Source organism: Eutrema salsugineum, unplaced genomic scaffold (genome assembly GCF_000478725.1).
Source record: "Eutrema salsugineum unplaced genomic scaffold, Eutsalg1_0 scaffold_15, whole genome shotgun sequence".
Lineage (NCBI taxonomy): Eukaryota > Viridiplantae > Streptophyta > Magnoliopsida > Brassicales > Brassicaceae > Eutrema > Eutrema salsugineum.
In genome coordinates, this window is record NW_006256867.1 from 4,278,064 (window position 1) to 4,342,532 (window position 64,469).

Genomic DNA, 64,469 nt, shown 5'->3' on the forward strand with positions numbered 1-64,469 from the left:
CATCATCATACACAGGGCCTGCGTCATCAGGGATTTCTTCCAAAAGAAGACCAGGCGATTGTGAGATGGACATGAAGATTGTCGGTGCCCCGTCTCACCACAAGAAAATCATTTAAATGCTCCCGGTTTCTGTGGCCGAGTTGTTTCGACAACAACTATGGCATTATCGAGTTTGTTAGTCCTGTGAACCACGGATGAAGGAGGTGCCATAATAGACTGAGGACTAACAGAGCGAGTAGAGCTCCAAGAGTAAGTCGCCCATGTCTGAGCTTCGACCGTGAGAGCTTGTTGATGCGCGTCAAAAACAGATAAGGGACGAAATAGGTTAAGCGTGTGTTGGATTTGCTGACGGAGACCACCTATGAAACGAGCAATGAGTTGCTATTCAGAGTCATGTGTGTCCACACGAATGATTATCATAAAGAACTCTGTAGCGTATTCGTCCACTGTTCTATTTCCCTGTCACAGATTCTGAAACTTTGAAACAGTAGCTGTTCGTAATTGTAAGAAAGAAAATTTCCGCGCATCTTGCGTTTTAGTTTGTCCCAAGTCACGATTTTGGTTTGCCCAAACGAGATTGTGTGACTTTGGTTTGAGACCACCAAGCCGCTGCTCTATCACGGAAACGTATAGCAACAAGAGGAACACACTTGTCAAGGGGAATTCGTTTGAACTCTAGGATTTTCTTAACTGTGATGAACGAATCCAAAAGTTCTTCTGCAATCGTGGAACCACGGGATTCCAGAATTTCCAGTTTGAAGCTTGTTATCCAACGATAATTCACAACATCTTCTTCATCGTCAGAATCATCATGACGACCTACACGGTGGTTATTGTGAGGCTGATGATTACGACCGAACGAGTTTACGTCTCCGTATGAATTTTTTCCATCGCTACCAATTAGGTTTATCCCTGGAGCTGCAGGACGCATATTCATGATTTGAATAGCAGCAGTGAGATTCTGAATCTGGGTTTGAATATCGGTAATAGCTTGACAGGTAAGGTCAGGCTCAGCTTGAGGTGCGACACGTCTCGGTAAACTCGGCATCGTAGGAGCATAGCGAAGCTCTGATACCAACCTGGTGCAGCATAAGGATAGAAAAATCAGATCGATCTAGAGATTTAAGGTAATTAATAGAGACTTGTGTTCTTGAATTGATGAATTCAATCGAATCAATGCAAGACTTCCTGGTTTGATGAACTTAATCGAATCAAAGCAAGGTAAAAGAGAAAGCTCTTTATTAATGTCGTTCAAAACTGAGAACAAAGAAGCCTAATGCGTGGCTTTAAATAGGAGTCTAATCTAATCACATGTCGATTAGGATTACGAAAACTTAAAGAAAACTTAATAAAAAAAGGAAATAATAACTATTCTAGCAAAAGGAAAGAAGTGATAACGCTTGTGTCTTTCCGCATCTTCTAGGATGCTGCTGCATCAATTTTCTCATACAAAGATTAAAGCTTCGTAGCCCAGTAATCTCTACTAATCCCAATACGAGTGATTGTATAGATGTATTATCTAACCTTCGTAAATGACATTATTACATTTAAATTACTCAAAAAGACCTTACATCCTCATCGTATGTTAGCCGGAGGGAGCGCCAATTCCGTCAGCAGAAGAATCCTTCTCGTAAACAGCTATGGGTATGGTTCACGGTTCCTTTGGTCGTGCATGCCAGTAAAGTGAAACACCTAAAGTGGCTAAGTAGGATAAGAAGAGGAAACCACATGGCCGTGCCCACAAACGAATGCAACACAATCGTGTCAACGCCGTTGTTGGATTTGGCAAGAAGAGAGGACCCAAGTTATCTGAGAAGTAGTTTTTGAAGAATTTATTGAACTTGTCTTAATTTAATTTTAATATGATAGGTTAATTAAATTTTGCAAAGTGTGGGGTTTTGACTCATGTTTTTTTTTTTTGGGTAAACAAGTTTTTACTAATGTTATATCGTAATGTCACATATTCACAGGTGATCTCTACACCTCCAATTATAAGATTTGATGATGAACTTGAGCAGAATAACCATATTGATACAAAATCACCTAATGCATGAAAGGATGACCAAGATATGTGTTCTAGCTATACAAGTTCAGAGTAATCAAGATGATAAGGCTATTGTTGAGAATGTAATACAATTTGATTATCAAAGAGTTATGTCTGAGACTATGGTAAAAACATATTACTGTGAAGCATCTTGAGATTAATGATATATAGTACACTTCCAATTAAGGAGATAGGATCATCACCAGCTCCATGTAAAGGTGCTAACCGTAACATTGTCTAGAAACTAGAGAGTATACTTCCATATAGTATAGAAAAAATGCCAATTTGATAATGAGGAGTTGGTGGCTCCCAAGGAGCCAGGATCCAACAATGGATAATCTCGGTTTGGTTCTGGTTGAGTTCCAGTTCTTTGCTCATAAGGGTCTATGATCCATTTGGATATGACGGTTTATATTGGTTCGGTATCCAGTTCGGTTTAGTTCTTTGGTTTTGGATAATTTTTCCATACCTAAATGAAACTATGAAGATCCTTTACTGGATGCTAGCGGTCCAGCTACTAAAGAAGAAGTCCCTTATACTTTGTCATCTGCGCTGAAGTATAACATGTTCCTCATAGTGGCTGACCTCTTATGTACATGGAGTTATTATAAACAGTAACGGCCGATGCATTAGTTCTGGAGACTCTGATGGGCTTGCGGGCCTAGGGTTGTCTTTTAACAAGTCCATTGGTTCTTCTTAAGTTTTAAATTTATAAAACCCTAGTGTCTCCAAGTGCACAGATGTACGTTGTAGGACTTAGGATGTCGATCCACAGGGAGGATGTCTAATCTGCAAGAAACAATAAACTGGGAAGTAAGCAAACTCATAAACCAATAAAAGTTTTTGGGTTTTGGTTAAGATCCTCAACTAAACCTAATCTAATATTCACAAGAAATGCAATGCAGGATGAATTGTTAAACGAACATATAAAGCATATCGACTCAAACTAAAGACTCTTAAACTCATAGGTGGCGATTTAGACTTCTCCGGATTACTCTAATCGATGTATGATGGTATTTCCAATTAGCTTCCGGGCGATTTATCTTCATCTGTTTCTGGGAATCTGCATTGAACTAGAATAGACATATGTATGATTAACCAACTATCGTCACCTTAATCAACTAATCTCTTAGATCTAGCAATTAACTCTCGCTCTCATACTAAACTTAAGATCATGCATTGGACATTGAATTCGTCTGCTCACATATTCTCTATAGGTAGCTCTCGACTCCTATAGCGACTATGTTCTTCTGAAGCTAGGTATGGATGATCTGATACAGCACTCTCCTGGCTCTGATCGATCCTAGGCTCAGAGAATAGGTCATGAGTCTACTCTCATGCTTTATGAACAACTTAGAAGAGATGAGATCCAGTATATGGCTAAGAACAATAGAAATCCTAATCGATATATATGCTTGTCGATATCTTCAAACAACTTGACTCTCTGGGACTAATCTACATGATGCAAGGAATGATAAAAGACATAGAAGAATGCAAAAGAATGAAACAGAAAAGTTAATAAGATAAAAAGGATGAAGAACAATGGATCTGGGGAAGAATCCTTATCTACATCGCCTAACCCTAGAAAAACAGAGTTTGGTGGCTCAAAATCTTATTACAGGAGCACACACCCGTTTAGGGCTGCTAAACAATGTATTTATAGGTCCTAAGGTCTTCTAAGTCTCATTTATGACTTCTCTGAAGAGAAATGGCGAAGTGGGCTTTGATGCTGGGCCTTGTGGCTCGTCCTAAGGTCCACCGGGGGTGAGAGTCTTCCAGGGCAGGTAAAACATGTGTTTCCCGCAGGTGAGATCTGGGACTGGTGAACTGGGTCAACTTATTCTCCATGTATCTTTTGATTGCACCATTGGATCTTTGTGATGTAAAATGCTATGAAAAGCTGGTTGTCGCTTATTAATTGTCTCCAAATTTGAGCTGGATCGGACGGTGAGAAAGTTTTCATTTGAGGCTGAACTTCTGACGGTCTGACTCTGAGCTAAAAATGTGGATTTCTTCTATTTTTCCATCATATTCCCTAAGTTTCCTGAAAAGAACCTTGAAAATACAAATACATGAAAATCATAATAAAAGTTCATAAAACAAAATAAAACTTTTGAAAAAGCATTTAAAATCAATGGTGAAAAGTGGTCAAAATCAGGTGTTATCAGACTCGCAATATTTGTTTACTGACTCTGCAATCACCACATGATATTTCTTCATGTGTTTGTCCTCGCTTATGTGGTACTGCGAATTACTTTGCTCTACGCTACTCATCCTGAAATTTTTTAATTTCAATTACGTTTAACTTCAAATTTCTCTCATGAGCTGTACCCAAAAAGATAACTGCATTCAGGTGACATATATATATATAACCAAATCAATTCTTATAAACTCTCTGCGTATACCAGAAATCAAGATGTTACAATCATCATACCCACAGAGCGCAATACACTCGTTCCACACTGGGATCATCATCCTAGATGTTGTGAGCCCTCATGACTCCACACACATTTTGGGATAGTTTTGATACTACTTATAACGCCCTGACCATTCCGCTCCACATCCACTCTCGATCCGTAGGCACCATCCTCATCCGACGGTCAGTGCATTAATCCTGGAGGCTCACAAAACTTAATTACTGATCTTGAAATCACCATATGATTTTTACCCATTTTTTATTCCCACTTGTACGGTACCACGAATTATTTAGCGATAGATCATCCATCTTGAAATTTTTTCAGCTCAAACACACTGAATTCTGGCATTCTTTCAGGATCAGTCTCCGAAAATATAAATTCACAACATAAATAACCAAATCAATCGCATATACCAGAATTTAGGATGTTACCATAGAAAATTTTTAATCTGTAAAATATGTCTTATGACACGGATTCGTCGGTTCCTATCGATTTCTTCACTCAGTTCACTGCCCCCAAGAGCCACCCCTGCCATATTCCAAGAAAAATATATATTTAAATATAATAAACGAACAAAAATTACATACTAGAGTAAATTAAACTTTATAATTTGAAACCATATGCAAGAACATGAATATGGGAGCCCAGTTTTCAACATGTAACTAAAGAGATCAATACCTGGTATCAAGACGAGACTCTCCTCACTAACTAGCTTCGTGCAGAAATCAAAGTCATTCTTGATATTATCCAACATTCATGTATGATCATGATGTGAAGGTTATGAATTAAAGTTCCAGGATAATGGGATACAATTAAGTAGTCAGATTTAAAATACAAAACTAAAATATCTAGAATACATATCCTAGATCCAAGTAAAAGAAAAGTACCCATAAATAAGAACGAGATTCGGGTTTCTTGGGGCAAGAGAAAAAAGGAACATGGAATCTTGACTGTTTAATTCATGAAACTTGACTGTTTTGCGTAGTGGTCAAAATAATCCGAACATGGAATCTTCTCAGTTTCTAGTTGATCGCTAGAGATGCAAAGAGTATTTCACATGATAATGTAAGATTTTTAAATAATTTGGCAAATATTATCTTCACCTAACCACGAATAAAATCTCACAGAATAAAAGTTTAACTTGTCGTATGTGTATGATTGTATAATTAATGTATTAGGAGACAAAATTTAAATCCTACCGGATTTTCTTATCGATTAAACGTATCAATATAATAGTAATTTTGCTCTGAACTTGTAACGTGCTCCAGATTATTGTATTATTAAGAACTATGTAATGTCAAGCTGGCAAATTATAGACAAAGCAAATGTGGAACTTACAGTTTCTATAATATATTTTATTTTTGAACATTTTTATAGTTTTATAGTTTATATTTGAGAAGTTGTTTTCTTACGTGTCCTCGCGGACACAATCAATCTCACGAAGAGAATGACAAAACGCTATTAATTTTCTCCTATTAGGATCGTACCACTCTTTCTGTTTGAAGGAATCGGGAGTTCGAAGGAATTTGAACCTAAATCCTTGGATTGCCCATGTGTCGATGAAGAGGTTTAGCTAAACAACTTCTTTAGCTTTTAATTAGCTTGACACTAGATTTAGGTGGAGACTGATTCTTTTGCGGAGCTGGTCGTTTATCTTTATATCCAATTTGAAGAAAGTTAGTAAAACTTGTCTTAATTATTTATAATAATGTTATCTCGTTATGCCAAACATCTTAGACCATGATTATTGGTGGTTTCTTCTGGGTTTCTTCTGATTTAATGAGCATTTTTTAGTTGAATTAATGAGTTTAAACACAGGGATCCATCCTTATTTAGAGATTTCAAGAATCGATCCTAACAAATGACATGGCAGAATTTGATTGGTTCTTGCATTTTGGAAAATTTTGGCTTGGAATTTTTTTTTTGTCTCAGACCATTTCTTCTCCTTTGTTGAAAATTTTCTGTGCTGAAATTTTTTTCCTCCGAAAAAAACTTCTTTCCCGGTTCCCACAAGTCTTTGGTGGAAGAAGAGTCTTTGGTGGAAGAAGAGATGAAGAAGATGCCACGACATCCTTCGTCTGGGAGTTTCAATATGGCGGAGATTGGAATAGATCTGGTGGTTTGGAAGGAACCGATGGAGTAGGGAGGAGGATTTGTCCTGGGATTGGATTGGCAAAGCTGCATCTTGAGTGTTATGTGGCGAATATGGTGAATCAGTTTGAGTGGAAGGAGGTTGAAGGAGATGAAGTTGACTTGACGGAGAAGATGAACTTCGATCTCCATTGTTTATTTTTTAGAAATCTATTTAGAGTTTACCGATAAACTATACAAATTATTGGAATTTTTAATAAGTTTCTTAATCCAAAATTATTAATTAAAAATTACTAAGAAACTCAATAACAGTTTCACCGATAAATGATGCTCTTATGCCTTACAATGGGATCTTACAATATATGGTTTAAGCCGAAAAGAGTTAAATGACAGAAACACCCTTCTGGGTAATGGAATGACCATTGAATTTGATAGCTTTCTTGGAGAGAGCATGACGACCATAGAAACTTTTTAATCTGTCAAATATTTCTTCTAGCACGGATTCGTCGGTTCCGATCGATATCCTCACCCAATTCTCTGCCCCTAGAGCCACTCCTGCCATATTCCCAAAAAAGTATATTTAAATATAAATAAACAAAAAAGGTGTTCATACTAGATTAAACTTTATAAATTGAAAACATATGCAAGAACAATAATATGGGAGCCCAAGTTTTTGACAGGTTACTAAGAGATCAATACCTGGTATCAGGACAAGACTCTCCTCACTAACTAGCTTTGTGCAGAAATCAAAGTCATTCTTGATATTATCAAACATTGATGTGTCAAGCTTTACCTGCAAAACAAATCGTTTAAACTGGTTAGTTATATATCAATTATTATAAGGCATGATTTCGATATCTAGATTGTGAATTTATGCCTAATGTATAAAATCAAGAATAAGGATCCTAATATATATATATATATATCTAAAATACATATATATCTTAGATCCAAGTAAAAGAAAGTACCCATAAATAAGAACAAGATTCGGGTTTCTTGGGGCAAAAGAGACAAGGAATGTCCTTGAGCCTCTCACAGGAAAGCTCTACGTTGCGTCTCATGGCTTTGAGCTTCTTGGCGAAGAACTCCTTAGGTGTTTTCTCCAATATATCAGGAAGTGCTTCCTATCAAAACTCATGAAGATATAAAGTCACATTATTGAGAAACGTTTGTATATATATATATATATATATATGAAGCCTTAACTCTTTGATTATAGCTTTAGATTACAAACCTGGAGAATATATGAAGGTTGTGCAACTAAATCAAGACAATCCTCTATTGCTTGAACTACCTGATGTCAATAAAAGTCGGCCCAAAATATTAGTTACTCTCTTCTTAATTAGTGTGAGCGAATCTTATAATTAAATATTAGGTTCAGAAGCTGACTAACCCCTGTAGATCTAAAAATGCCATTAGGATCGTTCATGGCGATCCAACCGACTCTCCAGCCCGGGACGACCCATCCTTTGGATATGGATCCTAGCATGATGATTGGAGCTATTGATGCAAACTTCCCCATGGGAATAAAAGGCTTGTCTCCATAGACAACACGATCATATACTTCATCAGATATTACCATTATACCAAGTTTTCTAGCCATCTCCGCCACCTAAAGTTTGGCCCATACAAAACAAAATATGTTAGCTCTATGTACATAAAAAAAAAAATTATAAAGGTTTGAATAGTATATGAAAAATATTTATACCTTGGTGAGATGATCGAAGGTATATACATTTCCACAAGGATTGTTAGGGTTAATAAGAACCATTGCCACAGTATTCTCATCCGCAGCAGCCTCGAGGCCTTCAAGATCGATCTCCCAATCCCTTGTGGGGAGGAGATCATATTTGCGAATCTCCAGGCCACTATAGACTGCTCGAGCATCGTAGTGAGGATAGCCCGGTCTAGGAAGCAGAATGTTTGCAGATGGATTTCCGGAAAGGGAATCGATTACGATCTCTATTGCTTGATTGCAACCACCAGTGATATACACATCCTCTGCTCTCAGCTTGGCTGGAAGCTCTCCGTTAAGATAATCAGCTACCGCTCTAAAAGAAATGAGTTATTATCTAATGAATGATAGGTCAACTTTATATTTTTTATTTTTTGGTTTTTGTAAAAAAGAAAAAAGTATTTTAAATTAGTCATACCTTCTAGCCTTTAAAATTCCGGGACTTGGTGCATATGAGTTGGCCATGCCAGAGCGTGCGGCTGCGGCCACGGCTTCCTCGGCTTCGGGGCAAGTCCTGAAGCTGGGAGAAGCGGAAGGCTCGCCTGGAGTTGGGAACAAAACAGTCTTTCCACTGTTCAAGCTGCAGTTTTTGAACATCCCAAAGGCAAGCTTTCTCAGTGTTACTGCCGCCGCATCACTCGTTGCACCGTTCCCTTTGAACCGCCAAACGTTGCTGTCGCTTGCGTTGCAGTTTTCATCGCCATTTCTCGCCATCGATATCTCTCTGTCTTGCGTTTAGATTCGTCTTTTAGCTGTGAAATCAAGTTTTGTGTTGTGGTTAAATCTCATTCTGATCGACCCCTTTATAAGGACCACAAGAAGGGCTATTATAATAAGAATTTTTAAACGCAATACACATGCATGCAGCAATATTTTAGTGTTCTTTAGACATTAAAATAATATTTAAGCCACATGCAATGATGCAGTACATATATATATATATTTATATATGTGTATAAACTCTAAAAACAATCATTCCAACACGTGAAAGTTTCTATCCTTATTAATATTCGTTATTTAGTTGTTGCGTGACCATTCCATTATCTTAAACAGAGGGTATCTCTTATTGATTCATTACACGTTAGCTTGATCACCAATAACATTTTAAAACATATCCTACTCTACACATTTCACATGCAACAATAGTTTAGTGACTTTTTTTTTGTTAAAGGGCCTCATATAATTAAGGACATTTTTCCTGTAAGACTTATCATATGAAACTGGTTAGAATTAGCGAATAAAAACACATAAAAAACGAAAAATTAAAGAAAAAAATGTATTGAAGAAAATGCCCGTTTTTTATTTGCCATGTATGGAAGATATATATAATTCAGTTCACCAAGCTTTCTAATGGTGATTCTGCATTTCCTATCCCATAATTTATTGAAATATGCATTTCCTATCCCATAATATATTAGACCACCAGGAGGAGAAAAACATCTTAAAACTGACCTAAAAATGTACTTTTTCTGATTATTTAGACCTTCCATAATATGTGAGTAGTTATGCCTTTGGGCTTTGGGTTATGGATTTAGTAAATTAGGATGGATTGATAATGATTAGGCCTATATGATTTTGAATCCTTCATATGAAATGTAATTAATGCTAACTGATCATTGAAATCTAGATCATAGACATTTCATGTTCTAAAAGTGTTTGATGAGATGGTTGAATGAATCTTAAGTTGGCTTTTCTTCCTTAAACAATGAAAGCTGATGTTAGGGTGATTAATGAACTTAATGGACTTGCTCGTTAATGCTCACTGAATATTTGATTACCAATAAAAGGTTTAGCAAATTATGTAATTAGTGAAGTAATTAGTATCACGATAGTTAGTCTTGTTTTTCATGTTTCATGTTCTAGGATAGTGTTTCTTCTTATTTGCTAAGCCCATGGCCCATTGTTTTCCATTAAGAGTCGATCTAGATTTATTTGTTTATCGTTTATAGCTTAGTTTATTGAGTTTTTTGCTAAGCGCTTTGCAAACTAGATCGTTTTGAGTAAGAGTAAATACAAATGTCCTTGTATTGCTGCATATATCTATAAGACTCGAATGCCCTCGTTTGTTTATGAAACGATGTTATCTATGATATTATTCGTGACTACACAAAACAGCCATTACAAACTTATGGAGTCATGGCAGGTGTACAAACATTCATTCTGTAAATCCAAACATTCACCGTGGCACAAGGAAGAAAACTAGAATCAGATGACATCTGAAACAATTCTGTGATTAATTGTATGACCATTGAGTTTGATAGCTTCCTTAGAGGTGGCATGACGACTATAGAAACTTCTTAATCTGTCAAATATTTCTTCTAGCACGGCTTCTTTGGTTCCGATTGATATCCTCACCCAGTTCTCTGCCCCAAGAGCTATATAAAAGATAGGCTAAAAAAAAAGATAGGCTAAAAAAATTGGAGCTAATTTTGTGACTAGGCGTATAATAGGAGACTAGCGCCTAAGCGGATTAGTCGGAGACTAGGCGGAGCTTAAACATTAGCAAAATTTTATTATTTTTTTATAAATATTCTATATATATATATCATATTTTAAAAAAAGTTTAATCGTTTTTGTCAAAATTTATGTTTTAGTAAAAAAGTAAGAAAAATTGATAAATAAAATTATAAAATAAAGTTCAACATAGAAACCAAACTAAAAATCATCAAATTCTTCAAAGTAAAGTAAGTTTTAAGACTTTAAAAATATAATGCAAAGAGAAATTTATCTAACTTATTTTTCAAACACATCCATATCCACCACCTGCTTATTTTCAGACTCAAATTCAAAATCATTGGCTATATCATTTTTCATCGTCGGAATCGATATCTCCGCTAGGCTCATCACTTTGAGTTTGGTAAGTAGGATGACCATTAGGCTCTTCATTTTTTTTTCTCCTTTCTGTAAACCGATGTCGGTTTATCATCCAAAACCATAAAAATGATTGAAAAAGATAAAAATAATTAGTTTGATTTGGCAGATTTTACCGATTTAGTCCAATTTTTCCGATTTTCTCTGACTTGGTCCGATTTATTACTAAACCAGATTTGCTTCACTGATTTTATGAAAATCGGGTCGGCTAACCCCGAAACCGACTTGGCCGATTTTTTGAACACTTGCTTTCGAAGATATTGTGTAGTGTTGATAATGAGAGACTACAAACCTGAAGAATAATTAATGGTTGTGGATCTAATTCAAGACAATCCTATATTGCGTTAACTACCTGATGCCAGCAAAAGGCCCAAAATATTAGTTACTCTCTCTTCTCAATTTATATGAGCGATTCTTATTTAAAATTCGGGTTTAGAAGTTGAGTCTAACCCCTGTGGACCTAAGAATGCCATTAGGATCGTTCTTGGCAATCCAGCCAATTCTCCAGCCTGGGACGACCCATCCTTTGGATATGGATCTAAGCATTATCACTGGAGCTACTGATCCAAACTTCCCCATGGGGATCAAAACCGTGTCTGAACACAGGTCAATGAAACATGTGTTCAGGGCCGAGGAGTTAGATATTTTTTGGAGACTAATTTTTCAAATGTTAAGTTAGTCCAGTTGGTTTGTGAAAAATTGGGTATAATATGTTCATGTGCGTGTCTAGGTTCGAGTTACCTGTGTGCGTGTCTAGGTTCGAGTCTACATGTGCGCGTGTTTGTCATTTATTGTTTTTTTTTTTTTAAATCGGCCCATATGTGATATGTCCCATATCAAAAACTTTCAAATTATTGAAGAGGAAACTACACTATAAATAAGACTGTCCATCTGAAAATAATAATTAATTACCTTAGTGGACTGTGAGTCTTTCACAATTTATTATTTGTGGGTTAAGCTGTAAAAGAGTAATGAATTACTCAAGTGAGTTTTTCTCATTATAGTATTTTATATAAAGGATTAAGGGGTCAATTTTTTTCCTCACTTGTAATCTGAGAAATCTCAGGCACAACTCTGAAAGAGATAGAAGGATTGTCCCCATATACAACACGAACGTGTACTTCGTCGGATATCACCATTATGCCAAGTTTCCTAGCAATCTTTGGAACCTAAAGGTTAATAAAAAAAATTATGTAACAGTTAAAATGGTAATTATCCCAATTAATTCAGGCTAATCTATTATATAATGACAGAGTTTTCTCTCCATCTAGGATGTCCACATCAGCATAGAATAACAAAACTAAAATTAATGACTTAATTAATTCACACATTTTAAAAAATTATTCTTTTCATTTAATAATAAAAGAAAAACACTAACACTAAATCTAATGACTTAATTAATTCACACATTGTTTATAATTATTACTTTTTATTTAGAAGAAGAAGAGTAAAAATTGGGGAAAACAGTAAAAAGACATAGTTAAAGAAAAAGACGAGGATGAAAATGAAAATCATAGACGATGAAAAAGAAAGAAAATCAAAATCAGAAAAAAGAAGAAGAAGAAAAATATGTAGATGGAGACAAAATAAAAAAAGAAGAATACATACACGAGCTAAGTAAAAATAAGAGACGAAACAAAATCAGAAAAAGATTAAAAAAATATCGAAAAAAATAAAAATAAAAAGAAGTTGAACCGTTCTAGGTATTTAGACTGTTGACAATAGAAAGAAAAAGAAAAAGAAGAAATAGAAATCGAAGAAAATGAAGACGAAGATGAAAAAAAGAAAAATAAAGAAGAAAAAGAAGAACACAAAACTGATAAAGAAGAATTTATAAAAATACGAGGACAAAAATGTTGAAGATGAGAAAGAAGACCAAAAAAATAACAAACTATGATAATATAAAAATAGAAAATAAGTCTAATAAAATCAAGAACAGTAAAAATATAAATATAATGAATTAACTATTTAAAAATGAAATTCCGCGCAACGCACGGATTATAAATCTAGTTTAGTTAATTTTTAACCATTTTTTATAGTTGATTTAGAGCTTAGATTATTGTATTCTAGGTCTTTTATGTTTGCTTCATGAAGGTGTAAAAACGGTTATGATTAGTGGATCAAACCCCTAAACAATTAGTGATTAGTGCCGATAACACGAGATTTCATCAGAGAAACAAGAAAAGTCTTTTAAAAAAAGAAAAACATACTAATAGAAGTTTGAAATAGCATGAGCTATTTCTTTGCTGCTGTTATATCTATGTAACTAGGATAAACTTCTATTACTGGCCTATTAAGTGGAAAGATAACCTAAACATTGATAATATATGTCACATATATCGAAAAAGTTATATGTTTATTATATGAACGAAAACCTTGTTGAGATGATCGTAGGTGTAGACATTCCCATAAGGATTGTTGGGGTTGATAAGAACCATTGCGATGGTATTCTCATCCTCGAGGCCATGGAAGCAAAATAATGATAAGGATTGTTGGGCCTCGAAGCCGTCGAGATCGATCTCGAAATCTCTTTCAGGGAGGAGATCGTATTTGCGGATCTGGATGCCATTATTGATTGCATGAGCATCATAGTGAGGATAACCTGGCCATGGAAGCAAAATGTTGGCCGCTAGATTTCCGGCAATGGATTCTATTACGATCTCTATCGCTTGGTTGCAACAACCGGTGATATACACATCCTCTTCTCTAAGCTGAGACGGAAGCTCTCCGTTTAAATGATCTGCCACTGCTCTGAGAGAAAAAAATGATAAGTCATTTCAAGATTATTATTATTATTTTCAAAAAGCAAAATAATTCTTTGAATTATACTTTCTGGCCTTGAAAATTCCGGGACTTGGTGCATAAATGTTGGCCATGCAGGAGCGTGCGGCTGCGGCCACGGCTTCCTCTGCTTCAGGGCAAGTCCTGAAGGTGGGAAAAGCGGAGGGCTCACCGGGGGATGGGAACAAAACCATCTTTCTGCTATTTAAGCTGTAGTTTTTGAACATCCCGTTGTGGCGGAGCTACTAGACGGTGAGGGGGTCAGTTGACCCCGGTGAAATTTATAATTTTTATTGTAAATATGTATTTTTTTTATATTTTGTAAATTATCTAAACTCAAGCGTATATATTAATCCCATAAATTTAATATTTATGTGATTATATTATTATTGACTCCCGTAAAAAAATATTCTAGCTCCGCCTCCCCGAAAGCAAGCTTTCTCAGTCTTACTACTGCCGCATCACTTGTTGCACCGTTTCCTTTGAACCGCCAAACATTGTGGTCGCTTGCGTTGCAGTTTTCATCGCCATTGCTCGTCATCGATCGATCTACCTGTTACCTGTATTGCCTTTAGGTTTTTCTTTTCGTTTTGAATCCAAATTCTTGTGTTGTATGTAAATCTCATTCTGATCGACCCGTTTATAAAGGGTGTACAAGAAACACTATTGTGATAAGAATTTTCAACACAATACAATTAAAATACTTATAAAACAAAACAATACACACGCAGAAATATTTCGAAACAAGAAAAAAAATACTCCAACACGTGAAGATATTTTACATGCTACTAACTTACTGGGAACGTGACTATTATTAAACACTGTGTTCCTGTGGGCCTGTGGCCGCCTCCTATTGACTCATTGGTACATCTTCTATAAAATTTGTTTATTTCGAAAACAACAATTTTTTAAAAGATATATCAGAGAAAGTTCAACTGGGAGGTCATAAGTGTATCAATATAGACGCCAAAAAAAAAGGTGTATCAATATAAAGAGATATTAATTTAATATATATACGTATGTATATATGTATGTGTGAATGTGTGATAACTGATAAAACCCTATAAATAAATAAAATCTGATTGGTAGAGCTATTAAAAAAGTATTATACTTCTTATCATCTAATCACCATTTATCAATAGAGCATTTAGGAAAGATTTAAAAGATGCAAATGTGCTCTAAATGTTCTTTCCTCTATGAATTATATGAAGCTTTTTGAAAACTTTATGCTTTAATATATTAAAAATAATTTAAAATAATTTCATATAATTATATTTCATTTATTAAAATAACATCAAAAATTACGTTTATATTTTTAACAACAATATTTACCATTTATTTTTATTATTGTAATACTAATATTATAATTATATAATGATTTAATAAATATGATAAAATGAAAAATTCTGAAAATATATATTATATATAACTAGTTGATTACCCGCATCATATGCAGCGTAAATATTAACCACAATTCTTTTTTTCGAATATGCAAATATAATATATATATATATAAATACAGTTATAAAAATATTAGCTGAAATTTATAATTGTAAATATATATGATGATTATACATGATCAAAATTATATTTATTTTATAATACAATTGCATAAATGCTAGATAATTATTGATTTTATAATTAATTTTAGTAATATATAAATAAAATTACACATTAAATATTCTAAATTAGATTAATATGTTCTATCTAACCGGTCTAACATCAGACTAAGATACTTTGTTTTGATATAAAAAATATGAATTATAATATGTATAAAAAATTAGATTTTATTATTATTAAATAGATAGTATGATTATTTTTAACAAAATTAAAATTAAAGAAATATGGGATAAGAAAATATTTTTTAGTAATATAAGTAATATTATGTATTAAATTTCGATAAATATGTTGATAAAAATAGAAAAAGAGAGAAAATATATTTACAAATTAAATGTTTGAGTATTAAATATATATTTGATATAAACTAATCTTTAACCAAATTAATGTTAATGGCATATGATGTAATTAATCTAGTAAGTTGAGTCTAATTTTAAAATTTTTTTGAAAAACTCTCTGAATTTGATACCTCAGCATGGCATAATTATAAATCATACATGACATAAATGTTCTTTTTAATGTATCCTTGTAAAATAATAATAGAAGATATACCCAAATAAATAAATATATGAATATTTTATTTTTAGTTATTCACAACTGTGCCAATCACTCAAAATATATACATTAATAAGAACATACAATTTTAAGTTTCAACATCACACTATTCATACTGCTTAACCATAAGGTTTTACTATATGAGATGCATCTTTTCGCTAACTACTTAAACTAGCAAAAGGTTTTGTAGTTTTAATTTGCTTTTTTTGGTAAATAGTGTGGTGGTCCCTAAGTACTATCCTAAATTGGCAAAACATGTCACGTGTTGATTTGGTAAAGTGAGGTGCTTTCTAAGTACTATACTGAATTGACATGTTCTAAACATGTGTGATTTTAAGAACAAGACTAAACCATAGCTGGATGTGGATAATTTTCTTATGAGTATACAATTGGAAGGGAAAAAAAGAGAATCAATATTTTTGCTGATAGTAGTAGGACATCGCAAACGGTTGCTTTTTTTTTTTTGGCTCAAAACAACTTCATTTATTATCCAATAAACTGTTTTACAAAGTAGCACGATCAAAATTCACAAACTGAGAGTTCCAATCTGGCATTAACGAGTAAAACTTAGGGGCATAAATCTGAAAAGATAGAGCCTCCTTTGCTACTCAATCCGCCACAGTGTTACAGACTCTTGGACTAAACACAATCCGCTGATCCACCAAGCTTGAGAGCATTCTTTTAATGTCTTGGATAACTGGGAAAAATGAGGGCCATTGCTCACCATTTTTGACTATATCCACTACCTCCTTAGAATCGGTTTCAAAGATAAAGTGCGAGAATCCAAACCTTTTTGTAGAGGAGATGGCCCATCTCAATGCTTCCAGTTCAGTTTCCAAGGGTGTACGTAATTTAGGTATAGCTCTTGCTCCCATCCATAAAAACATTCACGTAGAACCCAGCCCATGCCACCTCTTCCGTTCTGTGGCCAGGCACCATCAGTATTACATTTCACCCATAAAGGTGGAGGCGGGATCCATTTAGTCTGACACATAGCTGGGATATGCGTGGTGGATACAGCAATCTCATCCTCCGTTCTGTTCCTCCATTCCTCTGCATCAGCTTTAGCCTTTATCACAAGGTCACGAGCATCCCTGTCAATCCCCTTGAAGATATAATAATTTCTACTTTTCCACAACCTCCAAAGAATCCAAGGCACCAATTCCTCAAAACTTTTCTCAGCTGGGAAGGAACTACCAATGTTGAGTACTCTGTAAAGATTAGAGTATTGCGATTCATCCAGAACTCCATCAGGAGAGGCCGCGATTGGGAATAGAGCCCACGTCAACTGAGCGTATGGGCAAGTAAACAACAAATGGTTGACGGTCTCACTGCTTGCTTGACATCTGCTACATTGATCATCTTTTGCGAGATGTCTATAGGTCATATTAGCAGAGACTGAAAGGCAATTACTCACACACTTCCACAAATAATGCTGGACTTTGGGGCTTGTTTTTGACTCCCACACCAGTTTAAAAATAGGGTCAAGACTAGGTTGCAGCAATTCCACAGGTTTGTTCATCGCACTACAAGAAAACACAGTTTTTGTGACTACCTTTTGTCGCAAAAAAGAGGGACGATATTGTTACTAATTTGCGACTAATAAGCGACTAATCGTAATGGAGAGGTAAGATAGTCACAAATTACCAACAAAAAAAATTAGTCAGACAGGAGTCGCTTATTTGCGACTAATTAAAGACCGGAAATCGACTATATAATTATGGTCATAAAAGAGTGGGAAATTAAGACATATTAGCGACTCTCGTTTTAGTCGGAAAGTGAAGTCGCAAAAGTAGTCCCAAATTAGCGACGGATTTGCAACGAAATATATATAGAAATGTGAGATGTCTATAGGTCATATTAGCAGAGACTGAAAGGCAATTACTCACACACTTCCACAAATAATGCTGGACTTTGGGGCTCGTTTTTGACTCTTACACCAGTTTAAAAATAGGCTCAAGACTAGGTTGCAGCAATTCCACAGGTTTGTTCATCGATCAGTTTCACAATCTTGGTAAGAACCCAATAGCCAGATTTCACAGTGTACTCACCATTCTTTGTGAACTCCCAACACCAGCTATCTTGAATCTCATGTCCTCCCGGTCTCACTTCATTGACAAGAACGGCATACTCATTTGTAAACAAACCAGAGACCAACTCCTGATTCCATTCCTTGCCATCTACATTCATGAGTTGTGCAACTTTAGTGTTCGGTGCAAGAAGGAAAGTGAGATGGGAGGGAACCTGGTGACAAGCCGTAGGTGTTGGGTGTTGAGGTCGGTTTCCTATCAATCCATTTATCCTGCCAGACTAAAATCTCAGACCCATCACCTATAAGTCTGCGTGAACCATAATTCACAAGATCTTGAGCCGCATGAAGACTTCCACGCAAAAGATGGTCTAGATCCAAGGCCCGCAGATAGAGGATCAGACTCTTTAAAATATCTCCCTTTGAGCACCGGGGTAATGAGAGCATTGGGTCTCAACACCAGTCTCCACAATTGTTTGCCCAGGAGTGCAAGATTAAAGTCCTCTAAATCTTTAAATCCAACCCCCCCCCCTTCATTTTTTGGTTTGAAAAGTTCCTTCCAGGCCTTCCAGTGCATTCCCTTAGCCTCCTGCTTATTTTTCCACCAGAAATCCGCAAGCACCGAGATAATCTTTTTGCAATCCGTTTTTCGGAGCTTGAAGCAGTTCATGGTATAGGTGGGAAGAGACATAGCAACAGCTTTTAACAGAACTTCCTTTCTACCCGAAGAAAGAAAGTGATTTTGCTAGCCAAACACCTTCTGTTGGATACAATCCTTTAAAAAGCCCAGAGTCTCCACCTTCGAACCCCCGAAATCCTCAGGTAAGCCTAAATATTTCCCTTGTCCCCCCTCCTCAGAAATGCCCAATTTTCTTTTTATCTCGTTTTTTCTTTCTGGAGGGATATTTCGTCCAAAATAGACACTCGATTTCAAATAGTTAATGCGCTGACCGGAGGCCAAACTGTACTTCTCTAAAATTCCCACCAGTTGGTCGAGTTCATTATCTTCAGCTCTACAATAGAAAAAATTATTGTCGGCAAAAAACAAGTGAGAGACAGCCGGGGACCCTCTTGCTATCTTAAGCCCTGAAATTAGCCCTCGTCGTTCAGCTTGGTACATCATCCTCCCCAATATTTCCGTGCAAAGGACAAAAAGATAGGGGAAGAGGGTCACCCTGCCTAAGGCCCCTCGACGGCTTAAAAATACCATAAGGGGAACCATTAATGAGGATCTGGTAACTAACCGATGAAACGCAGCTCATAATGAGTCCTATCCACTCATCCGCAAAGCCCAAAACAGACATAGCTTTTTCCAGAAATGACCATTCCACACGATCGTAAGCCTTAGAAATTTCGATCTTTCGCTATAAACTCCTCCAAGCAAGAGTTGTTTGAATTCAGGGCGTGAAGAAGCTCATGAGCGATCAATATATTGTCAGAAATCAGACATCCTTCCACAAAGGCAGCTTCATACTCTGAAATACACACAGGAAGGACCTCTTTGAGACGCTTCGCCAACAGCTTTGACACGATTTTATACGAGACGTTGCAGAGGCTGATAGGCCTAAAATCAGTGAGCCTTTTTGCCTTCAGAATCTTAGGGATCAAGCATATATTTGTGGAGTTAATGCCATCTTCCAGGGCTCCTGAGTTAAAGAAACCTTGAACCATTTCAGTAATTTGATCCCCCACAGTACCCCAGAATTGTTGATAGAAGTAGCTGCTAAATCCATCTGGATCCGGGCACTTCTCTGGATTTATGTCAAAAACGGCCTCCTTCACTTCCTCTTTCGAAACTGGTCTAAGTAGCCGAACATTAATTTCCACCGAGATAACCGGAATCACTTCTTCTGGTTTTCCAAGATGGATACCCAAATCTTCAGAGGTGAATAGATTCTTAAAATAATTCTTAGCAATCTTACCCATCTCCTCCTCTGTACACCATTCCTTGTTCGCCTCATCTAACAAGCTTTTCATTCAGTTCTGAACTCTCCTGTTCTTTGTAATTGCATGAAAAAATTTGGTGTTTCGATCGCTCTTGTTAAGCCATTTTATCCTACTCTTAAGCCTCCAAAAGCTCTCCTCATTTCTGTATTCTCTATGCAGCTCTTTTCATTATCCAGATACACCTTATCAAAAGGGCTTGTTCTTGTGGCCAGGTCAATCAGGTGGTGAAGTTCTTGGATTCTAACCAAGGAGTTAGAGGTGTTCCTCTTTTTCCATAGTGCAATTGCCTTTCTACACTCAGTTAAGGTCTTCACCACCGATCCCTGACTTTCAGCACAAGACCTAGACCAGACAGACATAACCGATTCTTTAAAACCCTCTTTATTAAAGCATCGATGATCATACCTAAAGAGGGGCTTCTTTTCTCCATAGATCACCCACCAAAGAAATAAGAAGGGGAGTATGATCCGAGGTGACGCGTTGGAGATAAGAAGCTATGGAGTGGGGAAATAATTCCAACCATGCCGCATTCGCCACAGTCCTATCCAGCCTGCATTACACCAGCTCATCGTTCCTCACCCCAAACCAGGAATATTGGTGACCAGAATGCCTGACTTCCCACAAGCCACACAAAGTAAGCATCTGTTTGAACTCCAGACACGAAGCATTTGATCTAATACCTCCTCCCAATTTCTCTTCCGGATCAACAAGTTCATTAAAATCCCCTGTTAATACCCACGGTTCTTTCCGGCAAGAACCAATCCACATCAATCTCTCCTAAACCACACCTCTGAGCTTCTTCACCAGATCGCCATACACACCAGTGAAGTAAAACTCCATTCCTTCCCATCTAATCAAAGCATTGATTAATCTTGTATCCGAATAGAGAATCTTGACCGTCACAGAATTCTTCTAAAGCAGAGCCAATCCACCACTCAAACCTACAGGCTCCACCATGTATAAATCATAATAACCGAGGTGGCCAACACCATTTTCCAAGTATCTCCTTTTATTCTTCGTCTCACATAGGAATGTAACCTCAGGGAAATATCTACTCCTAATTTCCCTCAGGCGACGAACTATTGGGGTATTCCCAACCCCCAGACAGTTCCAGCTCAAGATCCTCATTGGGTGTTCGAGGGGTTAATATTAACCATCAACCCATCTTCCTTGGATTTTCCCGCATCACCAACCTTTGGCACGGTAAAGTGATTTGGGCTTTTACCTACCACACAAGCATAATGAAATTTTCCTTCCTCGAGCCAAACTTTTTTCCCTGGATCAAAGCCACCGAGTCTCTAAAAAACAGAGTGTCCACCGGGCGAGTCCTCTTCATTTCCTAATTTTGCCTTCTTCATTCTTCTTTCGTCACTCCCACTGTTATGACGTCTCTTTAGGGAAACAAAATCCATAAAGCTTGTATCCGAGCTCCCCGAACCCAGTCTTTCAAAAACCGACGGTGAACTGGAAGAGTCAATATTGACCCCCTCACCACTACTTCTTCTCATTTGCACGCGGTTGTTAGTGGTCATACCATCATAGATCTTTTAATTACTGGGTTTCTTGCTTCCCGAGTTTGATTTAAGGGAACCCAGCCTCTAAAAAACAGACTGGGAGTGGTGCGATCCAGAGTGATCAGTACTTGAACTCTTATGTTTCCCATGGTCTACACTTTCAGATGATTTCAACTTCCCCTGTGTAGAATGGACCGACTCGTTCACATTTGTTGAGCTCCCGCCTTCAACTCTCACCGTGGTGCCCTGAACTTCTTTCTTCCTCCATTGCATCCTAGGAGCCCTCTTCTCTTTATACCTTGCGACCCTTTGACTCTCCGAGGATTTTCTACTAGAAAGTCGGGATTTAACATTTTTTGCACTGGGAACAGGTTCAGAGATAGAGATGGTAGTGGAGATTCTTTTAGGCACCTCCATCTTATCCTTTCCCTGAGCTTCCCCCATCACCTCTTTTCCTTTTGCTTGCCTCGATTTACCTCTTCTCAGATCCTCGCCTCTTGAGTTAAAACGTCTCGAAGTGCCTTCCTCCGCAACATGGAAATGGCACTCCTCCTGATCATGCGTGAGCCTCTTGCAAAGAAAACATGCTTTTAGGAGTTTCTCATAAGTTAACTCGCAGACTACTGTTTCTCCCGTACTAAATCTGGAAGGCTTCCTAAATTGGAGAGGCGCATCTGCTTTAATCTATGCATGGGCTCGAACATACTCCAGCGAATCGGAGTTTTTAGCATGTAATTCCAACGCATCCACTCTCCCAAGAGGGGATATTAAACTTTCAACAGCCTGCTTCTTTAGAAGATGGATGAGAATACCTTTGATACGAATCCAAAAAAAGGGATCAGATTTAGGAACTCAGGCTCCAGATTTGGAACCCATTGATCCAATGAGTCAATCCACTTGTTGACGAACTAGGATTCTTTTGTTAACACAAACTGGAGATCCCGTTCACACTGAAAGATGAACTGCACCTTGTCCACCCCAACGCCTCTTCCCCGAATTCTATCCTCCAAGCCCCATATCGGAGGCAAAGCTTTGACGAGGCCTCCAACCTTATGAATCGTCGGGTTTAGGCAATGCACAATATTCTCATCGAGTTTTCTTCGATAAGATCTTCATTCTCCAGATTTGGGATATCCACCGGATCGCCATCCTCCAAAAGCCCTCGTTCTTCCAGTTCCTCCCTTAGGGATAACTCCTTTTTCTTCTTTTGGCGATACATTAAATTAGGGAGAAAATCAGCCAAAGGGCACCAAAACTAAAGCCAAGACAGCTTAATGCACAGTGAGAGAGCTCAGATCTACACTGAATGAACTTCCAAACCACTAAATTAAGATCGAGGAAAGCGGCATCAGACAGAGAGAAATCGCCCAAAAAACCCTAGCCACCCCATCTCTTGGCCCATAGATGTCAAAATAGTCGCAAAAGGTTGCTTATGTTCGAGATAGGTTCTAGCAAAAATTATTCGTTGGTATGATAATTTCCTTTCCAAATACAAATTTCTATTCAGAAACACAAACAAACCATCAGCTTCTTTTTTTTTTTTTGAAAATTTGTTAAAATAAATGTAAAAAAAAAACAGTTTTCTTTACATTTGTTTTTCAGCTGAAAAAGAATGAAAGAAATAAAATCATGAAGCTATTACAAAAGATGATTTTTGCCACAGTATCATCGCCGAGCTGCAAACCAAGTCTTTAGGCCACTATCAAACTCATGAAGTCCTGCCATACGCATTGAGCTCAGCCTGTTCCTCATTATTTTATCCAGAGTAATTACCACATGCTGTGCCGATATGGGAATATCTCTATGCCTGTGATTTTTTCGTTCCCTCCACACCCCGTAAAGAGTTGCTTGAAATATGTATCTTGTGAGAAACAGAGTTACTCTGTCCAGATTGTTAGAACTAAAGAGGATCACAACCTCATTCTATTGGTGGGAATAACAATCACCAAGAAGCCTTCGAGTTAGGGTGCCCCAAACCTCCCTCGAGTAACTGCAAGCGAAGAATAAGTGCTGTCTTGTTTCCAAGGCACTTGAGCAGAATGAACATGTCGCGGAAGCACCTTGTCCCAACTGCAACATTTTTTCCCCTGTAGATAAATGATCCAGCATGGCAAGCCATGCTATAAAAGCATATTTAGGAGTCGCATTTGTGAACCAGACCATAGAGCTCCACACTTATTTGGGTGCTGGGCTTCTGATGTTGTGTCATGTATGCTTGGAAGAGAACTTGATATTGTACAGGCCCGATTTCGTCCTCCACAAGTGTTGGTCAGCTCTGTGATTCCTGTGCTATGCCGCATCAGTAATGACATCCTCAATAATGTTCAGATCATCACGCCGATGCCGTTTCCTGCGATGAGAACGCCAAACTGAAGCTAATGTTGAGAAGACAGGAACACCAAGTGGTACAAAACCCTAGGTGCCCGTAATGTTAATTAGCCTACCCAGCTGACTCCAAGCGTCAAACCAAAATGAGATCTCTTCCCCATTATTTGCTCTTATGCGATGCAGGTTTCTTGCCACATCTCTCATGTTCAGCATCTTCCTCCATGTCCATGATCCATGTTGCGGTTGTCGAGGTACAAACCAGAAAGATCGCCCCCGTAACAGATTTTCCTTAGTCCACATTATCCAAAGAGATGATTTGTTCGACAAGAAACGCCAAATGAGGCGTAAACAGCTCATTCTGTTGGCCTCTCGCAGCGACCGAATACCCACTCCCCCTCCAATTTAGGCTTACAAACATCCTGCCATGCAACCTTTGCTTTCCGATGATTCAGCGATGGACCAGACCACAAGAAAGCACTACATAGAAACTCCACCTCTTGAATGCAGCTACTGGGCAAGCAGAAGGCTGACATCCAAAAATTTGAAAGTCCTGACACAACCGATTTCAGCAGCTATAACCGCCCTGCATAAGAGAGGTTCCTAGCAGTCCACGAACCAATCATCTTTCGAATTCCCTCCACAAGAGGCGCATAATCCTCTCTTGACATGCTTTTTGTCATCAATGGTAAGCCCAAGTATCGCATTGGTAATATGCCTACAGCAAATGCTAATCGTTCCACTATTGCAGCTCGATGCTCCTCAGATACACCTGCCAGGAAAATTGTAGATTTTGGAATGCTGATCTTGAGACCCAGTGAATAAACTTTTCCGTAACCCCAGCGCAGCTAGAATATTAAGTAAGAAATTCCATTGCACCGTATCAAAAGCTTTGGCAATGTCGATCATCATCGAACAACAAGGCTGATGGTGGCTCTTATGATAGTCCTGGACAAGTTCCGATGCAAGCAGAACATTCTCAATGAGAAGTCTGTCTTGCACAAAAGCTTTCTGATTCGGTGCAATGATATTTGGGAGGATACACTTCAAACGGTTTGCAAGGATTTTAGAAATCAGTTTGTACATGACATTGCAACATGATATTGGTTTGTAATCCCTTATTTCCTTTGCATCATTCTTCTTCGGGATCAGTGCTAGGATGGTTGAGTTTACCCCTTTTGGAAGGAACCCTAACCTGAAGAAAGACTGTATAGCAACCGTTACATCAGACCTTATTATCGGCCAGGTACCCTTAAAGAACTCAGTGGTGAATCCATCAGGCCCTGGCGCTTTGTTGTTCGGCATGGCGAAGAGCACCGATTTCACTTCCTCAGTCGTGATTTCGCGTGTTAGTAAGTCGCACTCTGCAGTGTTACAACTTACACCCAGTAGATCCCTCAAGGTATCAACATCAATGCCGCTAAATCTGATGGCTCATAGGCTAAGAATTCCCGGAAGTGCCTCTCTGCCTCATTCTTTATATCACTCTGATCCTTAAGCACAGTCCCATTAACATCAACTATCTCACGAATTGTATTATGTGCTTCCCTGATCCAAACTGCTCTGAAAAATATTTTGTTGCTTTTATCTCCCAAGTTCATCCAGTGGAGCTTGAATTTTTGTCGAAGATAGCTCTCCTCTAATTCATAAAGATGTTCCCATTTAGCCAGTGCTGCACTTTCAGCCTCCATGCCAGAACTCGATGGATTCTAGGCATTTGCGTCCTGCATGCTACATAAATCGCCAAACGCCTCCTTCGTTCGCTTCTCCAAGTCACTAGACCGTTGCTTTGGACATTTTGCACAGCTTTGGTTTTAGATCCTTGAGCTTCTTTGTCAATCTATGCAGCGCTGAGGTAGAGTGGAACAAGGCATCAGATCGATCCCATTCCTCCTTGATCGCAGGTAAGAACTCTGGTGCTTGAGCCAGCGAGTTGATAAACTTAAAGGGTTTTTTGATATCCTGTTTTGTGTCGTCCAAAACAATCCGACCTCTAAGGTGATCTGAGCATCCTCCAGCCTCAAAAACACAGTAAGATCGGGGTTGAGTGACAAGCCATTCCTCATTGATTAAAACTCTATCTAATATCTTGTGAACCAACCCATCACTTCTCTTATTGCTCCAAGTGAACCAAGGACCATGGAACCCCATGTCAACTAAAGAGCAATATCGAGTAACCTCTTGAAAGTCCAGAGAGCCCTGCGCATCTACAACCAAATTGGGGCTCGAGTGATCAGTACTCGCCAAAGTCTCGTTAAAATCACCACATATCATCCACCTCTTGTTCTTGCTAATACCCGAGTCGTGAACAAGCTTGATCTCATCCCACAAAGCGTTCCTCTCCGAAGCCAGATTTTCAGCATAGACAAAAGAACAGAGAATGTCCTCATTCTGATCATCTGTAGCCACTAAACACGTTATCATTTGTCCACTTTTTTGAATAACGGACAGCTGAATATCCTTTTCCCCCACCACCCAGATCCTACCTAATCTATTATATTCATAATTGGATACAATAGACCAGCTGGGGAATACCAAATTTGTTATCTTCGCACATTTGCCCTCCATTACTCGAGTTTCTAAAAGACACCCAAACTTCATAGCATTGCCACGAACCCACTCTTTTACCACATTATGTTTGCATTTTTGTTAGAACCTCGAACATTCCAAAAAAACCTTGTCATTATGGATTAAGTTTTTTGGTGTTCTTCCCCCTCTTCCCCGATTTACCAGTGTTAGGACGTGGTATCTGGGTGTTAGCTACGAACCGATGTGCAGTCTTGGCTGCCTACTGCAGGTTTTGTCTATTCCCTGCCGGTTCTGTTTCCAAGCTCATGTCGACATTTTTTTCATTCAGTTCTACCCTGTGCTCATGACCATCTGATCCCGATGGAGAATTTGCCAAACTACCCTCCACAACCTCGTCGGCTTCAGTACTTTGCTGAATCTGATCAGAGCCACATTCGTCCCTCTCATCCTCCTGATCATCAGCATTCATCAGGCCAGAGCTGACGAGAAGTTCTCTATCTGTTCCGTTACTGTGTTCTGCTTATGTGACACCTTTGATGGTGATACCCATTCTTTTTCAGGATTCGACGAAGCAGGCTTCTCCACCACTGATCCGACTTCCTGACATTCGTTTTCCTTGTGACTCATTGTAACAGTTGTGATATCGATTTCTTTCCCCTTCTGCTTCGAAACAGAGGATAGCAAGGTGCTAATGGCTTTCTCCACCATCGGCGTTTCTGCTGATGGCTTTCTAGCACTTTGTTGTTTTCGCTTTGGCGTTGTGTTTGTTGCAACCGCTACCTGCAAATCAGATTGTCGTGAAACTTCCTCATCTCTTCGTAGAATTCTAACAGGCCCATTCTCTGCTTTGCATTCCTTACCAATGTGACCCCAACCACCACAGATAGAGCAATGTGGCGGTAACCAGGGAAATTCATACGCAATCTTAACTGTTTTACCCTTTACCTCAAAGCAATGAGCTTTCGGTAGCGACTTGGTTAGGTCCACTTCAACTGCAATTTTTGCAACATCGAACTCCTTCACCCACACGGTATCTGGGTGCAGCTGCTTTCGTTCCCACCGGACTAGCTAAGAGGCTAAGTCCCTTCCAATTATATAACTTTCTCGGTACGTTTCTCAGGATCACCCACAGAAGAATCGACTGCATAGCCGGCTGCGCTTCCTCCGCGACCGGACTCCACTTCAACACTAGCTTCGGAGTGTCCTTAATATTCCACATCTTACGCCTGAGAACCCTTTCTCGCATACCCTTGTCAGCGATACGGAATTTAACCGTTGTATCATTGACCACATACACATCGATCTTCTTTGTTTTGTTTCCAAGGTTCCATATTCTGTTCACCGTCATATGGATTGATCCAACATGAGGAGCAGTTTTGAGAAACTTCCCCAAGATGCAATCATCCCGAGCCTCATCCAGTATATTATTCGGAACACGGAAAACCCTAGCACCATCTGCTTCCGGGTCGTACCGCTGCATAACTTCCTTCTTCTTCACCACCTCATTCCACTGTTTAACCGGCAGCTCCTTGTCTGTGCGATCGCACTGCCATTTGCTAAAGAACGATGTTCTTCCAGTTTGCCCTCATCGCTCTCTTTTGAATCCAATCCGCCAATATCCATTCCCGTATCAAGCAACTCCACCACTGCCTCATTCGTCGTCGACTCCTGAACCTTCTCCGGGGACGTGGGGACCTTCTGTCTCGACGCTGCCATCTCTGCTGGCCGAAGCGTGGCCGCAAAGTCAAGAAACCCTAATTTGCCTTCTGGATCTCCTATTCTCCTTAAGTATAGATGAATTAGCTTCAAATGAAATCAAATTTGTTTGTACAAACAGAACAAGGGGAAATGACTTAAAATGATTTTTTTTTTTTTGGATCCAAAAAAATTGAGAAAAATAATAGTGAACGTATGACATATTTATAGACAATACATGTACAGAGATATATTAAAATCCACTTGAATCAAAGTAAACATTTTTGCTCTGTAAAAAAAAAATTGCTTTTGTTCAACATCATCTACAACGGCACTGGAGGCTTTTCCAACCACTTGGCACGAAACCCAGTTCCCTTGCAATCGCTACAGCAAGCAGAACCCTAAAACCACCAAAAGAATCGAATGTTTCAAACTTGTGAGGCTATATAAACCTAGAAAACACTACAAGTAATTCTTGAGGACAGAGAAAACGATTAACCACTAAGTTGGATTACTAACCTTTCCGGAGCAGATAACGCAAGAAGTATTCCTTGAGGGAACCTGGCAGAGCATGTTATCACCAAGGATAAAAAATCCTGTACCCGCACACCATTTGCATTCAACGTGACCCTTTGAATCGCACGATGAACATCCAACAGGTCTTGGTTGCTGCAATAAATAGAAAGAAGACTGACAAAAATCATTGAACTGGAACATAGGTCTTGTCAAGCCCGGAAACAAGAGTAATCTGATCTCTAAAGAACTGCACACGAAATTCAAATGCTAGATAAGAGGCTTCAGAAATCGTATCTTGTGAAAAATTTATTGGAACAACAAGAGGACCAAACATGTAAGACCAATATCGGGAAAAAAAGCAGATATCTTATATTTTCAAAACTACACTAAGTTCAGAGGCATTAGTTTCATGGTTTCAGGTAAAAAGGCATAATCATATGTCACAAAGAACAAGAACAGAGACCAAGAAAATAAAGCTTCTGAATTTGAGACAAACCCAAAAGTTGCAAGGAAAGATTTTCCAGGTTTAGCAGGTCCAAGGTACAAGACATTTTGAATTTAATGAAACTATTCACTAGATTTATAATTTAGCTCTTAATGTGAAAACTTAACATATTTCATCACATATCCAAGTTCTTAATTACATACAAGATTGACATATAGCTTGTCAATTTTAACACAGATATAAGTACATAACACGAAATGCTATATGCATTAATCCGCATACATCAAACATGATGGACCATACGACGAAATTAAAAATTTGTGAAATATAACTGATAAACACAAGGGAGTCAATTCGTATGATTACTCTCAGATTCAAAAAAGATCATACAGACTCATACCAAATTAACAAGTTGAAGCAATACTAACAATATCGCGAGAGAACTAATTAGCATATTGAATCAGCACCGAAGCGAAGCAAACCCAGAATGTTTTCGAAGATATCGAACCTGGGAGATAAGCCAGGCTTGTTCCATACGCTTAGCGAAATTGGAAGAACTCTCAGGGGAATCCACCGCCGATGCCCTGACCGTAGCCGGAGAACGGCGAACCGTGCGGCCGACCGCTACAAAACCTAGCTTCGCTCTTCTCTGCGAATTCCATGGATTCACTATCGATTTCGCTACAATATGTGACTCGCAACACATGCAAATCGCCATTTTTTCCTCTCTTTTCTTCCTCGCCGAGAGGTTTTGAAATTCAGAAGTTAAATTTGTCTTTGCCTTTTGTTTTTGTTTGCGCATACCAAATTGGAAGATGATAGGAGGAGAAAACGTCAAATTGGTTTATTGGACCCTTAGACCATCTCTGTGGGAGCTCGATTTCACACAATCGGGACCGGCCGAAGAAGCCCAAAAATAAATATAATTTTTAAAAAATTATATTTAATCAACAAATTAATCGGACTAAACCGAGATATAACTCGGTCCAAAATACAGGAATCGGCCCAATAATCTACTTGCGGAACTAAGCACGTGCAACTCGACGAGCTCCGAACTCTGAAATATCCGGTCAAAATCGAAGATATTCTGCAAACAGCTTAGAGATATTGCAGAGATCACGGAACGACGCAACACGAAGTGGTCCGAGATACGTGGCGGTAATTCGAGACTCGAAGAGAAGTATAAAAAGACCTCGCATCAACCAAAGAAAGAGACTTCCGATCCCGGAAAAAACCCTAGAATATCAATCATCTTTTGTACTTTGTTCTTCGAGCAATCTTATATTCAAATCATCCGATTAATCGAATATAACAAACATGAAACCCATCATGAACCGCGGAAAACACATCTCCAGGTATGTACACCTAAACATTCCACATTTCAGTTGATCATTATCCCATCCTCTCACGGATTTTTCACACTGTGGGCAGTGTGAGTTAAGTCTGGGGGAGGATGTTCATCCCTTACTAACAAAATTTTTGTTTTGAGTTTGTGTTGCATAAAAAGTTTTCAAAAAGTCTTCAAAACAGGAACGCCAAAAACAAAACCATGTTCTTCTAGACTTTACATGCAAATTCCTTTTTGTGGTTAGTCTTAAACTAGGCGGTAGCTAGAGTACTTGCACTACGAACTCTCACCAGAGGATTTCTATTCACGGAGATCTTTTCTGACAGGATATACTAGCTCATTTTACTTGAACATAATCTTAACATCTAATTTTCTCATCATTGGTTTTAGCAGGCATCATGATATACATTTAGGACATCTTCACCTTATTGTTACCACTTTTTGTTGTCCTAGATGGCCAGCTCATCTTTAGCTGGTACCACACCCTCTATCCAAAACCTTTATGTTCAACCTCATGCATCTCTTTTTAGTTTATATCGACAGATATGTGCAAAAACACAGGAGAGGGAGGAACAACATAGTTTTCAGTCACTCGGAAGAAAGACTGAAGAAATTTGGGAAAAAGAGCATAAAAAAGCTTGAACTTAAAGGTAAGTTTTGTGCCTCCTAAGACTCTACATCCAAAGGCATTTTCCGCTTTAAAAAAAAAATGAAAAAATGAAAGAAAAGAAAAAACAAAAAGCCTAAAAGAGTCTAGGATGGCCTAAATTATTTGAAGCAAAAGCTACAGGTATTCATTTGTGAGTATTGGTTTTAAAACCTGGACAAAAATCTAAGTCTGGGGGAGTCATAAGAAGAACCTGAAGAAAAGGAGATCAAGAATCTTAAGGCAAGAAGAATGTGACTGAAAACTATGGATATCAACAGCTCCATCCTCTCTTGCTGTTTTGCATAATGTCTTGTCTCTCCAGAAAAAGGTAACCTTAAATACTAAGAACCTCACCCCTGAAAAAGCCATTTTTAAATGCCTAGCCTTGATTGCTTTACTAATGTCCTAATGAGAACCACTTGAACCTCTTAATGAATGTTAAGAGCTAGTTGACTAGAAGTTAGGTTTAAGTGTCTAGATTTTTGCATGACGGATCAACGGACTAGTTATGCCTGTATTTTGGTGAGAATTTTCTAGATTATACCTGACTTGAGCATAATGATCGATTTTAGTTTAGAAGCATGGTCACTGAAGTATTGTTTTGTTCCTGCGTTTTTCAAACCTCTTTCCTAACTTTGATTTTTGTTTGGGGAAAAACAAAGGTCTAAGTCTCGGGGAGTTGATAACACCTGATTTTTACCACTTTTGTGGATCAATTTTAATATCTTATGCAGGTGTTTTCACTCAATTTTAAAGGTTTTTAATTGATTTCCATGTTTTAGAATCTCAAAAGAGTTTTCAGGATATTTTGACAAAATGAATGCACTTGGGAGCAAAAAGTGTAACTTTGGCTAAATTCAGAATGTCGGAAGTTTGGTAACAAATAGAGGCCTTCCCACCGTCTAAATATCCTCAAATTTTGACAAAAGATAGAGGAGACAACCAGATTTCCAATGCAAGTGGAATCAAAGCAATCCAACGGTTAGATCTTCAGATATGGTCAATTCACTGAAAGCATATCAACACAATCAGAAGCTCACCGCGGCCAAAACATCATTTACCGGGGGTGCGAAAGTTTAGACCGCGGGGAGCTAAATTCCGAGCCTCAGAAACCCACTTTAAAGCCCAAGTCACTCCTGTCACTATTCCTGCAAGCCCTAGGCATTCCAGATGACCCAATACACTATATAAACCCCTCTTAAGATATTTAGAAGGGTGTGCCACATTTTTCACCAGGAATCCTAGAAGAGAAGCTCGCCGTGAAGAGGAGCCACCAAGAGGGGCACCATCTGCCCTCCTCCTTCAGTCTGTTCTTCGTTTCTAACCTTTGTCTATTTCAATTCTCTGCAATTCTAAATATTTTTGTGATGTTGAACTCAACTATGTCTAAGTAATTTTCCAGTTGGGTTTTTAAAGGGATTTTTCCAAAGGGAATTTCATGTCTTGATCATATGTTTCATTCGATTTAGGGTTATAAATCTTCTAGGAGTCCTTCGTTCATTCTTGTTCACTATGTTGTTTCTGTTGCTATCCGCTAAGAAATTGATCTCAGTAATCGGAGCCACAAGAGTGATGTATTGAATTACCAGATCTAGAAGTGTTCGAGCAAAATCACTATAGGAGACAAAAGCTACCTATAGAGAATCGCGAGCGTGGATGAATTCTGTTTTTAATGCATGATCTTATTCGCAGCATAAGAATGAGAGTTAATTGCTCTATTCGCAGCATGAGAGCGAGAGTTGAGTGATTAGATGATTATTGTGACGAGAGTTGGCTAATCTTACATGTGTCTATTTGAGTTCGGATCTTCACTAGACGATTACCTTTATCGATTTGTTTGTCTTTTGATCAGTTCATGAACCCCTGCGAAAACCCTTTGAACCCAGCGTTTGTTCCCTATTGTTTTACAACTTGTTTATTTCAATTGCTTTTAGATTTAGTGACACCAAAACCAAAAACCTCACATTTTGCTTGTTCTATTAGTCTTAAGTTTTGATTGATTTGTACTGAAAACTCAAAATCTCTATGGTTCAACTCCTAAGTACTACAGCGTACATCTATGTACTTGCAAATATTTAGGGTTATTAATTTAATCGTGAAATTATAAGTAACCCTTGATTATCTTAGCATCAGATATGTTTTTGATTGACATATTTTAAAGTATTCTAGGGGCAATGATATAACTGAGATTTTCTAGTCTAACAAACTTAATTTGCTGACAAGTTTTTTGTTGGACCCACAAATGACAAGAATCTGATCTATTGGCTCCCCCAGATTTTGATTATACAAAGCATCACCAAATGCTCGTGATGTGGCCTCAATCGGACCTATCCCTTCTCCTCCGCCCATTAACAATACCGCTTGAAGGTTCTCATCCATCCCTAGTTCCCTTCGTAGTTCAACCTATGATTTTTGGAAAACTAGACAATATTCAAAGTTTGAAACACCAATAAGCCAAGAAGAAAGGAGCTGAAAAAGAAAGATCAACCTTTGGACGTGGGTTTCACAAAGGAAGGTCAAACAGGAAGGTCGTAAATTAAACTTTAGTCTGTGAAGTTTTAAGTCCGGCTTTAAGTACCCTCTTCGCCAACTCTTTGGATGGGCAATAACATCTTGTCACAAGCTTATGAAACCTAATTCACAAATGAAGAATATAGAAGCATCAGATATCTTTTACACCGCCATGGAACTGAGCTGGGATTGATACCGATGATAAGAATCAACGCTGAGATATGACTAACCATGTGGAATGGCAAGTGCTCAAGTCTGTAACAACCATGGTGAATATAATTTTCTTCAGCGAGCCCTTTGATTTTAGGACGCGAAGTGGGACATGTTGCATTAACGGATGAACATGATAATAATGTCTGGCTGGTGTTTCATCAATACTTTTTCAATTTCTCTGTAAGTCAAAACAATGGAATCAGAATGAATATGAAAACAGATGAGACAATTCAAGAAGAGGAAAAGTCATGAGAAGCAAGAAAAATAACGTAAAGCTAAATCTCCTCTTTTGCAGTTCTCTTAAGTACTTTCACACTTGAGTAGATACTGCAGCTATGTGCAAATGAATTTAGACCAACTAACTAATAGGCCTTAAAATCTCACCTGGAAATAAACGTCGAAGTTGCAGCAAAATTAGATTGATGAATAACACGTGGAGCCATGCCGTAATATGTCATTTTCCACATGGTTCCATGTCTCACCAGAAAATGATAGCTCCTCGGCAACTGGTTGAACGGCCAAGGCGTGTGATCTGTCCATAAATTTGTAATAGAGACCTGAGACAAGCACTCTTAATGTACAGAACACAATCAACAAAGGTTCCATCGAGCAATGCAATATATTCATAAAATTTTTATCATCTTTGGTTGATTCGACAGCATTAGAAGAGAAAACCGGCACCATTAGTCCAAGAAACAATGCAGTTTAAACTACTAATGCTCAAGATCTTATAGGCTGATAACACCTGATTTTGACCACTTTTATGAATCATTTTCAGTATCTTATGCATGTCTTTTCACTCAGTTTTAAATTTTTTATAAGTTTTTTCCATGTTTTGGAGTTCTGAAAGGCTTTTCAGGAAACTTGAGACTTTGGAGTGCATTTTAGAGCAAAAGTATATTTTTGGATAAATTCAGGCCGTCAGAAGTTTGGTAACCAATAAAGACTTTCTCATCGTCTGATCATCCCCAAATTTGGAGACATTATAGAGGAGACAACCAGCTTTCCAACACATTTGGAATCAAAGCAATCCAACGGTTAGATCTCGAGATATCATCAATGCACTGAATGGTCGATCACAAGCCCAGTCAAGCACAAGTGCTCTCACCCGCGGCCAGCCTTCTTCCCACCGCGGCTCAGGAGGTTTCACCCCCGGTGGACCTATGTACGAATCTCAGGAGCCCAAGTAAGGCCCAAAACACTTCCTGCACCCATTTTACAAACCCTAGACGCCCAAGACTTGGAGAAACACTATAAATACTCACTTTTAAGTTTTTTGTAAGAGAGCCTCTTTCTTCTCTTTGAGAGAGAATTCATTTGTAGTTTTAGGTTTTATTTTTATGCATTTGTAGAAGCTCTCCATCGCCACTCTGTCTTCAATAAGAGAAGTTTTTCTGCAACTTCGTTTCTTTTACTTTTCTTCTTCTTAGTTCTAAACCGATGATGATGTCTACCTCGGCCATGTCTGAGTAGTCACCTAGTTGGGTGAAAGTGTAATCCAAAGGGACCCCATGTTCGAATGACATCTAGGTTTTTAGTAAAAGGATTTTGATTTTTAACATGATTATCCCATTCATCCAAATCTCAAAGCGGTAATTCCTGATTGATCACCCAGAATCCGATCCTAGGTTTAATCCGAGCCACGAGAGTGTTGTATCTGGGTTGCCTGAACTGGATCTTATGGACGTCACCGTCGTAGGAGACGAAAGCTACCTACGGAGGATACGTAAGCAGAGATGGATTTCGATCTACAAAGCATGATCTTGTTCTGGCATGAGAGCGAGAGTTAATTGCCATGAACAAGTGATTAGATGATTAGGGTGACGAGAGTTGGCTAATCTTACATGTGTCTATCCTAGTTTCAGAGTCATAGAAAATCGTTGCCTAAATTCCTTGTGTTTTAGACAGGAATCCTAAAGATGAACCTTGAACACAGCGCCATTTTTCATATAGTTTTCAACCGGTTTTTATTTCCAGCTTTTTAATTCTCTGCATAATTAGATTTAGTGACAAACCAAAACCCCTTTTTATTAGATTAGGCTTACGATTGTTTTAAGCATCAGTTAGAAGTCCTCAACACATAAATCTCTGTGGATTCGATCGTTTGATGTGAACTTGCAGCTTGTCTAGGGTAAAACTTGTGTTGCCCACTGCACTCACATCACAGGCCAAATAACTAAAATGTTTCAAGAAAAATTTACTTTCATATGATTCAAATACTCTAGACAGAATCTGTAGTTTCCTAAAGAATCTAGTCTAACAAACCAGAAGAAAAACAACATTGTCACTCATCAAGTAGAGACTCTAGTCGAAAATTTCAAACCAAAAATTGAAATATCCATCATCGAGTTCCATTCAATTTAGGACTTGAAACCCACGTCATACTCATCTCCAAATTACAAAATGAATGCAGCTTTAATGGCTCCTGCTGAAGCTCTTAGTATGGTGGTGCTTTGATGTGCAGGCTGGTCCGAGAACTATAGCTGAAGCAATGATACGAGGGTTAACGAGCATCTTAAACGATTACATTGCTGGTCAAGTAAGTACGTCCAAGTTTAAAAAACAAAAGGCAAACAGTTTTGCTTCATGGATTTTCAATTTCTCTATCTCGGTTTGCAGGAGGCCGGGAATGTACCATAAGTTGTGGACAATGGGTGTGGAAAATTCTCAAAATCACCGAGAGAGATATTAAAGATTGTAGCAGATTGGTTTGGATCAGGATGGAGAAAGAGCTGGAGATAATGTCGCGGAATGCGTTGAAGCTAGCAAGACCAGATGCTGTGTTCAAGATCGTGCATGATCTCCACGAGCTTGTCTGAGAGATAAACGGTCTTCTCCCTCAGCTATCTTTCATTGCTTGAGGTATTATCATATTTTTGGTTGATCACATCAATGAAGCTAGCTCCTCCCTTGTTTGGAAGTCTCAAGAGTGATTATTTCTCTTATTCTTGATTTGTTAGTTTAACATGTAGAGATATTAAGTTGATCTCCAAGATTGTGATTCAAATTATCAAACCACGGCACATGATGATTTCATAACTTAGCTATGATATGTATCAACATAAATTTTAGTTGAAGAATATATTATCGAATTTTATTTTCAAATTAACATTTCTATAATTATAAACACACCGTATTAGAGAAAATTTCATGGTCATCAAGACAGACATGAGTAAAGCATATGATCGAGTAGAATGGAGCTTCATTGAAGCCCTTATGATCAAGCTTGGATTCTCCGAGAGATGGGTAAGACTCGTGATGTTCTACATTTCCTCGGTCTTATACCAAGTCCTGATAAATGGAGAACCGAGGAGAAAAATATTTCCATCAAGAGGATTACGGCAAGGAGATCCTCTTTCCCCTTTTCTCTTTATTCTGTGTACTGAGACTCTTATCTCGCTACTCAATGGAGAAGAGGAAGAAATACATATTTCTGAGTTGAAAGTAGCCCAAGTATCACACCTGCTTTTTGCCGATGATAAGCTCTTCTTTTGTAGAGCTGAAATCCAGCAAAGAGCCGAGATTTTCAGGATTATTAATACTTACGAATCGGCCTCGGGACAACAACTAAACCTGGGCAAATCATCCATAATGTTCAGGAACAGATTGGACTCGAATTTAAAGCAAGGCATCAAGAATACCATCAGAATAACCTCGGAGGGCGGCATGGGTATGTATCTGGGTCTTCCAGAACAAATTTGCGGATCAAAGAAGAAAGTGTTTTATTATGTCCATGACCGCCTGAGTAACTGAGTCAATACTTGGTCTGCAATCTTTCCCAAAGTGGAAAATAAATTCAAATAAAATCGGTCGCCCAAGCAGTTCCTACCTATGTCATGTCATGCTTTCTATTACTCCAAGGAATGACTAATAAACTACGGAATGTTATTGCCAATTTTTGCTGGAGCTCAAAACAGAGTAGCAGCAGGATACACTGGATATCCTGGGATAAAATCTGCATTCCACAGGATATGGGAGTTCTTGGATTCAGAGATTTACAATATTTTAATTTAGCCCTTCTAGCTAAACAGCTATGGCGACTTATTCAGTACCCCTCATCTCTTTTGGCTCGGGTTTTAAGAGGCAGATATTACAGACAGTCCGATCCTTTAGAGCATTTGAACGTCTATTCACCATCTTATGGGTGGCGGAGTATTATGGCCGTAAAACCGTTCCTAAGATGGACTTGAGGAAGAGAACTGGGTCGGGTCTAGACACGAGAGTTTGGAGTGAACCATGGATTCTGAACTTAAGAGCTAGGCCGACAAGAGCCGCTCCGCAGATCGGGCACCAGGATCCAAGATTATTGGTATACTCTTTTATCCACCAAGATACGAAACAATGGGATATTCTCTTTTTAAGAGATTTTTCCCGACATGAGGATGTCTCTTTAATTCTTGGGTTGAGACGGATATGCATGAAATCATACCAAATCAGAACTTTACTCGGTTAAGTCGGGATATGATCTGATTAGAATGACAAAGTTAGAATGGAAAGCTGGAGCGTTGAGAGAACCGAGTATCAAGGTACTTCAAAGTCATGTCTGGAAACTCTGACGCCTGGAAACATGAAACATTTTATGTGGCAATCATTATCAGGGTGTGTTGTTACTTGCCATAACCTTACTTACCGACACGTGGGATAAGTTCTGCCCCCGTTGTGGGAATCCTGAGGAGTCTATAAACCATCTTTTGTTTTTATGTCTCCCGTCTTTACAAGTTTGGGCGTTATTGGACTTTCTGTCCCTTCTGGGCCTCTTCTCGAGTACCTCTATTTACCAGAATATGAGCTTTGTCTTTTGAAAAATGAAAGAGTTAGGAATGAAAAATCCTAAAAAGGATGTATATCCTTGGATTCTATGGTTTATTTGGAAACCAAGGAACAACAAAATTTTCCCGGAAGATATCTTGCTCCATGCAAAGGTGGAAGCTGAAAGTTGTAGAATTGCGAACTAACCAGAAAATGACGACAACACAGATGTTGGGACGATGGCTCCCCCCCTGCCTCCGATATCCTTACCCAAGGACCTGCGGATCCCGATATGCCGGATTGATGCTTCTTGGATCAGTCACAGATTGTTTAGCGACTACGGGTGGAGTTTGGAGGACAGCAAGGGAAATGAGATTTTTGGACTACAAAGATGTTGCAGAAGCCTCTCGGCTCTTCACACCGAGATAGATTGCCTGCTATGGGCTATGTCATGTTTGAGATAAAGACAGATGACTTTGGTTCATTTTCAGACTGATTGTTCAGACTTTGTGAGTATGTCTGAATCTCCAACAGATTGACCATTCTTTATGACAGAGTTGGAATTTTTCTGTATTCTTCGAAAGAGTTACTCGGAATTCATTTTATCACATATCCCCAAAAGTTTAAATGTTCAAGCGGATAGTCTTGCAAAAAAAGTTAGAAGAAGAGGATTTATTTTTTCCCAAATCAATCATACCAAATTAGTTGAGGATGGTTTTCAGTCTATCTCTCCAACTAGCCACATATAGTATAATAGTTGGGTAAATGAAAAAAAAATGCACCGTCTTAGTGTTGAACCAAAAAAAGTAAAAATAGACACGGTTTTGGTGTGTTAAAGTGTTTTGATGGAAAAGCAAAAAAGTTTAAACTCGAATTGAAATTTCCCAACTTGAACCCTCATCGAATTGTAAAATAATCCGAATGGAATAGAAAAATCTACCAAAAATTACTCAATTCTAAACCAAACTAAACCTAAACTACAAATAGTTTTGGGTTGATTTTTTAAAAGGATTTGAAATCGTTAGCCAAAGAAAAATGTTTTTCAACTGTAGATGTCAAATGATTTGAATGTAAAAAACTGTTTTTGCAGTCGAATAAAAATGATATTCCATTATATTTATGCGATGTGATGTAGAAGTAGGAGTGGGCAAAATCTCTTAACCGAATCGAAATTTCCAAACCCGAACCAAAATATCCGAATTCGATTCTTAACCGGATTATAAAATGTTTCAAATGCAATAGAAATGTTTATACCAAATTAATGGTGCGAAAGAAAAATGCTTTTTTTTAGTGGAATACAAAAGATAATTCCACAAGATACAAAAACTGAAAAACTAGGGAGCGGTTACATCGCTCTCTTCTCTCTCATGCGATCAGAAAGGCGATTGTTGTTCTTCATGGCAAATCACTTCTCTTGATTTTCTTCAAGGTCACTTTCCATCTCTCTCTCTCTCTCAGATGTCTTTCCTCCCTTGCGATGGGAATGATAGTTGATCGGTTTCTAATTTGTTTTATCCCACCCTTATTGGGGATGGTGATTCTAATTTTCGGTGGTGGTGTGGGAAATTTCATCGGAATCAACCATCCTCTGTCGTTTATCTCCACACTAGAACGATTAGTTTAGTGTGATGATCAATCTTACAATGGTTGGTGGTGTTTCCCGATGATTTCTCATATTTTTCCTATTACTTCTACGTTGGAGACAGTTTATAAGGATGGTTGTGTTCTAACCATAACCACTTTGCTATGGAAAGAATTGCCATGGAAACCACCATGGTTTAGAGTTGAAGACAATGGTTGGCAAAGTTGGGATTTTGGTTTGATTTTTCCTGGTGTGTTTACTTTGCTGGATATGATGTTGTTATGGAAACAATCACCATGGAAACCGCCATGGAAATGACGAGGTTTTGGAACGGAAGATGCAACCTCCTTGTGGTATAGCGACATTCGTACAGTCGTTGAAGATTGGCAATTCCAAAAAAAATTTCTATCGAATGAATCAATAAATTGGATTCTTATTCGAAGAATATTTTTAGTTTTTATTTTGGAATGTGTCAATGACATACAACAGGAGAAAGGATGGATCATAGCCAAAAAAACTGTATCAGATCAAATGCAATTACGAGGAAAGATAGTGTAAACACTCTTTCAAAAATTCAGAAGGAAAAATTGTCTAAACTCATCTTTGTTGTCTTATTGTTTTGTATGTTTATTTTCATGTATTGTTACTAGGTGAAGACCCGCGTATACACGCGGGTTTGTATATTATTTAGATTTTTTAAGTTGTGTTTAATATAATAAGATAAATTTCATATATATTTAGTGTTTAGGAGTTAATTTTTGATTAGTAGGAAATATATTTTAACAAATACAACCTAATTCGAGACAGAGGATTAGTTATTCGATAAGTGACAAAATGTTTTTACTATTTAGAGTAATGTGATTTGTTATAACTTTTTCTTCTCTTTTCTGAGTGTTTCTGTTTATTCAATCTTTTTGTAAACTTCCCATAATAGTTTTTTTACTTTCTTTTACTTGATTTTGTTTTAATGTAAAATATTTTTTCGTTTACTCTAATTATAATTATAAGAACTTAAATTCTTTAATTATTTGTTTCTTTAAAAAATCAAAACCTATACAAAAAAACTTCTTGTACATCCTAGAAGAGAGAGCAATATCCTTCGCTCTCTCATTCTTTTTGTTAGCCATCTCCTTGGTGTATTATCTGTAAGTTTTGACTCTCTCTTTGCCCTTTACTTCTTCTATTTTTTCTCTTTACACAAATTTTTAAAAATGCAGCAAAAAAAATTTATGAGAATGGAGATAACGAAGTACCTTATTAATAGCTAGTATATGCTGCAGTTTTCTCTTTTAATTTTTCTAGAAGCAAATTTTCCGTAGACCACACAATCTTCACCACATATGTATAAACACAAGCAACTCTTTGTATCCTTCTGATTCTGTGCATTGAACTACACAGAAACTACCGTTGGTGTGGTGATATCATCGCAAATTCTACTCTGTTATTCCTGGAAAAAAAGATGGAACAACCTTCAATTTAGTACGCATTGCCGTCTACTTTGGGGCAGTCTTTACAAACGATAAAAGAGTGAAACCTTACCAACTTAAGTGTCAAGTAACAGATAACATTATCATTGTCTCCTCTAAACAACAAATGAAACTCTCCATCCTTGATTTTTTTGTCTAAAGAGCCACCAATACTCTTGTGGGAATCAGAAACATGTTAACTTTAAGCATCTCCGCCTGGTTTTGAATCACAATCTTCACACTTTCAATAAGCGCAGCATCAGTCTTATTGATGCAGTTGAGTTCAGATTCAAAAACCATCAGCCCAAGTTTTCTCAAAATGACGTCTTATGATTCTATAGTTCCATTACAATATGCTATCTGGTAAGAAGACTTGCATGATTTTAAAATATTTTCTAGGCTTTGGTCGCACATTTCTATTTTCTTGACATTTTTTCACTTGTTGGGATGATTTCTGTAAAAGTAGAAAATTTAGGTACTGAAAATTAGCATATAATAAGCTCAAATCAATGACTTTAGACGAAGAAACATTTGAATTAAAAAAATATTAAAATTTTAAATCCTACAATTATAAAATTCTTCTGGAAAGACTATACAATACATGAAAATATAGTAAGATAACTGTAAATTTTAATTGTATTAAAATTGGTTCCCAAAATGGTTACTTACATAGTTACATCCGTGATTGTAGTTGTAACATTTTCAACTTTAAAAATACAAAAGGTTTATCAATCATTTCAACTGATTATGTTTAAACATAATCAGTTAATTAGCCGAAAATAATTTTAATAAAGCTTTAAATAATTTATTTTTGATTCTCTATTTTAGTTCGTAAATAATTTTTTAGTTAGTAAATAACTCATATCTCTATTTTGTTAAGAGATTACAATTATAAAGATAGTAAATAATTCACAGCAAATTAATCATCTCAGTTTTACCAAGTTATTTCATTAGATGAAGTTTACTATCTTTATAAAAACTATCACCGTGATAACTAAATTTAAAAACTATCACCGTGATAACCATCTTATTTCATCTTTCTAACTTCTAGGAATGAGATTAATGAGATAATAATGAGTGTTAATGACAAAAAATGGATATTTCTTTCTTTTTTGATTTTTGAGATTAAAAACAAAATTAATATTGGTGTTAAAATTTTTTTCATAATAAATTGAAAGCTGATGTGTCATAAGGAGAAGAGTTGATGTGTCATAAGGAGAAGAGTTGATGTGTCATAAGGAGAAGAGCTGATGTGTCAAACTTGTGAGATACAACTCACTCTTTATATAATAGACTAGGTGAAGACCTGCGTGTACACGCGGGTTTATATACTATTTAGATTTTTTAAGTTGTGTTTAATATAATAAGATAAATTTCGTATAGATTTAGTGTCTAGGAGTTAAGTTTTGATTGGTAAGAAATATACTTTAACAAATAAAACCTAATTCAAGACAGAGGATTGGTTATTCGATGAGTGACAAAATGTTTTTACTATTTAGAGTAATGTGATTTGTTATAACTTTTTCTTCTATTTTTTGAGTATTTCTGTTTATTCAATCTTTTTGTAAACTTCTCATAATAGTTTTTTTTACTCTCTTTTACTTAACATTTTTAAATGTAAAACACTTTTCGTTTACTCTAATTATAATTATAAGAACCTAAATTCTTTAATTATTTGTTTCTTAAAAAAATCAAACATATACATGAAAACTTCTTGTACATCCTAGAGGAGAGAGCAATATCCTTCGCTCTCTCATTCTTTTTGTTAGCCATCTCCTTGGTATATTATTTGTAAATTTTGACTCTCTCTTTGCCCTTTACTTCTTATATTTTTCTCTTTACACAAATTTTTAAAAATGCAGCAAAAAAATAATAATGAGAATGGAGATAACGAAGTACCTTATTAATAGCTAGTACTTTTCTCTCTTAATTTTCCTAGAAGCAATTTTTCCATTGACCACATAATCTTCACCATATATGTATAAACCCAAGAACCTCTTTGTATCCTTCTGATTTTATGCATTGAACTACACAGAAACTACCGTTGGTGTGGTGATATCACCGCCTTCTACTCTGTTATTCCTGGAAAAAAGATGGAACAACCTTCAATTTAATACGCATTGTCGTCTACTTTGGGGCAGTCTTTACAAACGATAAAAGAGTGAAATCTTACCAACTTAAGTGTCAAGTAACAGATAACATTAGCATTGTCTCCTCTAAACAACAAATGGAACTCTCCATCATTGATTTTTTTGCCTAAAGAGCCACCAATACTCTTGTGGGAATCAGAAACATGTCAACTTTGAGCATCTCCGCCTGGTTTTAAATCACAATCTTCACACTTTTAATAAGCGCAGCATCAGTCTTATTGATGCAGTTGAGTTCAGATTCAAAAATCATTAGCCCAAGTTTTCTCAAAATGACGTCTTATGATTCTATAGTTCCATTACCATATGCTATCTGGTAAGAAAACTTGCATGATTTTAAAATATTTTCAAGGCTTTGGTCACACATTTCCATTTTCTTGACATCTTTTCATTTGTTGGGATGATTTCTGTAAAAGTAGAAAATTTAGGTACTGAAAATTGGCATATAACAAACTCAAACCAATGACTTTAGACGAAGAAACATTTGAATTAAAAGAACATATTAAAATTCCAAACCCTACAATTATAAAATTCCTCTGGAAAGACTATACAATACATAAAAATATAGTAAGAGAACTGTAAATTTTAATTGTATTAAAATTTGTTCCCAAAATGGTTACTTACATAGTTACATCTGTGATTGTAGTTGTAACATTTTCAACTTTAAAATATATAAAAGGTTTATCAATCATACCAACTGGTTATGTTTAAAAATAATCATATAATTAGCCAAAAAGAATTTTAATAAAGCTTTAAATAGTTTATTTCTGATTCTCTATTTTAGTTCGTAAATAAATTTTTAGTTAGTAAATAACTCACATCTGTATTTTGTTAAGAGATTACAATTATAAAGATAGTAAATAATTAACAGCAAATTAATCATCTCAGTTTTATCAAGTTATTTCATTAGATGAAGTTTACTATCTTTGTAAAAACTATCACCGTAATAATGAAATTTAAAAACTATCACCATAATAACCATTTTATTCCATCTTTCCAACATCTAAAAATAAGATTAATGAGATGTATTGACCAAAAATGGACATTTCTTTCTTTTTTGATTTCTGGGATTATTAAAAAAAAATATTGGTGTAAATACTTTTTTTATAATAAATTCAAAGCTGATGTGTCATAAGGAGAAGAGCTGATGTGTCATAAGGAGAAGAGCTGATGTGTCAAGTTTGTGAGACACAACCCACTCTTTATATAATAGATTGTTATGTAATTGGTGCAGTGGATTTGCACTTAATATCGGTATTTGTACGGCACCCTTAGCTGAGTTATGGGGAGTATATTATGGGCTCTACATTGCGTGGGATAGAGGGATCACGAGATTGGAGCTGGAGGTGGATTCCGAGATCGTGGTGGGGTTTCTTAAGACAGGGATTGATGACTCTCATCCTCTGTCATTCCTAGTACGTTTGTGCTATGGCTTTTTATCGAAGGACTGGATAGTCCGAATTTCTCATGTGTATAGGAAGGCTAATCGTCTTGCAGATGGATTAGCAAACTATGCTTTCTCTTTGCCGTTAGGATTTCATTTGTTTAATTTGTGCCCGGACGAAGTCCGTTTGATTTTGTTAGAGGATGCGATAGGGTCTGCACGCCTAGACGTGTTCGGATGTAATTTTTTCTTTTATTAATAATATGGAGACTAATCCCCTGTTGTCCACCAAAAAAAATAATAAATTGTTATGTAATTTGATTTTCATATTAATAAAAATAGATGTTAAAAAATAAAAATAAATAATTCCACTATAAATAAATTCTCCTCCATTATTCTCTCTCTCATCCTTTGGTTCTTTCCAGAAACATTCGATTCAGAAGCGTAAGAAAGAAAATGGAGTTCACCGCAGAGCAGCTTAGCCACTACAACGGCACCGACGAATCGAAACCGATCTACGTCGCAATCAAGGGCCGAGTATTCGACGTCACCACCGGAAAATCCTTCTACGGAGCCGGAGGCGATTACGCGATGTTCGCCGGGAAAGACGCGAGCAGAGCCCTGGGTAAGATGAGCAAGAACGAAGAAGATGTCTCTCCTTCTCTCGAAGGCCTCTCTGAGAAAGAGATCAACACTCTTAATGACTGGGAGAAGAAATTCGAAGCTAAGTATCCAGTCGTTGGTCGCGTTGTCTCCTAGGGTCAAAATCCCTTTTGTGATTTCTGAGTTTGTAAGTAACTATGGTGTGAGAGATCTGTGTGTTTCGTGTTTACGATTTCTGGAAATTTACCAATCGTTTGATCTGCTCGTTTTGATGACGATTCGACACTAATAAGAACCAAAATGTCTAAATAAAATTGGTGTTTCAAATAATTTCTTTATGATCTTTCCATATCAAATTTGGGATTGCTTTCTCTCTCTCGATAGTTCTGATTTTCGCTTTGATTGTCCCGTCAAGCGTGAAGCTCGTCTCTGAAAGAAAGAACGAACCCTGAATCGATTTGCCCCAAATCTTGGTTCTATTCTTAATTCGGTTTACTCGGTTTAGCTATTATAGGTTTGAAATTTGCGGTTTAGGTGTAGTTAAACGATTTTAAACGAAATCATCATCACTGATGAGTTTTGAAATTTGTGTTGTGTGGTATGAAAATTGATTTGTGTTAATTTGAAATTTGTGTGGGATTAGTTTCCGATCGTACAAATGTGAGTAGTATACGAATGTTAACCCCTTTCCTAAAGATTAAAACCAAACCATAAGTTTTGGTTAATGTATCATGTTTCTTCATGCTCTCATTCTAAAGTAATTTTGTTATAATGATTTGGAGTTAAACTTTCATATATCCGATGAGAGAATATAGAGATTGCCAGAATGGTGTCTTCACTTAGGGCGGATTGGTTCAAACTTGCCAGCAACGAATCAATACATGGAGATTACACCTAAATTTCTATACTTTACAAAACTAAGAGTACGAAAATGTTATTTGGAATTGTGTTTGACACCGTTAAAAAAATAGGTATATGCGAAATTTTGATGTCTATAAATACAGAAAGAAAGAGGTAGTTCCATTACACAAATCATTGCAAATTCAGTTCGGGGATAAATCCTAAAGCACTCGACTCCGTTTTAAAATAAAGTTGCTTAAGAAAGAAACACTTGTATAAAGAATATGCTCTCTTTATTATGTTTAGAAACTTAGCTCAAAACTAAACATCAATGTTCTCTTATATGTTTATCACAAACTCGATAAACATATATATATAGGTTTTAGAATTTCCTTTTTCTAATCCTATTTTCCTAGAACTAGATAACTCCTAATTCTAGTTGGCCTATCTTATCCTAATCCTATTTAGATTAGGATGTCTTGGGCCTTAAGCTATTGAAGCTTATCCAACATTCACCCCCTTAAGCTTCAGATCATTTTCAGAGAGATCTTGAACTCTTATCAAATCTCTCATCTTCTTGAACTTCAGTCTTGCTAGGGCTTTAGTTAGAATATCTGCGCATTGCTCTTCACCTGGTACATGTTCGACTTCTATTTGATCTTCTTCGACACATTCCCGGATGAAATGGTAACGCTTGTGGATATGTTTACTTCTGCCATGGAACACAGGATTCTTTGTGAGTGAGATGGCCGATTTGTTGTCTATTCGTATAAGTAGTTTCTGGACCTTCAAACCGGTAATCTCACTCAGCAAGTCTTGTAACCAGATCGCTTGTTTGGCAGCTTCTGTGGCAGCCATAAACTCGGCTTCGCATGAGGACAGGGCAACTCGGTCTTGTTTTTGGGAACACCAGCTGATTGGTGTTTCACCAAAGTAGAAGACATGTCCTGTTGTGCTTCTTCCATCGTCGGGGTCTACATTATGGCTGCTGTCGCTGTAGCCAATAAGTTTCTTAGAACCACCTTTCTTGTACTTCAGACCATACGCCAATGTCCCTTGTAAGTATCTCAGTACTTGTTTCATCACTTGTCCATGTGATTCCTTAGGAGTTTGCATATACCTACTAAGTACTCCAACAACAAAGGAGAGATCGGGTCGCGTGTGCAGGAGGTATCTTAGGCAGCCAATTCTTCTTCGATACATAGTTGCATCTATCTCAGGTTCATCTTCTTGCCCTTTTGACATGTTTAAGCCAAACTCCATTGGAATGTGAGTCGGGTTACATGCGTCTAGGCCAGCTTCTTTGAGTATACGGCGTGAATAAGCCTCCTGCTTTATCTCGATCCCATCTTTGCTTTGCTTAACTTCTATTCCAAGGTAATATGTAAGTCTTCCTAAATCAGACATCTCGAATTTCGATGACATTCCCACCTTAAAAGCCTTGATGAGATCCATTGTATTTCCTGTTACAAAAAGATCATCAACATAAACAGCCACAATGAGGAGATTCCCATCTTCCTCCTTTCGATACACAGAGCTTTCCCTTGAACACTTCTTGAACTTCATGCCTTTTAAGATCTGATCAAGTTTAGTGTTCCATGCTCTTGGTGCTTGTCTCAAACCATATAAAGCTTTAGCGAGTTTGAAACCTTTGTGCTCTTCTCCCTTCTTTTCAAATCCTTCTGGTTGTGAGACAAACACTTCTTCATTTAGTTCACCGTGTAAGAAAGCCGTCTTGACGTCGAGATGATGAATTTCCCAACCATGGGAAGCGGCCAGACCTACGAGTAATCGGATCGTCTCAAGTCTTGCAACAGGTGCAAAAACTTCTTCAAAATCGATTCCCTCTTGTTGCACATACCCTTTTGCAACTAGTCTAGCTTTGTATTTATTAATAGATCCATCAGCATTCCTCTTGACTTTGAATACCCATTTTAGTCCGATAACCTTTACTCCTGCAGGTTTATCGACTAATCTCCAGGTTTTGTTCTTGTTGATGGAGTCTATTTCTTCTGTACACGCTTTTGTCCAGTGAGGTGAGCCCTTTGCTTCACCAAAATTTCTTGGCTCATCGTTTAATGCAAGTAGAAGTAGCTCGCACTCAACATCTGCTAAGAGGACGTAATCTTCGAACCGCTTAGGTTGTCTTATTTCACGTGTAGATCTTCTTAGCTGTGGTGCATCTGTATGTTCTTCTTGCTCTTGGACAAAGCGTTCATCTTCGTTATCTTCTCTTCCAGGCTCTGTTCCATGACTCTGTTCGTCGTTGCAGGTGTATGGACCTTTTCCTTCGTCCACTGCTTCTCCCCATGTCATATGAAACATCCCTGGTCTAGATTCTTCGATTTCACCAGCTCCCTTCCAGTTCCAACCTTCTTTTTTATTGAAAACAACATCTCTGCTTACAGTGATTTTCCTTGTTGCTGGATTGTAGAGCCTGTATGCCTTAGATCCTGGTTCAGTCCCAAGATGCACAAGGGCTTGTGATCGATCATCTAGCTTTCTTAGATTCACGTTTTCAACTTTCGCATAAGCGAGACAACCAAAAACTCTTATGTGATCGATCCTTGGCTTCTTTCCTCTCAAGCATTCGTAGGGTGTTTGTTCCTTTAGTGCTCTTGTAGGGATTCTGTTAATTAGATAGGTTGAATGACGTACTGCTTCTCCCCAAAATATGTTTGGAACCCTCATTGCTTTAAGAATACTCCTTGCCATCTCCATTAAGGTCCTATTTCTCCTTTCTACTACTCCATTCTGCTGTGGAGTGTAAGGAGCTGTCAGGTGCCTTTTAATTGCTGTTTTGTTGCAGAAATCCTGGAATTCTCTTGAAGTAAACTCCCCACCTCTGTCTGTTCTTAGTGTTAAGATCGATTTGTTGAGATCCTTTTCAACAAGTGTCTTAAACTCCTTAAACTTGTCGAATGCCTCACTTTTTTCTTTTAACAGTATGGTCCACATATATCTTGTGTAATCATCGATGATTACAAAGATATACCTGTTCTTGGCAAACGTTGATGGTGATATAGGGCCACATAAATCCGCATGAATGAGTTCTAATACCCTTGTAGCTCGGTACTGCGTTGCTTTTGGGAAAGAATGGCGAGCTTGCTTTCCTACTAGGCATGATTCGCATAACTCTTTTTCACTTTGGATCTTGGGTAGTCCTTGAACCATCTCTTGTGCTGACATGGTCTTGATAGTTCTGAAACTAATGTGACCAAGTCTAGCATGCCACTTCCATGTATCTCTGTCAATCTTAGAGTGTAGACATATTGGTTTTCCAATCTTGAGGCTGATTTTGTAAAGTCTGTTAGGGGATCTTATTACTTTAGCTAGGAGTCTTCCACTAGGATCTCGCAAAGTTAGATAGTCTTGCTTCATTCTCACATCACAGCCGAATTCAGTAGCCTGTCCTAAGCTTAGTATATTGCTCTTTAGCGATGGAATGAAGTAGATATCAGTTAGGAGCTGTTGTTCTCCTGTTTTTCCTTCAAACAGGATGGAACCTTTACCTCCTATGTCAACACACGAACCATCTCCAAACTTGACTTTTCCTTTCACGTTCTCGTTTAACTCAGAGAAGAAAGAACGTACTCCGGTCATATGGTTGCTTGCGCCGTTATCCAAATACCAGGTTCCTTCTTCTTCTTTGTTAGAGTCGTATTTCTTAGGAAGTACCTTTTCTTCGTTCAGAAAGATGATCTCTTGCATGTAAAGTGCTTCGTCTGCATCCTCTGTTTCGACCTTGTTCAGTTCTTGCATCCTTTTCTTTCTTTCTGGGCATACTGAAACAAAGTGACCTTTTTTATCACAGCGAAAACACACTACCTCTGATCTGTCCTTCTTTTCTTTGTTTCGGTCTTGGTTATTGCCTCTGCCACGGCCTCTTCCGCGCGAGCCTCTTCCTTGACCTCAGCCTCTTCCACGTCCTTGTGATCTTTCTTGATTGGTTTGGTTTTCTTGTGTCGATGTGTTAGTTAAAAACAAGCTTCCTTGGGTTGTTTCACCATGTTTTTCTTCTTGTATACGCTCTTCGTATGCTTTGAGCCGTCCAACAATCTCTTCGAAACTGGTTGTGTTGAGATCAAGGACTTGCTCCAACGATGCTACGATCTGAATATACTTGTTCCTTGGCAAGCTTTGAAGAAACTTCTTTACCATCTTTGTTTCTTCGATCTTTTGCCCTAAAGATGATGACTTCGATGCTAGCTCTGATATCTTGCTTGAGAAGGTATCAATTGTATCGGATTCACTCATCTTTAATCTCTCAAATTCGGCCATTAGGATTTGGAGACGTGCTTCTTTCACCCTGTCTACTCCTAGGTTTCGCGATTTAATTGCTTCCCATATAAGCTTTGGTGAGTTGTAGTCTCCAACTATTAGTACGAGGATTTCCGGGATCGACTGAAATAGCAGAGCTGTTGCGATGTCATTCTTTTCTGCCACTTCTGATCCGGGTTCAATTGTGTCCCAAACTTTGTGAACTCGTAAGGTTACTCGCATTCTCATGGACCAAACAGCGTAGTTCGTTGGTGTGAGCATGGGGCACTGGATCGTTGAGGACGACGGAGCTGCTTCCTTTCGTACGGCGATGGTTGAGACTGCTTTCGACTCCTCTCCTTTGGTGTCTTCGTCGTCTGCCATTGTCGTCGTCTATGCTGCTTCTTTGTCGTCAATTGTATTCGCTCTGATACCACAATAAAGTTGCTTAAGAAAGAAACACTTGTATAAAGAATATGCTCTCTTTATTATGTTTAGAAACTTAGCTCAAAACTAAACATCAATGTTCTCTTATATGTTTATCACAAACTCGATAAACATATATATATAGGTTTTAGAATTTCCTTTTTCTAATCCTATTTTCCTAGAACTAGATAACTCCTAATTCTAGTTGGCCTATCTTATCCTAATCCTATTTAGATTAGGATGTCTTGGGCCTTAAGCTATTGAAGCTTATCCAACATAAAAGAGATCAGAAGTGAATCAGGACTAAACCCAAGTTTTTTTTTTCTGTACAGACTCAATTTGAAAGCAGTTTATGTGAAAGAAGTGGATTGGCAAACCACATTGGCGGTTCTGAACGAGGAAATCAAAGACGTGGAAAACGAGATGGTCCTGGCTAGACAGTTACATCATTTTGTCTACTTCAGTAAAAGCGGAAGATTTGATTGTACATGGTGCACCTGATGTATCTTAACTTTTTTCACAACTTGTAATTTCTTTTAAAATTTGTATGATTCAGTGTCATGACTTGTAACGGTTTAATAAAGGTTTAAACAAAAATGTACAAGAAACTAGTTGACGAGCCTAAACACTGAATAAGTTCGATCAGTGGCAGAGCTAACCAACAAATTTATAAGGTTAATTTTAATTTATAATATATTATGAGCAAATTTTACAGGGATCATGCATTTTATCTTTTTTTTTTAAAAAATATGAATATATATATATATATATATATTTCTGGATTTCACATGGATCAATTGACCCTCTCCCATAAAACTGTTTCCGCCAACTGAGTTTAATGTTAAATTTTTAAATTTTTTTTTATATATAATATTTTATTTTTATTTTTTATTAATTTATTCTAAACTGAACATTTAATAGTATTTATAATCGAAGAGAAAATCTGAAATCAATATGAATCTATACTATTAAAATGGAAGCATGTTTTGTGTCCAAACAGATTTTACTTAGTTTTCTACTATTTTGTTTTTCGATAACTTCTATTTATGTTACCAAACAAATTAATTTAATATAATATTGATAAAATAATTTTTTTAATTTATTTTTTAAAAAAATAAATTCAAATATTTAAACTTGAATTTAGTATTTAAGTTATATTATTTATCGAAAATCATAAAATAAGTTATTATTATATTTTACAAAAATAATAAATCTGATATTTATTTAGATTTAATTTAAATATTTAAATTTAAGTAATATTTTCAATAAAAAATAACTTATTACTTTATTATTAAATAATTCTAAATTTTTTAATATCCAAACTTAAAAATATATAAAATATAGAAATAATATGAATGAACAAGTTATAATTATGTTTTAATAATCATGGTTCTTTTCGGATTAATATAGATAGACATGTTATAAGGACATTTTTATAATCGTTGTACTTTCAGATTAAAATGAACGAATAAGTTAGAATAATGTTTTTCTAAAAATAAAACAATAGAAACAAATTATATATGAATAGAAGACAAAATATATATATATATATATATATATATCACTAATTAGAAAGTGATATCCTCACGAAACAAAAACACATATTATCTTACAAAATTTGATAAATTATAAATAGTTCTTGTGCGGATGCTCGGGGTAGAATTTAGTTATTTTTTTACAATTCGTGGAGCTTGATCCTCTATTTTCACCAATCTAAGAACATGTTTCTTTTTAATTAACTCAAATGCAGCTATTTCTTTCCTAAATTAATATTAAAAATAACAATTAGTAATAAGACCTTTTTTTTATTGAACATCAGTAACAAGACCTCAAAAGTCAAATTGATAATACACCAAACTAAAACATTAACATGAAAATAAAGATACCAGAACTATTATAAAACAAAACAAAAAAAAATACCAAAAACAATTAGAAGTATATATCTTTATAATTCTTGTTTGCTTATGACTCCTTACTTTCCTAAGGTTCAAGATAATATTTTACGTCATCTTTCATTATTAAGATACAGTCAACAGATTACATTTAGCAAATCAATCAAAAGTAAGGATATACGACCATCTCCAATGTATTTTTCTATTTTTGATTCTAAAATATCTATACTATTATTTGCAAGGTCAAAAAATCTTAGGTGTCGTCTCCATAGCGATAGTCCTTCTGTCATTAATAAAAAATATTATGTGGCGTTTTAATTAATTCTCATTAGTCGATCATTAGTCCTACTTGTTGTTTAATCTAATGTAGCGACTTCTATAAAACTAATTGGGCTATGGGCCTATGGCTTATGGTTTGTAGTTTCTTAGCAACTTGGAATGGGCTAAAGCTATTTGGTTGTATACGATCTATACTATTATTTGCAAGGTCAAAAATCTTAGGTGTCGTCTCCATAGCGATAGTCCTTCTGTCATTAATAAAAAATGTTATGTGACGTTTTAATTAATTCTCATTAGTCGATTATTAGTCCTACTTGTTGTTTAATCTAATGTAGCGACTTCTATAAAACTAATTGGGCTATGGGCCTATGGCTTATGGTTTATAGTTTCTTAGCAACTTGGAATGGGCTAAAGCCCTTAGGTTGTATACGATTCATAATTTAACCTTAAAGGTCGATTAGTTTAGGGTTTTGTGAAATAAAACAAAACTCTAGCTTTGTTTTACCATATATAAATATAATTTTTATCGGCTGCATTTAAGTTATCACGAAACTTCCAGTTTTACTACGATGTTGTTGTGTTCTTGGTAACTCTCATCGTCTTTGTAGCATTTTTAATTTCTTTAGTTCTCTTTTAGCTAGGTTTTTGTGTGTTGTTGTTCTTCATTGTTTATTGTTCAAAGATTTTTTTTTTTTTGGTTTTTTAGGTTGATCTACGCTTTTGTTTTTCATGACGTTTGGATTCAGTTCATGATCAGTTAAAGTTATTCAGTTCATGACGTTTGTTTTTGGTTTTGTAGGTTGATCTATGCTTCATTGTTTTTGGTTTTGGAGGTTGATCTATGCTTTGAATAACTATTTGGCTAAATTCTCTGATGTTACATCTGAAAATCATACCGACGAAGTTCTCATATGTAATTATTTAGTAAATCTTTCTTTTATTATTTGAATGTCTAATTGTTTTAAAAATTGTAATCATCTTTTATTATTAATTAATTTAGATGTGCTTGGCGAAGTGGTGAACGTTGGATCTCTTACTGATGTCGTATCTCATGGAAAACCCTCAAAGAAATTAGATGTAATCCTACGTGATGCCATGTGAGTACCTTGAACTGTACAAACGTTTGTTTATTTCATATATAATGTCTGTTTATTTCATAATTTCATATATAACTGTACAAACCCTCAAATCTTAGGTGTCGTCTCCATAGCGATAGTCCTTCTGTCATTAATAAAAAATGTTATGTGGTGTTTTAATTAATTCTCATTAGTCGATCATTAGTCCTACTTGTTGTTTAATCTAATGTAGCGACTTCTATAAAACTAATTGGGCTATGGGCCTATGGCTTATGGTTTGTAGTTTATTAGCAACTTGGAATGGGCTAAAGCCATTTGGTTGTATACGATCTATACTATAATTTGCAAGGTCAAAAATCTTAAGTGTCGTCTCCATAGCGATAGTCCTTCTGTCATTAATAAAAAATGTTATGTGGCGTTTTAATTAATTCTCATTAGTCGATTATTAGTCCTACTTGTTGTTTAATCTAATGTAGCGATTTCTATAAAACTAATTGGGCTATGGGCCTATGGCTTATGGTTTGTAGTTTCTTAGCAACTTGGAATGGGCTAAAGCCCTTTGGTTGTATACGATTCATAATTTAACCTTAGAGGTTGATTAGTTTAGGGTTTTGTGAAATAAAACAAAACTCTAGCTTTGTTTTACCATATATAAATATAATTTTTATCGGCTGCATTTAAGTTATCACGAAACTTCCAGTTTTACTACGATGTTGTTGTGTTCTTGGTAACTCTCATCGTCTTTGTAGCATTTTTAATTTCTTTAGTTCTCTTTTAACGAGGTTTTTGTGTGTTGTTGTTCTTCATTGTTTATTGTTCAAAGATTTTTTTTTTTTGGTTTTTTAGGTTGATCTACGCTTTTGTTTTTCATGACGTTTGGATTCAGTTCATGATCAGTTAAAGTTATTCAGTTCATGACGTTTGTTTTTGGTTTTGTAGGTTGATCTATGCTTCATTGTTTTTGGTTTTGGAGGTTGATCTATGCTTTGAATAACTATTTGGCTAAATTCTCTGATGTTACATCTGGAAATCATACCGACGAAGTTCTCATATGTAATTATTTAGTAAATCTTTCTTTTATTATTTGAATGTCTAATTGTTTTGAAAATTGTAATCATCTTTTATTATTAATTAATTTAGATGTGCTTGGCGAAGTGGTGAACGTTGGATCTCCTACTGATGTCGTATCTCATGGAAAACCCTCAAAGAAATTAGATGTAATCCTACGTGATGCCATGTGAGTACCTTGAACTGTACAAACGTTTGTTTATTTCATATATAACGTCTGTTTATTTCATAATTTCATATATAACTGTACAAACCCTCAAATCTTAGGTGTCATCTCTATAGCGATAGTCCTTCTGTCATTAATAAAAAATGTTATGTGGTGTTTTAATTAATTCTCATTAATCGATCATTAGTTCTACTTTTTGTTTAATCTAATGTAGCGACTTCTATAAAACTAATTGGGCTATGGGCCTATGGCTTATGGTTTGTAGTTTATTAGCAACTTGGAATGGGCTAAAGCCCTTTGGTTGTATACGATCTATACTATTATTTGCAAGGTCAAAAATCTTAGGTGTCGTCTCCATAGCGATAGTCCTTCTGTCATTAATAAAAAATGTTATGTGGCGTTTTAATTAATTCTCATTAGTCGATTATTAGTCCTACTTGTTGTTTAATCTAATGTAGCGATTTCTATAAAACTAATTGGGCTATGGGCCTATGGCTTATGGTTTGTAGTTTCTTAGCAACTTGGAATGGGCTAAAGCCCTTTGGTTGTATACGATTCATAATTTAACCTTAGAGGTCAATTAGTTTAGGGTTTTGTGAAATAAAACAAAACTCTAGCTTTGTTTTACCATATATAAATATAATTTTTATCGGCTGCATTTAAGTTATCACGAAACTTCCAGTTTTACTACGATGTTGTTGTGTTCTTGGTAACTCTCATCGTCTTTGTAGCATTTTTAATTTCTTTAGTTCTCTTTTAGCTAGGTTTTTGTGTGTTGTTGTTCTTCATTGTTTATTGTTCAAAGATTTTTTTTTTTTTTTGTTTTTTAGGTTGATCTACGCTTTTGTTTTTTATGACGTTTGGATTCAGTTCATGATCAGTTAAAGTTATTCAGTTCATGACGTTTGTTTTTGGTTTTGTAGGTTGATCTATGCTTCATTGTTTTTGGTTTTGGAGGTTGATCTATGCTTTGAATAACTATTTGGCTAAATTCTCTGATGTTACATCTGGAAATCATACCGACGAAGTTCTCATATGTAATTATTTAGTAAATCTTTCTTTTATTATTTGAATGTCTAATTGTTTTGAAAATTGTAACATCTTTTATTATTAATTAATTTAGATGTGCTTGGCGAAGTGGTGAACGTTGGATCTCTTACTGATGTCGTATCTCATGGAAAACCCTCAAAGAAATTAGATGTAATCCTACGTGATGCCATGTGAGTACCTTGAACTGTACAAACGTTTGTTTATTTCATATATAACGTCTGTTTATTTCATAATTAACTTTAATTCATATTCATCGGTATAGAGATCGACGTTTTGACATGACATCAATTTATTGATTATATTGAAAAGAACACTACTGCTCCAGAAGTTATTTGTCTAATTAGCTTTGCATGTGTGAACGAGTGGAAAGGTATACATTTATCAACTGCAGTATATGTTTACTTTTGTCTATACTTTAACAACTATGTCATAATAGTCACAATTTTTAAAATACTTGGGTGATTATAGCGTTTCAAACGCGTTCAACGCCATATGATTTATTTTTTATCCTTAAGGAAAGCAGTATGATGAATTCAGATAATTGTATGTCTATAATTACCTATTTCTTCCATATTTGGTCTACTATAGTTCTCATTATTTAGTTTACATATAGATTTTAAAATCACCTTTTCTTAAAAATATAGAATTCTGAAAGACAGATTGGTTATTGGCCACGAAGATATATCAGCAACTCAGACATCACAAACAGATTCTTGGTTTGACGAATTCTTTCGTGATAATCCGAGAAAAACGATTAATGGAGTTATTTACTCTACAGAAGTATTGATATCAAAATTTTAAAACCATATTTAATATTTCATAACAACTACCTAAAATTGTTATTTTAAGAAAAGTGTGGATGCTAACTATTCTCTTCGATAAAAACAGATTGGGAAATGTGTACTCGCAGCTAAGGTCGTCTCCGTAGAGTATAATCCACTTTGGTATTACATTGCTTGCAGTACTTGCAATAAAGTAGTGCAGCCATATGAAGAAGACCCTGAAAATGGTGATCTAGATGATGAGAGTCCTCCTCTTTTTCATTGTTCCGCTTGTGATGAAGTTTTCTTTCGTGTTGAAGCCAAGTACATCCCTACTTTTACCACTTTACACTATTTCTATACATAATATTATCTTCTCTTTAAATCTGGTTCGTGTTTTGTAGGTACATACTGGTACTCCGTGTCACCAATGAGAGTGACGAAGAACTTCGATTTTTATTGTTTGATCATGTGGCACGCCCATTCCTTCGACGATCAGCAGATGCTTTGGCTGAGGAGGTTACTTTGGTAATTTTGAAAACCCAAAAAAACCTTATATTGATCTCTTAGTTATTACCTTTCTTCTGTTATGATATTTATCTTTCAAATTCACTGAACAATATTCTTCGTATTCACTTAGAAACCAGCTTCGGAAGTACCATCAACATTATCAAATCTGGTGGGAAAGTTGATGCTTTTAAAGATTTTGACATCTAACGACAATCTAAAGACTAGGAGAGTCACTTACAAGGTTGAAATTGTTGTCGATGATGAGAAGTTTGTTGATAAATTTGTAAGGAATGACTCGTCAAAGGTGCGTAGCAATTTGGCTTCTCGTGGTATTATATTATACTTTGGTACATCCTTAATATCTTACTAAACTTAACATGTTTTAATGAATTGTTAATACTAGGCTGATAATAACCAAGTCTCCAACCATTCCTCATTGGATATTTGGATGCCACAGAATCATCAACTCTGAGAAAACGATCGGCCCATAATGCCTCAAGGGAAATTCAGACTCCGGAAGTGAAGAAAAAAGACAAAGTTAGCAAGAGACACAAAGCATGATTTTAATTAGCAAAAATATTATTACATCAGGGTTTTAATTTTTATATTTCTAATTTCTTCTGCGTAAATTTTATTATCTAGGTCATATACTTCATAAGGATTGCTTTATTTATGCTTGGGTTTTATTATTTAGGTTTTACCTTTTATATTCCCAAACATATTATTCAATATAATCACTATTCCAAAGGATTATTATTTCTAAGATTTGTTCTATACAATAAAATAATTAATAATTAAACATTTTATTTAAAGATGACTGACTTTCAGTATATTTAAATTTAATGTCTGCATGTTTGCATTTAGTGAAAACATTTATATAAATATACTAAACACATTCGACTTATTAAACACTTCGTTTGTTAAACATGCTTTAAAAATAAGCCTTTCGTCGTGAAAAAAAAAGATAAAAATGTATGATATTCCATAAATACATAAATAGGCTTTAAGTATAACACCAATAATATCCTATATAAAAATAATTTAATCATCCACATAAAACTGTTCCATCGAGAAATGTTAATAATTTCCAATATAATTTAAAATATACGATATCTTAAATAAATTATTAAAGATAATAATTAAAATTTACTCAATCTAGAATAATGTTAATTATCATTTAACAGAACCCTAATAATGTAAGTTATATTTTTAGGCCGCCAAATTTTAATGCAAAAACCTAATATATATTACTTTAATACTAAACCCTAATATATATATATATATTAGACTTCCTACAAATTTGGGTATTAGTCTTCCTTTGCTCAAGCAGAATTTTAAATTAGCAATGGTTCTCTCACTTTATATCCATCCATGCTGATTCTCCTCTACCTTAGTCGTCTTTTCCAGAATCATGGATGCCCGCTTTAAAAACGGGTAAGATACCTAACTTTATTTTATTAAGCTGCTTCCAAAAATTGTAAAAAAAAACTTACATGCTATTTCCTTGCTAGGTGTCCCTGTGTTTCGCTTTGACAGAGACCATTTTCATCCTTTAGGTGATCCACTGCGATCTTTCAACGTTATTCACGTCTTCTCCGAGATGGAAGGTATTGTTTCATCTTAACACTTATATTATTTATTAAACATGAACATGAAATTAAAGTAATATAGATGATGGTTTACTAAACATGAAAAAATATAGAAATATTTAATAACCCAAGTAATAATTCTTTGTAAAGCGAGTGTTGTGGAGAAGGGTTACGAGGCATGGTTATTTACTCAAAGAGGTGAAACATCGCACGACTGTTGCTTGAGTAGCTGTAACTCACGATCGGGTTTGGATTACAAATTCGATGGGGGGGGGGGGGTTTCTAACAAAGAGACACATGAATCGATTGGATAACTTTTATGGCTACCATAAATTCTTCTACTCTATGGGACAGTTGTACGGTTGATCGCGTTAATGAGCTAGAGTCTTTTTCGAAGTCGATTTTGGACCTAGGTGATGGCAAAATTAATTTGACTAACAACGATGAAGAAAAAATTGAAATCCCTGACGATTTACTAATAAAAGAATGTGTCGATCCTGTTAAAAAGATAGTAAAAGAAGTGTATGGTGAGAAATGCCGACATGAGAATAATAAATGAATACATGGAAATACAAGATAAACATATTTAACACTTTATACATATAGAAATATGATCTTACACATAAGCTTCATATTGTTATTTTAAATTATACTTAGTGAACTTTGTTTAATATTTTCCTAGGTGAGGAACATACATATTTTAGCTTGGAAAATATTGATACTTCTGATAAGGGAAAGATTGACGAAAAATTCTACACCCAAAAATATCTTAATACTATTAAGATCTCAGAAATGCCGAACTTTGAATTGAAATTGAAAATAGGAACACCTATTATGTTGCTTTGGAAATTTATGGAATGAAACAAGACTCTTGGTAATACAATTAGCCAAACATGTTATTCAAGCTAGCCACATAACTGGTGAGTATATTGGTCAAAAGGTCATGATCCCACGAATGTTTGTTTCCCCCAGCGAGACAGGGTTTCCTTTCAGAGTGAGGCGTAGACAATTCCCAGTAGCCATCGTTTATGCAATGACCATCAATAAAAGACAAGGAAAGACTTTGCAAAAGGTTGTACTGTATTTACCAAAATCTGTTTTTCCCATGGACAACTTTATGTGGCTATATCACTTGTTACTTCGAGAGCTGGTTTGAAGATTCTGATAACGGATACTAAGGATAAGCCACAAACCAATACTTTGAACGTTGTATACAAGACCGTCTTTCAGAATGTGAGGAAACAATTTTATTTGTTTTGTTTTAGACTTATACTAATTAAATGGTTTGTTTTAATGACACTTTGGTTTGCTTCTGCTCCAGAATTGATACTCTTTCTCTTTTTCCATTAATGGTTATTCTGATTGTCGAAAATTGATATTTTTATTAAACATAAAGGAAATCGAGTACAAAACCATAATGATGTTTGTTGATAAAGTGATAAGTTTTTCCAAAAGTACTATTATCAAACTATCAAAATTTATGAGTTTATTAACCATACATATCATAATAACAACAAATACTCTTCAAAATATTAAATATTTATATAAGATCTAAGCTTTTTACCATTATAAAAAAAATTATATAAATAAATGATAGTTAGTATTGTTAAAACCAGAGAATATTAAAAAAATATCATTTTAAAAGATAATATATAACTTACAAACCTCCTACATATCAGTGATCGCCTGTACAAATTTGTGTATATCCAAAACCCTAACTATATAACTTTATGCACGTTTTTGAATGATGAAGTATGAGTTTAAAGGCTCGATCGAAGGGAATCGACTATGTTCGGTAGGGATCTTCGCGAGATAAACCAAAGCCAAATTCTAGAAATCTTTCTTCTAAACTTATACTTAAAGCATGGATCGTCACAAACTAGAGACTGATCGGTCCTTGGTGTTGCGAAAGTATTCATCCAGGGCCAGATCTAGTTTGAGAAGAGCAGATCGACCATAGGAGTGGAAACCTACCTATGGGAGAGATGTAAATGTTAAGGAGTCTTAAGCATACTACATCCTTTCTTTTCCAGGGCCAGAGTGGAAACATACTGGTCAGAGTTGAGAGAGATAGTTGAGTTCTAAGAATTTACGAAGATCGATATTAAGAGTTTTGTTCATCCTTTAGACTTATTATCGATTTATTCACTTCTAGTTTTAAAACCATTTTTAAAACCTTTTTTAAAATCCTTTTTAAAACCCTTTTCAATCCCTTTTCAAATCCCTTTTTAAAATACATTTTAGAAATCGTGACAACCTATCCAAAACCCTGTTTTTCGTCTTAGACTTCATTTACTAATTCTGGTTCTAAAGTTCTGCAGGTAAAGCGTGGATTCTCTGTGGATTGATATCCAAAGTACTACAACGCACTGCTGTGCACTTGAAGATATCTAGGGTTATAAATTTAAAACATGAAGCCGCAAATTCAACCCCTAGCAGCATCATCAATCTCCTCCAGTGTCCAGGTGTAAAGCAAAAGCTGGCCATTCTTCGGGTGTAGACACCATCTTCACTACTTCTGAAATGTCTATTGCAAATGCTACTGACATCCTTTGATTCTCTAGCATACAATGCATTGCTCATATAAGAGCTTCCATCTCTACATGCAAAGGAGATAAGCAAGTTTTTTACCGCATTATTTGATAAAACCAAGATTGTGTGATAAAAAATTGTGTCGAGATTCAAACCAAGCTACACGAATACTACAAACCCAATGTGGAGGCAATCAAATCTAAGTTTTAGAGCTTTTCAAGCCTTAAATTGGCTATGTAACATCTTCATTTTTCTTAAACAAAAAAAAAATAAAGAAGAAAAAATATGTTCAGTTTGAGTGGATCGCTAAGACGAGTGCAAAGAACGATTAGTTCAATCATCAACTTTAGAAAGAATGTGAACGTTCAGTTGGAATCCGAACAGGAAAAAAGAAGAAATTTCTGATAAATGGTATACATCTTATCAGAGTTGTGCATATGAACAAAAAAAAAGAAACATTTGTCTACAGGTCTATTTTAAAAAAAAAAATGAAATTTTTTTTTAAATTAAATTCATAAATTATTAGTAATAGAAAAACATTTATTTATAAAAATTAATAACTATGTTAAAAAACTAATAACTAAAAAAAAATTTAACAACACAATAAAAATAATAGTTATTATTTTTTATATATAAACCAAATTGATTCTATATGAATTTGAGAGATGATAAGTTAATTGAGATTTTTTTAATATTTCATATGGTCTCTGAAACTCTGGGCAAGGCTCTGCATCTTATAACTCACGATCTAATTAATAAATGTTTGGTTAGCTAAAATTGTGAAAACCATTTGGTAGAAAAACTAAACTGCGAATTCGGAAATCAATAAGACAAGTCGAGTGCCTGCAAAATTTAGATAAGTAATATCAAGATTGCAAACACTTTGAGTTTGATTGGTAGTGTATATTCATGGGCATAACGTTTCATAATAATCCAATCAACTTTTGTTAATAGAGCATTTAGGAAAACATTTAGAAGATGCAAATGCTCTTCTAAATTCTCTTTATTCTATGTTTTCATATATATGGAGGTTTTTCAGAGCATTAGGCTTTAAAATATTTCAATAGTTTAAAATTATTTTATATAATTAATTTATTTTATTTAAATAACATAAAAAATTATGTTTATATTAAATTGTAAATTTTACATTTTTAACACTAATATTTACTATTTTTTATTTTTGAAATATTATAATTAAGTGATAATTTATAAATATGATAAAATCTGTAAATTCTAAAAATGTACATTATAAATATAATATACCAAATTTAAATAAATATATTAAATATTTTTTACAAAAATTTATATTTAATTACACACAGTTCTGCTAATCACTTAAAATATATACACTAATAAAAACATACAGCTTCAACATTAACTGCTTGTGCTGCTTAAACATAATAATGCTTTGCTATCAGCTATACCAATCAATACCTTTAAGTTATAGTAACTTCTTTTGTATTTTTTGTGTGGTTTTTTAAAGAAATCGCAAGTACGTACAAATCTATGCCGAGCTTAGCCAAATCGTTAACTCGGAATATATTAAAGAAAACAAGGACGCAAATTTGGCTACCTCATGAGTACTCACCATTTCTAGGTCTTTTTCTGTGGTTTTTTTGTATAGACTCTCCCTTTTTATTTTATCTATTTTTTGGGCAAGGAACAGTCTCTTAATTAATATTACCCTTTGTAGCTTACAAACAATCCCATTTTTAATGAAATTAGAGATTATTCCGCGTTACACGCGGATCTTATACTATATAAATGTTATTTTATAAGTTGAAATAAATTTGGTATTTGGTTGGGTAAACCTTTTATTTGTAAAACAATTCACATCTTAACAAATATATAAGTAAGAATACAAAGATTGGAAAATAATAGTAAATATAGTGAAAACAAATTGTGTTTTCTTTTGTTTTTGACTTTAGATTTACCTTCGTTTATTTTCTTATTTGCTTATTTTCCCTCTTGCCATGATCATGTCCATTAACCTCTTTTTGTGCTCTGAGCTTCTGATCTTACCTTATGGGTCCTCTCTTTGTTTCATTTCTTTCCATAACATTTATGTTACACTCTCTTTGACTTTTTTTTTAAATATTTTAAGACTACATTTTACTAAATGCATATAATATATTTAACTCGATTTTGACAGTTTAATCAAAAATCAAGAAGAACAATTTATATTATATTTATTTTATGTGTAAGTAGACATTTTTTAGGAGGGCAAGTTGGCTCGATAATTTGTGTTTTGCACTTT

General features: G+C 36.0%; 6 protein-coding genes and 2 pseudogenes across 6 annotated transcripts; 3 read left to right on the top strand and 5 right to left on the bottom strand.

Moving 5' to 3' along the window:
• Positions 1-1,640: 1,640 nt before the first annotated feature.
• On the top strand, positions 1,641-1,820 carry LOC112088144 (annotated as a pseudogene).
• Positions 1,821-6,934: 5,114 nt separating this feature from the next.
• Positions 6,935-9,001, bottom strand: LOC18021837 (probable aminotransferase TAT3). Its single transcript, XM_006404990.1, has 7 exons — positions 8,706-9,001; positions 8,261-8,603; positions 7,946-8,164; positions 7,787-7,846; positions 7,521-7,676; positions 7,252-7,345; positions 6,935-7,107 (listed from the first exon to the last, which is right to left on the bottom strand). The coding sequence occupies exons 1-7, from the start codon at positions 8,999-9,001 to the stop codon at positions 6,935-6,937; spliced, it is 1,341 nt and encodes a 446-aa protein (XP_006405053.1).
• Positions 9,002-13,401: 4,400 nt separating this feature from the next.
• Positions 13,402-14,232, bottom strand: LOC18021838 (probable aminotransferase TAT3). Its single transcript, XM_024158381.1, has 2 exons — positions 13,988-14,232; positions 13,402-13,909 (listed from the first exon to the last, which is right to left on the bottom strand). The coding sequence occupies exons 1-2, from the start codon at positions 14,164-14,166 to the stop codon at positions 13,507-13,509; spliced, it is 582 nt and encodes a 193-aa protein (XP_024014149.1). The 5' UTR covers positions 14,167-14,232; the 3' UTR covers positions 13,402-13,506.
• A 2,693-nt stretch (positions 14,233-16,925) lies between these two features.
• Positions 16,926-17,498, bottom strand: LOC112088049. Its single transcript, XM_024158204.1, has one exon. It carries the CDS (start codon positions 17,496-17,498, stop codon positions 16,926-16,928), a length of 573 nt encoding a protein of 190 aa, XP_024013972.1.
• A 10,844-nt stretch (positions 17,499-28,342) lies between these two features.
• LOC18021839 lies at positions 28,343-29,971 on the bottom strand. Its single transcript, XM_006404992.2, has 3 exons — positions 29,620-29,971; positions 28,670-28,819; positions 28,343-28,551 (listed from the first exon to the last, which is right to left on the bottom strand). The coding sequence occupies exons 1-3, from the start codon at positions 29,911-29,913 to the stop codon at positions 28,474-28,476; spliced, it is 522 nt and encodes a 173-aa protein (XP_006405055.2). The 5' UTR covers positions 29,914-29,971; the 3' UTR covers positions 28,343-28,473.
• Positions 29,972-32,956: 2,985 nt separating this feature from the next.
• Positions 32,957-34,516, bottom strand: LOC112088050 (annotated as a pseudogene).
• Positions 34,517-45,557: 11,041 nt separating this feature from the next.
• LOC18021840 (probable steroid-binding protein 3) lies at positions 45,558-46,095 on the top strand. Its single transcript, XM_006404993.2, has one exon. It carries the CDS (start codon positions 45,617-45,619, stop codon positions 45,917-45,919), a length of 303 nt encoding a protein of 100 aa, XP_006405056.1. The 5' UTR covers positions 45,558-45,616; the 3' UTR covers positions 45,920-46,095.
• A 10,158-nt stretch (positions 46,096-56,253) lies between these two features.
• On the top strand, positions 56,254-58,563 carry LOC112088052. The gene is made up of 5 exons (XM_024158205.1): positions 56,254-56,271; positions 57,709-57,905; positions 57,986-58,109; positions 58,222-58,395; positions 58,495-58,563. The coding sequence occupies exons 1-5, from the start codon at positions 56,254-56,256 to the stop codon at positions 58,561-58,563; spliced, it is 582 nt and encodes a 193-aa protein (XP_024013973.1).
• The last annotated feature ends 5,906 nt before the right edge of the window (positions 58,564-64,469 follow it).

What these genes read in the sequence shown, in the direction of transcription:
- LOC18021837 (XM_006404990.1), bottom strand. Translation starts at nt 9,001, where the DNA reads ATGGCGAGAAATGGCGATGAAAACTGCAACGCAAGCGACAGCAACGTT. An exon ending in GCATTTTTAGATCTACAGGG is followed by an intron (nt 7,847 to 7,945) that starts GTTAGTCAGCTT and finishes TATTGACATCAG; the next exon opens with GTAGTTCAAGCAATAGAGGA. An exon ending in AACCTTCATATATTCTCCAG is followed by an intron (nt 7,677 to 7,786) that starts GTTTGTAATCTA and finishes GAGTTTTGATAG; the next exon opens with GAAGCACTTCCTGATATATT.
- LOC18021838 (XM_024158381.1), bottom strand. Translation starts at nt 14,166, where the DNA reads ATGTTCAAAAACTACAGCTTAAATAGCAGAAAGATGGTTTTGTTCCCA. An exon ending in GGAATTTTCAAGGCCAGAAA is followed by an intron (nt 13,910 to 13,987) that starts GTATAATTCAAA and finishes TTTTTCTCTCAG; the next exon opens with AGCAGTGGCAGATCATTTAA.
- LOC112088049 (XM_024158204.1), bottom strand. Translation starts at nt 17,498, where the DNA reads ATGACCTATAGACATCTCGCAAAAGATGATCAATGTAGCAGATGTCAA.
- LOC18021839 (XM_006404992.2), bottom strand. Translation starts at nt 29,913, where the DNA reads ATGCGCAAACAAAAACAAAAGGCAAAGACAAATTTAACTTCTGAATTT. An exon ending in AAGCCTGGCTTATCTCCCAG is followed by an intron (nt 28,820 to 29,619) that starts GTTCGATATCTT and finishes TATTTATTGCAG; the next exon opens with CAACCAAGACCTGTTGGATG. An exon ending in GCGTTATCTGCTCCGGAAAG is followed by an intron (nt 28,552 to 28,669) that starts GTTAGTAATCCA and finishes TGGTGGTTTTAG; the next exon opens with GGTTCTGCTTGCTGTAGCGA.
- LOC18021840 (XM_006404993.2), top strand. Translation starts at nt 45,617, where the DNA reads ATGGAGTTCACCGCAGAGCAGCTTAGCCACTACAACGGCACCGACGAA.
- LOC112088052 (XM_024158205.1), top strand. An exon ending in TTCTTTCGTGTTGAAGCCAA is followed by an intron (nt 57,906 to 57,985) that starts GTACATCCCTAC and finishes CGTGTTTTGTAG; the next exon opens with GTACATACTGGTACTCCGTG. An exon ending in TGGCTGAGGAGGTTACTTTG is followed by an intron (nt 58,110 to 58,221) that starts GTAATTTTGAAA and finishes GTATTCACTTAG; the next exon opens with AAACCAGCTTCGGAAGTACC.